We start from the raw sequence: 72,089 nt of genomic DNA, 5'->3' as shown, positions 1-72,089 counted from the left end.
CAAACATTCCTCAATGCTTCTCTATGGGCAAACATTTCCAATGCTTCCCTATGGGCAAATATTCCCAATGCTTCCCTATGGGCAAACATTCCCAATGCTTCCCTATGGGCCAAACATTCCAATGCTTCCCTATGGGCAAATATTCCCCAATGCTTCCCTATGGGAAAAACCCCCAATGCATCCCTATGGGCAAACATCCCCAATGCTTCCCTATGGGCAAATATTCCCAATGCTTCCCTATGGGCAAACATTCCCAATGCTTCCCTATGGGCAAACCTCCCAAAGCTTCCCTATGGGCAAATATTCCCAGTGCTTCTCTATGGGTAACATTTCCCGCTTTCCTATGGGCAAATATTCCCAATGCTTCCCTATGGGCAACACATTCCCAATGTATCCCTATGGGCAAATCATTCCCAATGCTTCCCTATGGGCAAATATTCCCATCGCTTCCCTATGGGCAAACCATTCCCAATGCTTCCCTATGGGACAAACCTTCCCAAAGCTTCCTATGGGCCAAATTATTTCCAGTGTTCCCTTAGTCAACCTATCCCCAATGCTTCCCTATGGGCAAATATCCCCAATGCCTTCCCTATGGGCAAATATCCCAATGCTTCCCTATGGGCATATCTCCCCAATGCCTTCCCTATGGGCAATATTCCCAATGCTTTCTATGGGCAAACATTTCCACTGCTTCCTTATGGCAAAACTTCCAATGCTTCCTATGGGCAAACATTCCCAATGCTTCCCTATGGGCAAATATTCCCAAATGCTTCTCTCTATGGGCACATTCCCAATGCTTCCCTATGGGCAAACATTCCCAGTGCTTCCATAGGGCAAAACATTCCCAATGCTCCCTAGGCCCAAATTCCCAATGCTTCCCTATGGGCAAACATTTTCCCAATGCTTCCCTATGGGGCAAACCTCCCAATGCTTCCCTATGGAAAAACATTCCCATGCTCCCTATGGGCCAACACCTTCCCAACTTCCTAATGCTTCCCTATGGGCAAACATTCCCAATGCTTCCTATGGGCAAATATTCCCAATGCTTCCCTATGGGCACAATTCCCAATGCTTCCCTATGGGCAATATTCCCAGAGTGCTTCCCTATAGGCAAATATCCCCCATGCTTCCCTATGGGCAAATTCCCCAATGCTTCCCTATGGGCAATATCCCCAATGCTTCCCTATGGGCACTAATATTCCCAATGCTTCTCTATGGGCGAACATTCCCCCAATGCTTCCCTATGGGCAAACATTCCCAATGTCCCTATGGGACCAAACATTCCCAAAGCTTCCCATGGGCACATATTCCCAGTGCTTCCCTATGGGCAAATATCCCCAATGCCTTCCCTATGCGGCAAATATCCCCAATGCTTCCCTATGGGCAACTCTCCCCAATGCTTCCCTATGGGCAAACTTCCCAATGCTTCCCTATGGTCAAACATCCCTGCTTCCCTATGGGCAAATATTCCCAATGCTTTCCTATGGGCAAACATTCCCAATGCTTCCCTATGGGCAAACATTCCCAAAGCTTCCCTATGGGCAAAATTTCCAGTGCTTCCTATAGGCAAATATCCCCAATGCTTCCCTATGGGCAAATATCCCCAATGCTTCCTATTGGGCATATATCCCCAATGCTTCCCTATGGGCAAATATTCCCAATGCTTCTCTATGGGCAAAACATTCCAATGCTTCCCTATGGGCAACACATTCCCAATGCTTTCCTATGGGCAAACATTCCCAATGCTTCCCTATGGGCCAATATTCCCAATGCTTCTCTATGGGCAAACATCCCAATGCTTCCCTATGGGCAAAACATTCCCAGTGCTTCCATAAGGGCAAACATTCCCAATGCTTCCCTTGGCAAATCTTCCAATGCTTCCCTATGGGCAAACTTCCCAATGCTTCCCTATGGGCACACATTCCCAATGCTTCCCTATGGACAAACCCTTCCCCAATGCTTCCCTATGGGCAAACATTCCCAATGCTTCCCTATGGGCAAACATTCCCAATGCTTCCCTATGGCAACTATCCAAGCTTCCCTATGGGCAAACATCCCAATGCTTCCTCTGGGCAAATATTCCCAGGCTTCCCTATAGGACAAATTCCCCAATTGCTTCCCTATGGACAAACTATCCCCATGCTTCCCTATGGGCAAATATCCCAATGCTTCCCTATTGGGCAAAATATTCCAATGCCTTCTCTATGGGAAAACATCCCCAATGCTTCCCTATGTGGCGGAAAACATTCCCAATGCTTCCAGGGCAAAACATTCCCAATGCTTCCCTATGGGCAAACATTCCCAATGCTTCCCTATGGGCAAATATTCCCAATGCTTCCTATGGGCTTATTTTATAATTTCATATTTGCTTCCATTTTATGGGCAAATATTCCAGTGCTTCTATAGTGCAATTCCCCATGCTTCCCTTGGAATATCCAATTGTTCCTATGGGCAAATATCCCCTAATGCTTCCCTCTGGGCAATTTCCAATTGTTCTCTATGGGCAAACATTCCCAAGCTTCCCATGCCGGCAAAAACGGACAAAGGATGAAGATGGGCAAAAATGCACAATAGTAGGCAAGAGGCCGGAAAAGATGGAAAAGGGCTTCCAGATGGGTAAAAGATCAACAAGTGAGGAAGAGGTGGAAAAGTATAAAAAAATGCGTAAATGAGGGAAAAGAGAAAAAATGCGGACAGAGGGTGAAAAGAGAATAATCCTACCAGGAGGAAAGTCTCCATGTGCTGTCCCTCAAATATTTTCATATGCGGCAAATATAACCTGTTGACGAGCACCATCCCCACCAACGTCACCGTTGTGGGCCACACACAATTTTTAATTTAGAGAAAACGGAGGATAATGCCCAGGGTGAATTAACAGAGAAATTAAAATGTCCTAGGTGAACAGGAGGGGAAAACAATACTCTTTAAAAACGTGCAGGACACACCGTAGCGTGGGGATTATACTAGCATGCACAACAACACGGAGCCCCCGACACTACGCCTAGGGGAAAATGAGGGAAATACACGGCATGGCAAAGAGGGGAAAAGATGAACCAAAGTGCAGTAAAGTTAGGCGGAAAACAGTGAAAAAGGAATTAAAGCTATGGTGAAAAGACGGAACAGAGGGGATGAGTGGTGCGGGAAAGGTTAACACAAAAGAAAGATGTGTGAGGGGGATGAGAAGGAGAGATACATTAGTGAGAAGAAAGAAAGAGCTGCGAAAAGTTTAATCACACTATGAATTAAAAGACAACAGATAGTAAGGCCCCAAGGCAGGAACTGTCTCGCGTTGGTTAGAGAGAGAGAGAACTCAAAAAGAAATTTTGAGGCGTAAGGAGGGGCGCCGGCACATCTGTTTTACCAAATGGTTGCCTAGGCGACAATAGGATGGGATAGAGGGAAACGAGGGAGACGGGGCTTGGAAGAAGCTGTGTATGAAAAGAAAGGAAACAGGTCGCGGGTACCAATAAAACCAACCAAAAAACCCTGCCTCAATCTAAGAACAGAAATAAATATGTTATTACCGTCTAAGAATATAAAGAAATATTAAATTATCTTATAATTTTTTTGAATTTTATTTTATTAAGATCGATGCAAACAAACAAACAAGCCAACAAACAAACAAAAGGAAAAGAGAAAAGGACAAAACATTGACCATGACAAACAAACTAACAAACTAGCACACTTATAAAATTTTAATAAGCCAAAACCCACAGTGAAACAAAGTAACTGTCAAATCAGTTTGTTTATTTATTTATTATTTAGAGTTTTTATACCCCACTCTTCAGCCACAACAGCTCTCAGAGCGGCTTGTAACACACACGCACGCATTGCATTTTATGGCGGTCCAAAACACACGGCAAGGATAATCCAGTTTGAGACCGCTTTAACTGCCCTGGCTCAGTGCTAGGGAATCCTGGAAATTGTAGTTTATTGTGGCACTAGAGCTGTCGCTATGGGAAAGATAGCGCAGTGTCTCACAAACACTACAATTCCCAGAATTCCATAGCATTGAGCCAGGGCGGTTAAAGCAGTCTCAAACTGGGTTATTTCTGCAGTGTGTTTTGGACCGGTGTTAGGTGTGAGTGGTCCTTAGTAACTTGGCTGCAAAAATCTCCTTTTTAGCAAGCAACCCACTGCTGGGGACCCTTGGGCAAATCACACCTTCTCAGCCTCAGAGGATGGCAATTGCAAACCCCTTCTGAACAAATCTTGCCAAGACAACCTCATGATAGGTTTGACTTAGGGTTACCTTTGCTGTCCTCTGAGGTTGAGAGAGTGTGACTTGCCCAGTGAAATTCTACAACAGAATGGGGGAATTCAAATCCTGGTTTCTAGTCATAGTCCAATGCTCACACCATTATACCACCGGCTCTTGGTTTCTCCTTAAATCACAATTTTTGAAAGATTGTTATGCTTGACCGTGAGAGTCCACAGTTAGGCAGTCTCTTTATTGGACCAAGTTCAGTGCCACAAAAGGGTGCAAACTTGTTAGTTCTTTCAAACTGTTTGCCAGGCTAGTTGGAACAAAAAAAGAATTGTACAATCTCACAGGATGAAGAATGCTGGCAAATTCAAATGTTTGCACACTTTTGTGGCATTGAACCGGCCCTAATTTAGGTGTTGCTCAGTTTTCAATTTGTTTTTGTTTTTCCTTTTCCTCCTTTGTGGCTCATGCAATCCCTATCATAGCTCAATAAATAGGATTGTTTTACATATGCTCCCCACATGCACATTTGCCTAAGGCCAAACACGTACTGACAGCTCTGTTACATAAAATACTACTCAGGCACCAGAAGAAAAGACAGTAACAAATGGTAATGTGCAAATAGCATATATCTAGAAGGGTAATGGGAGAAAGGACTGCAGTTCGAGTAACAATAAGTGTGATAAAATCAGCCAAAACCCATTAGAAGCAATGCTTGGGTTACCAGATCGGAGAAAGAGGTCATCTTTGCTAACAAACTAATGTAAGCTTGTATCATGCTGCTTTTTATTAGAGGAGAACTAAACTTCACTGTAAGTGGATCAGAGGAAGTATTACCATTGGATGAGAGACAGGACGGGCAGTTGCTGCTATGTCCTACTGATTAGTAGAGTTTTTCAAGATGCGTTGAAGGACCAGCCACATATATATATATATATATATATATAGTACCTTTCTGCCCACCCCTAGCTGCATCACAAAGCCAGCAGGAAATAGGGGAGGTTTGTGGCTGGCAAACTCTCTTGCCTTTTTTGCTATCAACAGTGTACAACCTCTGTTCTTCTTTTTTTAGAGACGGAAACTACCAGTGGCAAAACTCCATCGCTCAGAGCTGCGCACACCTTTTCACCATGAAGGCCATCCTCTTTGTTACTCTTGTCCTGCTGATGAATCTGACTCTGGCAATTGCCAATAAGGTAAGCATTGATCTAAAGTATAAATTAGATACCAAGATGCAACAAATTAATCTTCAAAGTGCTATCCAATGTGGTTCAGGTGGTATTAAAATGGGTGGGCAAAGAGTGGCTCTGGGGTTATATGTGGCCCCCAAGATTAGAAGAACATAATCTTTATTATGGTCATAGACCAACACAAGCTCCCAAGGTTGTTCAGTGGTCCTCAACCCATCCAGACTCCCTGAATGCCACTTTTTATCGGATAAAAGAGTAAATTGCTGTTCCTGGTTGCCTCTGAGAGCAGCAATCCATCTTTTAAAGAGGCTGGAGGTCCTCTTCTGCATTACTGAACATAAATCATCATCATCATCCAATTCTGTTGTGGGTTGGGGAGCATATTTGGCAGTTCATGTGTCCCCTCTCAAAAAAGAAACTAGCCCCCAGACTAGTCACACACACTTACCTGAATTGAAGGGGGGGGAACCACACATGTCTATGCACTAATTTCAGTGATCAGGGTAATGCCTAACAGGACTGAACACATTTAATGTCATCTGTCTGTGAGTTTGTAACACCCCAATCCTTTGCTCGTTTACTTACCTGTAGGAGTTCACTACAGATGTGAATTAACTTTTACTTGTCTGGGTATTTGCACCTCTTTGGAAATTGTCAATTTTATTACGTTCTTGGCTTTAATGTCATTGAAATTTTTCACAAAAAATTCTCACATTTAAAGATTTAACTTATCTCTATGTTTATTGCATTTATGGACTTAGATCCATGAAAGGAAGCGCATCATAAATTGGTGGTTCTAAGGAGCCATAGGACTGTTAATTGATTTCAAAAGTTCTTTCTCCAATGTTAGTTGTGCCAGAGTCAAAAAAACGGCTATAAGGGGCAACTTTCAATATTGTGCCATGGATATAATGCTCACAGTCTCCTTTCATAAAGGCATAATACGACCAAAGTGAAACAGCCATGGCTTTCAGTATGCTTCAGTTTCTGTTGAAATTCATGTGCCTAAGCATATATAATCGTATTTATTTTATTTACATCCTGCCTTTCTCCTGTCTCAGGACCTGATGCAGCCTTACTTGAGAGTAAATTCTGTTGAACTAAATGGAACTTATCTCTGAATTGGTCAGGTATTCCTTATTATAAGAGATGTCCCTTATTTGAGAGCAAAAAACCCAGTCCCTTATAGGATTGGTAGGTGTTTCTTATTATGAGGATTGCCTCCTACTTGGCAGTTGGTAATCTTTTTGAATTTATCTGAGTAGGAGGTTAATTCCATAGTAACAGAGTGAAGCCCCCTAGAACCATAGGTATTGAAAGTTTTTTGGAGGAGTGATCGAATCCATCTCATTTTCCATTTCTTTGACATATGTGCTATGTCTCAGTCTGTATTCATGGATGGTACTCCAGTTGAGTATATTTAATTCAGGCCGCATCTGCACTGCAGAAAGAATGCAGTTTGACACTGTTTTAACTGCCATGGCTCATCATGGCACCAGAATTCGCTCACAGAGAAGGCTAAATGTCTCACAAAACTACACTTCTTAGAATTCCACATTGAACCATGGCAAACCCCAGAAGTGTGGGGATGCAGCAGTGAGTGGAAGGCACTATTTCTCTTGGAGTTCTGTCTGAGCCACTCTGGTGATACAGAGTTCTTTCTAGAGAAAACCCACAACAAGCCTGTTTGCTTCAAGGCTGATTGATATGTGATTGGTTGATAAAAGAGAGTAGAATCATTTTCTAACATCTCCTTAACAGATAATGTTTTTTCATCCTATATGGGATGCATGTATGTATAAGCACTATAGTTATGGTGCTATGCAGTGAATCCTGTACCAATGTCTCCCCCCCCTCCCGCCACTCCTTTCCTCACTTACTGGGCTGCAGCTGCTGGGATCAATAGGGATCTGTTGTTTGGGAAGCAACTAACAGCCATTTCCACCTCCTCCCATGAATGATCTCTGATGTGACAGCCAGAAGCAAGAGCCCTGTAGCAATCCCCACTAATGTCAGAGATCATTCAGGCAATGAGGAGTGGAAACGACAGTCAGCTAGTTTCTGATCAACAGACCCTTGTCAATTGCAGTAGCTGCTGCCAGGTAAGTGGAGACTGGGAGACCTTGGGCTAGGGGCTATGTAGAGATTGTGAATATGAAACAGTTATGAGTGCAGAATGCCACGTTATGCATTTGTAACGGCCATCATAATCATCGTGCATTCCAGCCAACATCATCATAGAATCATAGAGTTGGAAGAGACCACAAAGGCCATCCAGTCCAACCCCCTGCCATGCTGGAACTCTCAATCAAAGTATCCCTGACAGATAGCCCTCCAGCCTCTGCTTAAAGACCTCTAAGGAAGGAGATTTCACCAAAATCTCAGAGGAAGGAGTGTATTCCACTGTCAAACAGACCTTACTGTCAGGAAGTTCCTCCTAATGTTGAGGTGGGATCTTCTTTCCTGGAGCTTGCTGGGTCCTGTTCTCTGGAGCAGCGGAAAACAAGCTTGCTCCCTCCTCAATATGACATCCCTTCAAGTATTTAAACAGGGCTATCATATCACCTCTTAACCTTCTCTTCTCCAGACTAAACATCCCCAGCTCCCTAAGTCGTTCCTCATAGGGCATGGTTTATCATCATAATGTATTCCAGCCAAACACCATAATCACCTTTTTCCCAGTTCAGGACTCAAAGCTGCTCACAATATTTAAAACAAACATAACTTTACAATTCACAGCATATAAATTAAAAAGTAAACTATCAAAAAATGCTATTATGTGTACTCCACACTTGTTTCATTTAGGAGATGATTCCTGAAGATTTTATGTGCATTTGGTAACAATGATGGTTTTATTTAAAAATATACAGATTGAGCTAAAAGGAGGCACACAGCTTAAACCAGGGATGGACAAACTGTGCCCCCCCCCACATGTTGTTGGATTGCAACTCCCAGTGTTCTTTGCTATTGTCTATACTGGTTAGGACTGATGGCAATTGCAGTCCAATAACATCCACAGGTTTGCACTTTTCCCAATCAGGCAGACGGTGTTCAGAGATAGGCAGTAGTTCAAACCACTATTATCTTTTAATCTAAAATCCATCTGATGGTTTTCTCGCAAGCCAACATGTACTGTACATGAAATCTCTGACTTGTATGGTTTTCTTATCTCAAAATGTCCAGGAAGTGCTCTTGTATGAAGTGCCCATTTCCTAAACCTTCGCCACCAGAGGAGATCACTGGATTTCCCAAGACGCAATTGGCGGATTACTTGTTAATTTCCAGTAGCAACAGATTTCTTGTTTTGCTTAACAGTGGAGACATTTGGCAACTTCTTCAGAAATGTTAGGGGAATTTCCAAGTCAGCCCTCTGAATTTTTTCCTGTCTGCAGGTAGAGGCAATTTCAACAGTGTGTAACAGTTAAGACACAGGAGAAAGTAAGAGTCATAAACAGATCCTTGCTATGGATGAAATCTTAATGCCTACTCAAAAGAAAGGTTCCAATCCAGTACAGATTTTCCATGCATCAAGTCAGATCTTGTTACGGAAGTCCAGGATAAAACTATACATTATATGGAGTGCTATGATCCCTTTATCTAACCTCCCCTTGCACCATTCTGGCCCAAAAGCAACAAAGTGCAGTCCATTCATGACTTATTTTTAATATTGAGTTCAGACTTTGTTTTCTTGGCCACTTTCATCGGGTTTCAAATGAAACTACTTTGGATTTTATGTTTGTTTTGCTTTTTTTGGAACGCCAAAAAACAGTATGTAGGTTAGGAACCAGGAACTTTTTTTTTATGGCAGCACTTCTTTGGCAGCAGTAGGCATAACTACATCACCAAATAACTACTGTACTTGAATTTTAAAGTTGGCAAGCTAACTTTGCCTGAATTTCATAGGGTTTTGACATCCTCTCTTTCTGCAACCCTTTCACCTCCGTCCCAACAAAGTAGTCCCACTGAATCGATGGGACTTTCATCAGTTCTGAATTACCAAATTCCCATAGATTCAGTAAGCCTACTTTAGATATGATGAACTACAAGAGCCAGTGTGACATAGTGGACTCCAAATAGCTAGAGTCATTTGCAAATGGCCTCTTGAACTCCTGCACCTTCTTTGTGGCAGAAAAATAGGTCGGGGAGGCATTTCATCAGAATTCTCTAGAGAAAGGAAGAAATTACTCAGTGGCTTCTCAAACATGGGACTCACTATTAGTAGTGACAGAGTACAGTTTTTATTCCTCTAAAGATTTATTGTTGTGGTTGTTCTTGCTACTGCTGGCTCCTATGTTAGACATTATTACCGGTAACATCCTTCCAAGACATTATAGGGGAACGAGTAGTGGTTATCACCACAGAATCATTCAGAAAGTGGTGGAGAAAATGCTGCAGTGCTGCAAAAGTGCCCCCTTCCAGGAGTAGGTTGAAAGAAGAAAAATCTCAAAAACCTGACAGCCTCAGTGTTTGTGGTACTCTGATCTATATCACCTTTCTGGCTAGAAGCAAGTGCGTGTGCATATCTGTGTATACCTTCAAGTTGCCTGTTGACTTATTGCAATCCCATGAGCTTCGTAGGGTTTTCTTAGCCAGGAAATACTCAGAGGTGGCTTTGCCAGTTCCTTCCTCTGAAATATAGCCTACAGCACCAGGTATTCGTTGATGCCGGTGGTCTCCCATCTAAGTACTAAGCAAGTAGGATAAGTTAAATGTTGCAAAGAATAATCTCCTCATTTCACTATAATTTGGGAGCATACCCTTTAGTTAAGAGTTCTATCTTAATTTGCAATCAGGAAAAATATATTCTCTATATGTTTGAATTATTATTTTTATTATTTTATTATTATTATATGTTTTTATATCCCGCCTTTCTCCCAATATAGGGACTCATTAATAGATATCACCAGGGGCCATCCCTAGGCTTCAAGTTTTGGCCTAGAAACTTCAGGACCTGTGATGATCCTGAACTTGTAACCAAGTGGGAATTTGAATCTAAATTCACTGACAAACTGGATAGCGCCCCACCATCACATCTGATGGAAAAGGGCTAGTTTAGGTGGTATGGCATACACAGTTTTATTCTGCAAGAGAAATAGTCAGGGAGTTAGAAGGAACATTATCCTCAGCTTCTGTCTTAGGATGTGGTTGCTTCACTTTGCCTAATAGTGGAGCCAGCACTGGCTCTGCAGCAGAGACATCACCATTATTGACCATATGCTGAGGTAATGCTGGCTGCGCAAAACTGCAATGCCACACAGAGCTTTTAAAAATATTCTTAAGAAATGTCAGAGCCACCCTTGCCTTGAACAAAATGACTGCACCCCTCTTTTTGTGGCTGTAGTTCTCTGAACTGTACATCTATTTTTTTTCTCTCTCCTGGAATTCATTCTCTCTGCATGCTAAAGCAAAGGCTGCTACCAGAACTAGCAGGAAATGGGTTTCAGATGCTGGCATCACCATTTGCAAGGTTGTGGCTCTTTACTTGCTGGCTGGTAACCACAAAGCAACAGCCACTGAGGAGGCAGGAAGGGAAGGGAAGGTAGACAGTAACTGCAGTGTGTGTATCTGTATGCATACCTTCAAGACACCTGTCACGACTTCATTAATTTAATAGGGTTTTCTTAGACAAGGAATCCTCAGACGTGGCTTTGTTAGTTTCCTCCTCTGAAATATAGCCTACAACTCCTGGTATTCATTCATGGTCTCCCATCAAGTACCAACCAGGTCTGACCCTGTTTAGCTTCCAAGATCAGACAGGATCTGGTGCCTTTAGGGTAATATGCAATGACAGCAGATCCCTTTCCAAACACTATAAAGGAGTAATAAGAATTATCTCCTGTTAAAAAGTGGCATTTCCAAGCTCCAGTAACCCCCTTCAGCAGTTACAGGGTGCATCTACAGTGTAGAAATAATACAGTTTGACACCGCTTTAACTGCCATGACCCATATAGTTTTGTGAGACACCAGAGTGCCTTTGTCAGAGAAGGCTAAAGAGCATGTAAAACTACAAACCCCAGGATTCCATGTGGAACTACAGCACTTCAAGTGGGTCATTCCCACTTACAGTGTATTATTTCTACAGTGTAGTTGCACCCACTGTCTCTTTTCAGATTTCCTTTGGCAATATGGGAAACACAGGAGTGAAGGTGAGCAGAGCAAGCATGCAGGTGCTCATGTCCCTTTGAAGTAAGAAAGCTGGGGGATAGTTTTTTGTGGGTTTTTCGGGCTATGTGGCCATGTTCTAGAAGAGTTTCCTAGGGAATTTGCCTAGGAAGAACTCAGATGTTAACAAATCAGGGAGTCAGCTGCACATCCTCCAATTCCATGTATGATTATTAGCATACAAAAGGCAGACTCTCCGCTTTTCCCATTGGGAAGAAGGTCAATGATGTGAATATTGGAGGGGTGTTTCTTTCAATTTTCTACCTGTGCAGAGGATGCCACTGGCCACTGCCATTTGTAAACCAATTTTATTGAGTGGTTCTTTGACCCTGTCTCAAATGCTCTTTCCAATTGCTTTTTCAGGACCCCGAACCCCCATCTGAAAAAACTCAAAATGCCTCTTCTCAGCCTTCTCAAGAAAGTAGCCAAGTCATATACTATGGTGGCCCAGCTTCCTTTTTGATACCACTTGTATTGGCTGTAGTCCATCTCTTTCAAGTATACTGAGCCTGGAGCTTCATGCCTGGGAGGGTATTATCCAAAAAGCAATCCAAACCCTCATCAGCTTCAAGGAATGGATCCTTTCCAATCCAGCCAGCATATTCATCTAGCTACAGTCAATTCATCATGCTGTGCTTTCTGTCATTCTCCACAACCCAAGGCTTCTTGGCTCAGCCTCCACCACTGTATTCACCACCTGCAAAATCAAAGAGGAAACAAAGGATTGCTGTTGGGGTAGATCTCAGATGCATGCCTTCATATGGAGATTGCTTGCATAGCTGGTGAAGTTCGGAGCAAGATGCTTGCCAGATGGAATTCTTCTTCATGAATACATTTTGAGATCATCCGACTGATGCTTCCCCCCTGTGCATCCATTAACAAGAGTCACAAATCCATCATGAAATTCCTCTTGGGCAGGCTGTCTAGGAATGGACTGGAGCTGTGCATAAGCGCTACAATGCTCTCTGCACATCTCCCGTTTGCTTCCATTAGGAAAACTTTTTCAGCCATCATAGACTCTGCCCCTCCTGCCTGCCACCTGAAGTGACTACCTTAACTTGTCTCATGAGATGACCATCTGCTTCTGTTTTTGGAAACCTGCTACCAAGACTACATTGTAGGAAGTATTCTCCAGCATTTGTGGAACTGTATGAACAAAAGAACAGTTTCATCAATACCTGCTTCAGCTGCAGCATTTCATGTGGAAGAGAAGATCACTTCCAACTTGGCTCATTTCAACACAGGAGGGGCAAAGAGACGTTTGCAAATGTTCTGCTGGTGTCTTCTTCAAAACCTTTCCAAGTTTGGTTCTGTCTAATAAATAAATGCTTCTTGGCTGGCTAACCTGCCTTATCATTGTCTTGGCTGCTTTAGCAAAAAACAAAACAAATTAATCGAGGCCTTGTAAAACAAGTCTAGTCTCTATCTGGCCCCATTATAACATTTTGCAAGACTCTTTCCCAGCCCATGTGCTCCAGATGTGCGGGTTTATAAACCCATTAAACCTGTAGCCACCACGCAGAACATATTCACAGTGTCCTTCTTCAGAGTTTATGATTGCAGTCTGTAATAACTGTAGAAAGCATATCCTTATAACATAATGAAGCCAAGAAGTGGGATTGTATGCACTGTCTGAAACCAACCTGCTTTGTGAAACCATTTTTATGGTCTTAAGCAAAAAGCTGTAGCAGGTATTTTACATTCATATAAAAATCAAAGTAAGGGGAATGATTTTGGGTTTTTAAAAGAGCAGTCCAGCAACATCTTACCCTTGCAGAAGTAGAGCTAACAGTTATCCTGTTATGCCTGACAGTTCATTTTTTAAATGTTAAAAACAGGATGCATACATGGCTTGTTCAGACAGTTAACTTTTACCCATGTTCCATTTCCCATTCAATACACAAAAACACAAACCACATTTTCAGATCACAATCAAGACAGGAGGGAGGAGGCTTCCTGTTGTCAACCACCACCGCAAGCTAACTTTCTTCTCAAGTGGATTCTTGGAGGAGAGGATGGGGCTCCCAGTTTAATGTGTGTGTGTGTGATAAAGTGTGCGTATGTGTTTGCGAGGTAAAGAGAGCCAGCATGGTGTAGTGGTTTGAATGTTGGACTAATATTCTGGAGACAAGGATTCAATTCCCCATTCGATTATGGAAACCCATTGAGTGACTTGAGTGTGCCATACACTTTCAGCCCAGGAGGACCCTGTGATAGGGTTGCCATCAGTTAGAAACTACTTGAAGGCACACAACAACAACAAATAACACACACACCCTCAACACAAGCAAAGCCCAGAAAGACCTGTTGGCCCAGAAGAAAAATGGCCAACACTTGGACTGTACCTGTATCAGAACCAGCCAAGAAATAGTGAGCAAGCTTCAAATTCAGCAGGAATAGTCATTAGCACTCAGGCTAAATGGAAGGCAGCGGAAAGAAAAGCTGGCTTAATGCCATTCTTTTTTCTTTGTGAATGGCCAACTTTCTTGCTTGCAATAAATCCTGGTAACAGGTAGGTTTTATTTTCAAAAATGAGAGATTGGCCATTGTGTACCCTCCAGGTTTTACAGGTGAATACTGGGACACATGTGGCCAAGCCATATCAGAGTGTGGTCTAAATAGCAAACACTAATGAACAAGGAAGAATCCATATGCTAGGAGAGGCTGCAGCAGTTTGCTTTCACCTGAATCTATGAGAAAGAGCAAGATTTGATCCCCCTTTTCTAATTCCCCTGCCCTACTGAGTTAAATAAATTCAAACTCCTTTTGTACTGTGACCTCAACTTGCTACAATTGAAGTAAGTGAAGGGCAGAGGGGAAAAGTAGGAGGAGAGGAGAGAAACTGGGACATCTTAAAAGCAACTGAAAAAGTAGGGCAATGGAGAATTAATCGGGACTGTCCCTGTCAAATCAGGACAGTTGGAGGATATGATATTGTGCGTCTTCATAGTCTTAGGCACAGTTTGAAACCCACACAGCACCTACATGAGTCTAAACCAAATAAACTTGCAATTCTACCGAATTTGGAAAAATCACTTTTTTTGCATTTGAACTCACAGAATCCACTGGCTAGAATGGTTAGATAGGGGAGATGCTGGCTCAAAAAATCTGGGAGTTGTGATTTAAAAAGGGAGGAAAGGGTACATTTTCCAAGCTCTGACTAACAGAAGTGGGATTCTGTGATCCTTCAGATCTTGGACTGTCAGGCATAGAATCATAGAGTTGGAAGAGACTGCAAGGGCCATCCAGTCCAACCCCCTGCCATGCAGGAACTCTCAGTCAAAGCATCCCCGAGAGATGGCCATCCAGCCTCTGTTTAAAGACCTCTAAGGAACAAGACTCTACTACTACTCCAAGGGAGTTTGTTCCACTGTCGAACAGCCCTTACTGTCAGGAAGTTCCTCCTAATGTTGAGGTGGAATCTCTTTTCCTGTAGCTTGCATCCATTGCTCTGGGTCCTAGTCTCTGAAGCAGCAGAAAACAGTTCTACCATTGCTCACCCTTTAGTATGTTGGCTAGAGTTGTCGGAGTTCAACAAGGTCTGAAGCACTGCACATCGGCCATCAATGTTATACTCCACTACAGCTTTTGCTGTAAGGGGTTGGAGCTGTTCACTTACCATTAATTTCCAGTTTTAGCTCTCACAAGCCCGTTGGCATGGCCAGTGACAGGAGTTTGGAGCAATAGCAGCTTCGTTTATATACCGCTTCATACCACCTAAGCAGTTTCTAAGCGGTTTACAACTGTAAGTTAATTGCCCCCAACAATCTGGGTATTTATTTTAGCAACCTATGAAAGGATGCAAGGCTGAGTCGACCCTGAGCCCCTGGCTGGGATTGAACTCACAATCTTATGGATGATTTGTAGTTGTAGGCACGCTTCCCTGGGAAGAGGTCTTGTTGGTCACACTGAGATTTCATCACCACCAGAGATTTGCAACACTATCATGTTGGTGAGTCTCTCCTCTTACTCTCTAGATTGTAACTAATGACAGACCTTGTGGTTAACCAGACTGTCCCTTTCACCACACACACACACACACACACACACTTTCTGATAAAGAGTTCTGAAGAAGTCATGAACTCTTTCTCTGACATTCATTTACAGATGAGCAGATTTCCCCCCCCCCTCATCTGCTCAGCAGTATTCCCAGGTTATACTGTTAATATTTTACCTTTCAAATAAGATTTAGCTGATGTAGCAGCCTTCCAAATTGTCCACCACTCTCTTCATCCTCTCTAGAATCCATATGGGCCACTGGTATGGAGGTTCAGTGTAGAGTGCAAGCAGACATCTCAAGTCCATTCAACGTTAGGAAAAACTTCCTGACAATGCTCATGAGGCACCTTGAGAGAAGCAGTTGCGGCATGACCCTGTAAGGTCTTCCCAACTGTCTGCTCTCAACATGCCCTCTGACCAGGACAGTGCCACAGATTTCATTTTCCAGCACTCTGATCTGCAGCATCTCAGTAACACTTTGCCTCCCCAAAATCTTGATTGTTGGCCAAACTGGCTAGGGCTTCTGTGGACACCTGGAAGACCAGAGTTTGAGAAACATTGGAATCTTTGCTCTTCCCTGTAGACTCAGGCAAAAGCAAACCCCTCCCTGCTATTCTTCCTCATTAAATCCCCCCCCTAATGATCATACTATGATATTGTTTGATCACACATCTCTCCTGGTTTTCATCAGGGAAATATCCTCATATGGACTGCTGGCCATCTTCCTTACCCATTCGCATCTGTGTTGCAAACAAGGCTGCATATTCTACAATGTTCTGCCTTTTTTTAAAGTCTACCAAAGCACTGAAGAGACAGTACCACCCAAAAGGCAAAGGCAAGCGTAAGTTTGCAGAATCTCTTTTGTTCTTGTTTTTACTAAATCTCAGAGTGCTACCAGCCGGAGCCTGGTGCAAAATATTGGCTCGGGCAGCTGGACATTTACTAGATATTAGGAGAAAAGGTAACTGTGAGTACATGATCCGATCCAGGTACTTGTGACTGGTAGTACCAGTAGCAAGCTCAGAAATGCTTGCACACTTCTGGTCCCTCCCCCTGCATTTTTCTCCAGCAACCTCATTTTAAGGAGCAATTTTAAGTTGTTGCTGTAAAGTGAATAGGAGTCTGATGAACAGTAAATCATGCAGACATCTGCGGGTAGCCCTTTTTGCCCTCGCCTGCCCACATTGTAGCTTTCCCCTTAGCAGAAATGCCTACCTCATTGCATGGGGTAATGTTAGGAAGAAAGCAAGGACTCAAAAGATGGGTCTTGGAGCTGCTGACTTCCAATTGTTTAATAATGGTAGAAAAATAAAACGGTATCCTCCCCCCTCCCCTATTCCCTGATCTAAACTAGACTTGCTGAAACAAAGCTTTGGGTCAGTACAGAGTGACTAGATGTCATAACTGCAAAGGAGGACAAGGCACCACAAGGTGCCTTGGACATTCAAGGACATCCAAGAAAAATGCAGGACATTACAAAATAAAAGCTAACTATAAATTCATGCTTCTTAGTCATGCTCAAAATTGAGGACATTTTGAAATTCCTACTGGATAGCAGGTTGAATTGTAGGACATGTCTTGGAAAATGAGGATGTCTGGTCATCCTGGGTCAGCAATGTCTAGTAGTTCCTTTATCCATGAGCCAATGAATCCATTGTGGGTTTTGTAGTAGTAGTAGTTGTTCTATGCTTTCAAGTCATTTTCAATTTATGGCAGTCCTAAAATGAACCTATCATGGGCAAGATGTGTTCTTGGCAAGATTTGTTCAGAGGAGGTTTGCCATTGCCTTCCTCTGAGGCTGAGAGCTTGTGACTTGCCTAGAATTGGAGTCCAACAGTCAAACCACTTCACCATGTTGGTTATCTATTGTGGGTTTTAGTTAAAACTTTTTAAAATGCTGTGCAAGGGGCTGAACCTATCTCCAAAATAGATCTATGTGGGAAGGGGGACAAAATTAGAGAATTGCCCCAAAACAGAGATTCTGGCCTCCCAGTCTCCAAATTTTAGCATTGCAGAGAGCAAGACACTGGAAATGTCACAACTGGGACTCTCAAGTTTGTAGTGTTCATATTCATATTCTCTTGGTCACTTCCCCTGCCCCTTTTCTTTAGTGATGCCTAAACTAAAATCTCAACTGAAATTTGAAATTACTTCGATGCTAAAAATTTGGAGACTGTAGGAACATTTCATAGAAGGCTGAATTCTTATTTGAGGGGCAATGCTCTCATTTGTCCCCATGCCCATACGTTACATTACAGATGCTTTTCAGTTACGTAACCTATTACCTTCTAGACATCTTGGATTACAGCTTCCATCACAAGCAGGTTGGTGGCTGGGAATGATAGGAATTGTAGTTCAATACACCCAGAGGGCAGAAGGCTGTTGTATTCCCAACAGACTAGAGTTTTGCAGGAGGATAAAATGTTAAGAGGTCACCCTTCACAAAGTGCCGACAGTGTTGATATAAATCCATCAATATTTTATCTGTTCGGTAGCTGAACCCTTCGTTGGCTAATCTGCTCCAAGAGCCCTGTCATAATTAGCCCTGGCTCAAATTAAACCCTGACCTCACCCCATGTTTTTGCATTTCTTCTAGCTGGATGGGAGGCTTCCCAGATTCACAAGAGGAAGGGGTCTTCTCTGGTCCTGTTAGAGGCAGGAGTTCAGCAAGGATAACTTGCCAGGCACTTACAGCTGCTGAAATCCCCTTCCTAATAATCAGCTATTAAATGGGCAGAAATCTCCGTGGGTCTCTTTCATGCCACCCACTGGAAGTAGGGAATATCTCTGGCACCATGTATTGTGTAAAACAGGGGTAGGCAACCTTTTTGAGCCGGGGGCCGGGTTGCTGTCCCTCAGACAACTGGGGAGCCGAAGCCAAAAAATAAATAAATAAATAATTTAAAAAAAAATTTAAATATATAAATAAACCAGGACAAATGTAGGACAAAATTTTCAAATGGAAGACACTTTTTTAAAAAAATGGAGGACACCCGAGAAAATTTGCTGATTTTTTAAAAAATGTTAATATAAATGCATGTTTCTGAGGCTTCTGTAGACAATTGCCCCCCAAAGGCCCTGGCGGCAGTCGGCGGCAGGACTGGGCTGGGGCCGGCCCCAAGGCCTCGCTGGGCCGCATCCGGCCTGCGGGCCGCAGGTTGCCTACCCCTGGTCTAAAAGGATCTAAATTCCCTAAAGGTCCTTTATAATCTTGGAATCTAAGCACGGTCAGACCTGGTTGGTACTTGAATGGGAGGCCACTGACAATTACCAGGCGCTATAGGCTATATTTCAGAGGAAGGAATTAGCAAAACCACCTCTGAGTACTCCTTGCCTAAGAAAACCCTATAAAATTCATGGGGTTGCCATAAATTGACAGGCTACTTGTAGGCACATACACACATTCACGTATTGTATGAAGCCAACATTCCCATCTACTGGTTGAAAAGAGAAATGTCTACAGCTTTGTGTATGTAGAAAGATCTTGTAGCACCTTTGAAACTACTAACTGAAAGAAAGAAAGTTGGCAGCATGAGCTTTCCTAGACTTCAGTCTACTTCCTCAGGTGCTAAAGCATCTGAGGATGTAGACTGAAGCCTATGAAAACTCATGCTACCAACTTCTTTCAGTTAGTCTCAAAGGTGCTACAAGATCTTTCTACATACTGATTTTACAGACTAACATGGCTATATCTTTGACTTCTACAGCAATGTGTGGTGATGGTAGTGAGAGGAAGACCCTTCCAGGACCATTGGGATGTATATTTTCCCTCCCTGCCCTTGAATAGTTGGCTGTTCCTGGCTTAAGTCCTTAGCATGTCTTAACCTGGCCCTGAATGTTCATCAGGTTTTCATAGATTGGACCTTGCCCTCCTAACTTAAGCTGCTGTAGCTGCTTCCCTAATGTACTTGGTCAGATATAGCCATTTGTAGGGATGGAGAAGCAGTTAGTTTCCCTCTTTCCCCACATTCAAATTTTTTTAAAATGCAAATTCTTTCCTTCCTGTTCATTTGCAAATTTTAGTAATCTTTTACAAAAATTCAAATCAAAGTTCTTACCCGTCTCAAAAATCTGCCATAGAGCTTTGAACTGTTGTTGTTGTTGACTATCTCCTAGGAGCCCCAAGCTATGCTGCTAGTCAGTTTCTAGGAGTTGCATTCCAAGCTCAGGGAGGATTCTGGTATTTGTATTACTCAAACACTTGTGGGATGTTCCCCACATTTTAAGTCTGTGTGGTTGTAGAACAGGATTGGGGAAAGTCCAGCCTTTGGGTTGCATGCACCTCTGAACCCTATCTTTGCAGACCCTGAAGTTTTGAGTATATGGACGTAAAATTTTTCATTTGAAAACACCCAAAATGTGTGAACAGCACATATAGACACAACAGTTTTAATGCCTGCCCCTCTCTATTCTAAACCTGTGCTTTGCAGCCAAAAACAGTTACTGGAAGAGACATAATAATATCACTTGCAGTGCACTGTGAAGATGCACCGGAAAAGGAAAAAATGGCCCTTACCCCTGCACAGATCTCCTGTTGTAGTGAAAGCTTTCCATAGCTTATGTCCCACAAAAGTGGTCCATAACAGAGTCCAGCAAACCAACACACCAAGCAGAGACACAATGTTTATAAAAGGAATGCTATCATACACAAGTACATAAATAGTTTACAAGGCACGCATATCCTTTTCTTTTAAAGCTTAAAGCCAGAAGCAAGGATGCTGTGAAACTTTGACAGCTCCATCTCTTGTGTTTGTACAACTGTCAATAATGTGATAAATTCTGAAGTGCAGCTGTTCATGATAGTTCTCACAGTTACATCCTCAAGGAGAGTTTAAAAAATTCAGGCACCAGTGTTGATCTATATCAACAAACCATTTCTAGTTTTTGTCTCCCTCCCTCCCTTCTGTAAAGCTGATGGTTCTTAATAGCCTGGCCAAGTCCAAGTTGCCCTGAAACACTTTGCAATATAATAGGGATAGCTCACAACAAAGTGTTATTGCCAGGAAGATTGGCTTTCCAGTCCAAGTAAGCTCAGGGGGAACAGGGGAGGTGACATTTAATACCATTGTCCCTGCAATCAAAAGTCCTACATTAACAGTGCAAAACTTACTTCCACTACAGTGCAAGGCCTTGTCCTGGCCCAGCCAAACATAGTGCATCTTTCAAAACTCCAAATGCATCTGAGGAAGTAGACTTAAGTCTATGAAAGCTCATGCTGTCAACTGCTTTCTTTCAGTTAGTCTCAAAGGTGTGACAAGATCTCTTTACATACTACTTTCATAATTCCAGAGATCCCTGTCTTCTGTTGGGCTTTGTTCCGAGTGGTTGAAAACCAATTTGCTTTTGCCTTCTCCCCTAATACAGGCCCATCCCAAGAAGACAGAATCTCTGGTTGGTGTAGAATGGTATCCCCTTTCCCCCAGGCTGTGATCTGTAGAGGAAGGATGGCTTCTGCTACCCAGATAAAATGCCAAAATCTCCAAGGTGCGCCTTGGACAGGAAAAGGTGAAAGTCTATGGCATACAAAGTGACTCCTGGTTCTGAACATAGCACCACCTTTCCATTCTTGTCATCTTCAGAGCACCTGGATATGCCAGATCTGTGTGGGCCTTTCTTCAGATGAATCCCAGAGGATGGCATGATCTTGATCATAGGCTCTGCCTCCTGTGCAAAAGAAGGAAGGAATTAGTGGACTGAATATAATAAACATGTATCTCCCAATGTTTCTATCTCCTTGACCCTGGACCATATGGACACATTATGAGGAAACATAGGATGAGGCTGAGAGAATGTGACTTGCCCAAGGTTACCCAGTGGGTTTCTATTGCTGAGCAGAGAATTGAGCTCTGATCTTCTCGAGTCAAAGTCCAGTATGCAAACCACTACACCACACTGGTGCCTCCTGGTGCTAATTCAATAATCAACTTCCTTCTCTTTGGTCCAGGGTTTACCTTTTACATCTAGGACTTTGTCTTCAAACATCTGGCTGCAGATCCTCCCAGAGGAATCGATTCGCCATGTTTGCCGGGGCACTCGACTCTCAGACCATAAGACCACCTTGGAGCCCTTTCCAGCTGGACCGATCACCTGCAGACTCATGTTGGCTGCAGCCTAAAACCCAAGAAAGGTCAGTCAGGTCTGTCTAGATGAAAATAGCCAGATGTATGTATTTGTATATTCATCACATTTATATTCCCCACTTTCCTTCAATGAGCCCAAGGTGGAATAAGCAACTCTCTTTCTCCCCACAACAACCCTGGGAGGTAAGTCACTCTGAAAGTACCTGGCCTAAAGTTACCCAGTAAGTTGCCTGGCTGCATTTCTTGGTTCTCCTTGGTGTCATAGTAATGGGGGCTGTCACAATAAGCACATGAAGTTCGAAATGCTCCAATGTTATCACTTAGTGTGTCACTAATACTTAAAGGCCAAGATGGACGGAAAGTTGTTTTTAACTCCCCAGTGGTTTTTTTCTGCACAAAAATTGTTCCCATTTGCTTTAAGAATATGGGTACCATTTTCTTTGTCCTTGTTGGTGGAAAAGCAATGAGGAAGCAATGCTGACTAGGAGCCTGTCAAAGCAACTCTTCACTCCACTCAAACTTGCAGCTTTCTGAAAGCTATTCCATTCATTAACCATGCACTATTTAGTCTGCCCTTGTGCTGAAAATATATATATTACAGTAATTTACTCTTAAATGTGTATGTTTTGCATAAATTGGGACACCCTTGCTTCGAAGTATTTTATCTCCTATATCTTTCGGTTTATCTGTGGTTGTTGCGACCACACTGTGGAATTAATGCAGTTTGACACTGCTTTAACTGTCATGTCTCCATCCCATGGAATCCTGAGATTTGTAATTTGTTGTAGCACCAGGGCTCTCTGACAGAGAAAGCCAAATATCTCACAAAACTACAAATGCCAGAATTCCATAGCACTGAGCCATGGCAGTTAAAGCATTAATTCTGCAGTGTGGCGGCAAAATGCCTTAACATTTCTGTCCTTTCTCTTTTTCATTTATGAATACAAGAAGGCATGGGCAAGAAAGGGAGACTATTTCCAAACTACTTCATTAGCATGAAACAAATGAAAACCGATGTTACAAAAACACTGTTGGTTTCAAAATAAAATTCCTTGAGCTGAGTTTGGAGGGAGGGTTTGGAGAGTGGGACAGAGATACAACAGAATAACACAGACCCCTTACAGACTGGCCAAAATAAAGCTGCTTCGAGTCAGTTTGGAGGTATGCTCTTTCAATCATGCATGCGTCCTAAGAGGCTGGAAGCCACGCCAAAGCCATGCTCCAGTCCTAAGGACTAGAGCACAGATTTGGCACAGCTTGTGGACTCTTAGGACACATGCATCATTGAAACAGCATACCTCCAAAGTGACCCGAAGCAGCTTTATTTTGGCCTGTCTATGGGACCACAGTTACTAAATTTGACTTTTGAAGTATTAGTTTTAGAATTATTAGAGCTTGGAAGTGTTGCTTTTTTGGACCATAAGTCCCATTCCTTATGCTGTCAGTTTTCAGGCTCTGTTTACCTCTTCAACTTCTTATTCTAGAGTGTTATCACTACTCTTTACAGCAGCAACATTTTAAAAATATTGATGTATTTCCTCCAAAACTTTGTGATTGTCTACTCTGATTTGCAGTGGACCTTTAACCCCATCCATTACCTGAGATCCTTTTATCTCAAGATTGGGTAACCTCTAGAGAGTCCAGATGTTGCTGAACTCCAATCCCTATCAGCCTTAGCCAGCCTAGCCAATGATGAGACATGGAAGGAGCAGAGAGATTTACATGGAGATATCAAGGACTGAATGTGGAACCATCTGCAAGCCCACCTGGTTCTTTAGAAGTCCATCTTCATAGTACCAGATGGAGCTACTACTATCACTGAGCTCTGAGACCAAAACACGTCCAGCTTTCATGTCTTCAACATCATCTGGGACAGACAGAAAGGACTTCAGCTCTTCATTTTTTATTTGGAAGTAGATCCGTTTCTGGAGGATTACAGGGAGAAAGACAAGATGAGACAAAAAGGACACCACCGGGCATTAGTCTGAGCCAGAAAAGGTTATTTGTTTCATATTGTGCAGCAATCTGTCCACAGTGACAATTGGAAGGACTAGGCATTTATGCCTCAAGTCTGCAGGATCACAGAAGTACAAAACACAAGGAACAGAATTCAGCTTTCCAGAATGTGCAGCTTTCAGGAGTGGTTATATTTTAAAATTATATTTCTAAGCCATATAGTCTATGAAGATATACTTGAAATTCCCCAACTAATGCATGTTGAAATATCAAAGCAAAAGAAGTGGTTGTTGAATAATTTCCCCAGGTTATGGATGGAACTATGATGCCCTTGCACATGGCTTGCAAACAGAAAATGATGTAAAATAAAAGGAACTGGCATGACCCACACATGTCAAACATCTCATCATACAGAATGTTAATTTTTTTAAAAAAATGCAGAGTATACATATTTCTGTGGCACGGTGTGATTTCAAAGCCGAGATAATCTGGTCTGACACCACTTTTAACTGCCATGGCTCAATGCTACGGAATTCTGGGAATGGTAGTTTGTTGTGGCACCAAAGCAAATATGGGTCATGGAAAGCAAATGTGATCCATAGAGATTCCAGAAGGGAGATGTGGCTCACCTCTGCCTTATCCCAACCCCAAACTCAGAAGAGCAGAGTCCTGGACGCTCACCTGTCTGATGGGGTAAAGTGAGCCAATGTGCTGGAGTCCACTATATGTCAGCCAGTTGGTGATCTCCATGCGGTCCAGCAGCCACTGGCGGCCACGAAAGTCAGTGTGTTCACACAATACCCAACTGTGCATGGGAATTAACAAGGAGTAAAGAGAAAACAAGAAGATAAAAAAAATGAACACAGATCTTTTCACTCCTCTCAGTCCCTCATAATTTGGGAATCAATAGTTTTGACTGATGTATTTGAGGTAGTAACACACGATACATGTTCTCCTTTACTTACATGCCACCCTTCACCCTCACAGAGAGCACATGGTTATTGAATCCCTCGGCCTGGAGGCTCCGGACTTCTGCATTGAGCTCAATCTCCTTCCCTTCAAAACATTCCAGTCCATGCAGGAAAATGGAGGGCTCAGAGAAGAACTAAGAGGAAAAACAAACAGGAATGAAAAGCAGGGATGACACAGTTGGGAGCAGGATGATACATTAAAATGTAGGGCTTAGGCAGGTTTGTTTTATTTTATTTTATTCTATTTTAACTGATTGTATGTACAGCACTGTGTAAATTTACAGCGCACTATAAATAAAGCTTAATAATAATAATAATAATAATAATAATAATAATTGGATCCCATCTCCAGGATATCTCATTATGCATATGCAAATATTCCAGAACCTGAAAAAATCTGAAATCCAAAACCCTGCCGGTCCCAAGTATTTTGGATAAGGAAGATTCAACTTGTATTTTGATCTATGCAATTTATGAAAGCTGGTAAACAAATAAGTATTGGAACACAAGAAAAGACCTCTAAATAAGCACCCAAATAGCACCTCCAAGGTGACAGCAGTTGCAACTTACAATGGGGACTTTCTTTAGTGAACGGATGGCCGTGGTGAAGAGGCAACCCATGGAGGTCAACGTTGGATACTCGCCTTCAGAGAGGATGTGCTGTTCACCCTCAAACTGGGTACCATCATAGAGAATCCAGCTGAAAGGAGACAGAAAAGTGCATTCAAAGCTTCAAATCTCATTTAAAAATCTTGACCCACTCTGCTACTTTTAAGCCAAGGCTATAAATCCAATTGCTAGGGCCCAACTAGATTAGATCATTGCATCAATGGGATTTACCAAACTGATGAGTTAACATTCACCCATGGATTCAGTGGATCTCCTCTAGTTAGGACTAGGAATTGCATTAAGCTGAAAACGTCTCATTTATCTTTCATTGCATATAAGTATGAATGTACAAAAACTGTGGATACTTGAAGAATACATTTGGTCCACAGTTTTATGGGAGCTGAACTTGATTTACATCTCCCAGGCTAATACACAAAAACATGACACAGTTGTCCCTTGATTTTCTCACTTCTCTGAACGGTGCAATAATTTCTCAGGAGTTTATCACACGGGGAGGGGGGGAATCGGGGGTTTAAACAGGCATTTCCCTATGACAGTCGCATGATTGTGGTGAAGATTTTCACACACATTGCGATTAAAGAGGACTTATCCCAGGAAGAATCAGGAATGCTCCAGCAACAAATCATTCATGGGGATTTCGCGGATAATATTTTTGTGGGAAAGTGTACAACAATACAGTATATCTTAAGATAAAAGTTGTACAAATATCTGGATTTTAGGGTTAGAATTACAGAATCATAGAATTGTAGAGTTGGAAGAGACCACAAGGGCCATTCAGTCCAACCCCCTGCCATGCAGGAACTCTCAATCAAAGCATCCCTGAAAACATGAAATTTATAAAAGCATATAAAATGTGTAGTTTGTGAACGAAACATTTTAAAATAACCCAGAGTCCACTAGGGAAGGGTCTTGAACCTGCAAACCAGCAGTGTGTATTTCTAATGCCACGGAGTGTGGATAAAGCAAAGTTGGAAGATCCGTATGTATTTCTTCTTACTCTGGACATGTTTTGAGCAAGCATACAAAGCACAGTCCAATTCCTGCATGCTAATTCAGAAGCTGTGCTTTGCATGCCAGTGTAATAGCTTTCAGGTATGCAAAACACGGCTAAGCTCCATGTGTGTCTATATATTAATCCCTAAAAGCAACTAGACCTCTGTTCCATTCAACAACTTCCCAGGGTGCAAAGCAGATCTCAATTCCAAGTAACATCTTCAGCTGGAAACCAGAATTTTGTGGGCTATACAGAGGCTGGAATCTTTCTTTAGATTGTCAAAAAGTTGGGTTTCCTCTACCACTTTCAAACCTAACACTATTTATTCAGTTTCATGGAAAACCAGGAATACTCTTAACACATCTTGATCATGAACTAAGAAGGTCATGATAACCTAAATCCTTAGAACAAGTTTTCCTTATCATACCATTCAGATTCTTTTATCATGTTAGTTCAAATGTCCTAACAGTGAAATATCATTACCTTCCTCCATTAACCCTGCAGGAGCGTGGATTGAAGTTCTCTGGAAGCAATGCTTGGTCCTCCTCAAAAGAGATATAGTTCCCCAAGAAGTCTGGATCTGAGAAGAGTTGGATCTGGAGAACCAAAAGATCAGATATGAGCAAACTGGGGATATAATAAAGATGAAAATATTAGAGCTGGTATATAGCTGGGAATATCCAAATCCCACAAACATACAGTATTTACTCATAGACATTCCCTTTCCCCAAATAACCCTAGAAACTAGTTCTCTAAGGATGCACTGAATAAAGAATTTTCCAGCAGAAAAGTCTGGTACTATAAGCTACAGTTCTCAGTTAGGAAAAGCCCTAACATTTAAAAATGACAGATGAGTACATACCTAGCTACAAGTCTCCGCATCTGCCACAGAACTCTACAGTACTCCTTACTCTTTTCTAATTAAAATTTGGATATATCCACCTCTGAAATGGCAAGTATCTCTTTTTAGCACATTTTATTTATTACTCTCATAAAATCATTCCTACCAGCCCTGAGTTCTTGGAATAATGTGATAAATTATCTACAGAAGAGTATTTATTAATTATCAGTCAATCCTATCTGCAACTATTATAAGCAACTTGTCTTAATCATTAATCCAGCTGTGATCCATCTCCTAGCAGATCCAAACAAAAACAAAATTCCATCACGTAGAAATATTTTTGCAGGTGAGTATAAGAGCAACCCTCAGGCCTTGCATTTAAATTCCAGTCCTTACCTTAGAAACAAAGTGCAGACTGTGCTCTCCAACCTGGACGAAGGGAGGGAAGGGGACAGATTGAGAGAGGTGTTTATAATATATTTTTAAGATGTGGTAAGAGTCTTGTGTATTCTGTATTTGGCCAGATGATCCTGGCCATCACATAGTGAAAACATCTATATTAATTTAGATACATGATGTTGCAATGGCCTTCAACACAGGATTAGACAGCTCAGGGACGTAGCTAGGATTTTAGGAAGGGGGGGGGGGGCCGGACCCCCAGATCCCCTCCCCTGGCTACATCCCTGGACAGCTTCCTGGAGGATAAGACTATTAAACACAATGGCTCTCTTCTGACTTTTAAGAGCTTTGCAGTTTTGTACCTGGAGTTTTATCACTAAGACTGACCAAAGAAATAATGTGCTCCACTTTAACTGTTGTGGCTCCTTCTTACAGAATCCTGGGATTTGTAGTTTTGTGAAGCACCAGCACTCTTTGGCAGAGAAAGTGAATGACCTTGTAAAACTACAATTCCTAGGATTCCATAGGATGTAGGTACAGCACTTAAAGGCAGTATCAAACTGCAGTACTTCTACAGTGTAGATGCACCCTGAGTCAGATCAGTAATCCAGCAAGTTGAATATTGAGAACACTGAGTGACAGAAGGTTGCTGGCAGGAGTTTTCCCAGTTCTACCTTGAGATGCCAGGAATTGAACCTAGGATCTTCTGCATGCAAAAGATATGGGCATCCCCTGAAAAATGAAGCTTCAGTCCCCATGATTCTAAATAATGTGCTAATTCTTATCAAACCACTTAGCCCAATATTTTCAACATAGTGAACTCTTCTCCAGAGTTTCCAATAGGAGTATTTCAAACCCTACCTAGAAATGCCAGAGACTGAGTCAATGCAAGGCAAGTGACCTACCACTTTGCTGGTGGAAGCATGTGAATGTAAGGTGATTATAGATGAACATGAAAAGGGAATAGTGGAATGGAATGCACTGGAGCTTTTACTCAGAAACTATTAAAGGGGTGAGATACTAACTTGTATAGAAACGTGAGACGGAAGGCTATACCTCCAAACTAAAGAATTGTGGCAATGGTGATGGTGGGGGGGTTGAGCATATAATTTTTGAATCATGGATAAATGAATGCAGAGTTGTGGATTCTGACCTGGAGGATAGGTTGCACCGAGGAGATCTGGCAGTTGCTTGCACCCCAGTCTTCACAGTTGCGGTAGACACCTTTCTCCAGGATATATTGCTCCCCAGCGAAATTCTTGTCTTCGTAGGCCACCCACCTGGCCATGAGAACAAAATTACACCAACCTCCATGCTCATGACCCAGTTCCCAAAGCACCCACAGCTTGTTGTAGTGTTTTGCAAGTGAAACCATTTCTTCCCAACCTTGGATCCCTACCAGCCCCAAAACATGAAATTTCTACCCGCAGGTCTTGACATCCATGGGCATAGCTCAGATTCTTAGTTCCCAAGTCAAGCCTTGCTCAATTTGTCACCCTCCAGATGTGTGGAATTACAACTCCACCCATCTCTAGTCAGCATTATGTACCTGTTGGCTTGGCCATCCATTGGGCCATCTCAGTTGCAAACCATTCTGGTAGAACCCCTTGTTATGTTCATGCAGCTGAATAAGATTTGTGATTGCTTGTGGTTACGTCTTGGTTTGTGATTGCTTTTTCCAATCTACTTCTTGCAGCTACCCTCCCAGTCATGTATTCTTTCTTATTAACTAATTTTTCCCAGCCATTCCCTAGGTGAAACTCACACTCCACTCAGAACATGGATGGACTGCGTCATGGTTCCATAGCTGGCCAGCTCAACATCCGGCAGTGCTTCACTAAGCTCAATACTGGGGCCTTCTTCAAAGTCCATGGCTTCAAATAGTACAAGGGCTGGGTCCAAGAAGTCCTGCCCAGGGAAGAAACATCAAAATGAAACATGTTGTCATGCAGCACCACCCAACTTCTTCATCTAAACTCAGATGGAGATGCTACACCTTCAGAGAAACCATCATGCATTGACAGAAGGAAATCACAGGTGTAAAAGACCATAGCAAAAATCTCAGTATTAGTATGGATGTTTTTATTATTACAGTACAGCCACCCCTCCTTTCTCGCAGACTTGGGATTGGCATTCTTGAATATGCGCGGAGGGGCAACCTCCATTATCTTCAATGGGGCACACCCCATTCAAGCCTATGGGGCTTGAATACTTGCAAGTCTCCAAATCCTCCGTAAAAACAGAGGGTTGACTTACAGTTTAAAAAATTTGCAATTTTTTTTAAGAAATAGTCTTTATTTTTTTTAAAAAAAATGCAATTTAATTTAATTTGTGAATAAAATGTATAACCAGAGTGTCCCAAATCTAATTGTTACTCCCACAGGGAGTAATAAATAAATGTAAACATACAGTACATAAAGATAAGTGTAACAAACAGAAATAACAGAAACAGATGGTGTCTTCAAGTCATTTCCAACTTATGGTAACCCTAAGGTGAACCTATCATGGGGGTTTCTTGGCAAGCTTCTTCTCAGGGGTTTGTCATTGTCATCCTCTGAGGCTGAGAGAATGTGACTTGCCCAAGGTCACCTAGTGGGTTGCCATGGTAGAGTGGGAATGCAAACCCTGGTCTCCAGAGTCATAGTCCAACGCTCAAACCATCACACCATGCTGGCTTTTAACAGGACATACTATTTATTTAAATACCCAGAAACACAAATAAAGGAAGCATTGACTCAATGTTTATATTGTTGTAGTGAGTCAATGGTCTACTTTAATTGACATTAACATTGGACTTTAGGCCAATAAAACTACAAATAATTTTTTTAAATAGGAACTGGTGTCCTTAAAGTCCTTCTCCTTCTCCAGCTCCCTGGTCCTGTGCACTATGATTTATCCTTATTTCAGAGGATGGAATTGCCAAACCACCTCTGAGTATTCCTTTGCCTAAGAAAAACCCATGAAATTCATGGGGTTGCCATGAGATGACAGACAACTTGAAGGCACATACACACAAATACAGAACACATGTGGACCACCTCTGTCTCTTCCTGATAGATTTGACTTTTGGCACTGGCTTCAAATAGCACTTATAAATTAGGCACTGGCTACAAATAGGGAAATTTTTGTTCCTCCACAGCCACAAACCTTGCATCCCCACCCCATGAGCAGGCATGGATTCTCACCGTCCGGATCAGCCGAAGGGACACCAACTGTTCATTGTATCCTCCCCATTGAGACCAGTCATAGTACTCTCCTTCTTCCAGCAAGTACTGGTGGCCACGAAAGCCTTCCTTCTCATAACCAACCCAGCTGAAGAGGGAAACATCTGACATTAGAAGAAGAGTAGACAAGAGAAACTGATTCTTGCTATATGAGCCTGTCCATGGTCCAAGATCTGGAGGGGAAGGCTTTCTCTTGGTCCCACTACAATACCAGGCATGTCTGTTGAAGAAATGAGAGACAGCCTTCTCGGTAGCTGCTCCCAAGCTATGGATTCCCTTCTCTGGGAGGTCTGGTTGGTTCCTTCCCTGCAATCCTTTTGCTGGCAGGTAAAGACCTACTTTAAGAAAGCTTTTGGTTTTTAGTGTGTTGCAGTAAATAAAGCTTATAATGGGGTGGGGGGTATTTAAAAATTAAATTATGTTTTAAACATCTTAAGCAAGGGAAGCCTATGGATCCCTGTTGACACAGCAGTTAAATGCTGGTACTACAGCCACAATGTTGTGAGTTTGATCCCACGGGGCTCCAAGGTTGACTAAGGGGCTATCCAGACCGGCCTAAAAGGCTGGCCTGGGGGCAGAGTCAGGGTGCAGTGTCTTGATGATGCATGTTCGACTCCACCTCTCAAGGCGCCCTGATGTCGTGCGCCACTCCAGACAGTGCGCAGCATCATAATACACCTCTGGCATGGTGTCCAAATGACACAGCACCAAAGAGGCACCATACAGCCATGCTGCTATGGATATAGTGCCCTTTGGAGGGTGCAAAAAGGAGCTGCTTTGTGCAGCTCCTTTTTGCACCCTCCAGAGGCTGGATTGGGGCCGTGGCATGAGGCTGCCATAGCCCCAATCCAGATGAAGATGGGGCGGCTGCATGCCACCCCTTCAGGGCTGTGTGTACAGCCCCTAAGTCTTCCATCCTTTCGTAGGTCAGTAAAATGAGTACCCAGCTTGTTGGGGGCAATTGGCTTACAGACTGTAAACCGCTTAGAGAGTGCTGAGTTCACTATTAAGCAGTATAGAAATGTAAATGCTAAATCTTATAATGCTATTTTAACTTCTTTTTAATACTGTTTTTAACTGTTTTTCACTTGCATTTTTTAAACAGAAATTTAGTTTAATTGGGTTTAACTTTTCATTCAAGAGTTTTAAAAATTGTATTGTGCTTTTAAAACATGGTACGCCACCTTGGATCCCATGTTGGGAGAAACACGGGATATAAATGAAGAACCAAGCAAATGTGGATAAGGTAGTTTCCCACGTTCAGTCAATGGGAACTTATTGTATCCTGACACTCACCAGCCACCCATGATTCTCAGAGAGCCTGCAGTAGGCATTCCGGAGTCCTGGTTGTTTTCTGGCTTCTTCACATTGTATATATCCCGGCTTACTTCCCAGCTATGGCCCTGGAAATGCGGCCTCTCATAAATCACAGCCTGTAGGAAGAGAGAGTGACAAAGCTTGAAGAACAAGAATAAATCTTGAGCCCATCTAATTTAAAAAGATTAAAAATTTAAGGGAGTGAAGGAGTATGTAAAAGTGCAGAAAAAATGGCTACACAGAGGGGAACCAAAATAGGTTGTAGAATAAGTCACAAAATTAAACATTAGAGGTTGTCTAGTCCAGTGTTACTCAATGTGATGGTCCATTGGCTTCCAGTCTACAAGCCATTGGCTGCTGATCCCTGCTGCATTTCCAGAAAAGAAAGAAACAATTTTTGCCAATGGGCACAAACACACCAGTCATTGTCATAGTTGGAAGGGAGGGGATGAATTGGGAGCTCTTCACATCAGAAAGCTTGGCATGCGCTGATTTAGTCTACCTACTGCAAAAAGCAGCTACAGAATCCTTGACTGGCTGAGATCACCTTCAATTCTGTGATCGTAAACATTATATTTTTGCTCTTTCTTGTGACTGTTTCCTAACACTGTTGACAGATTTTTGCTTTATCCAATTAGATATTTCTCCTGCAATCATTATCAAAAAGCCAATTCATTTTTTGAAACATGAAATATTGTTCATGCTAGGGCTTCATGACTGCCATAAAGCCAGCCTATCTGCACACTGCACAGCTGGCTGAGGAAGAGGGTGGATGCATGTGCTCTGCCACACTCTGCAAAGTTGTTTTTGGCTAGAAACAAGAAGAACAGGTTTTTCCTGAGCATGATTCAGCTTGGAAATGTGTACATCAGTCGCACAGTCTTCTTACTCTAACTCAAACCCGGATGAGATAGCTACAGTAGTGGGATCTTTCTAGGGCAGGACAGTTGGCCCTCGGTATCAGCAAGGCATCCGTTCTGGAGTCCCTTGTGTATACCAAAATCCACAGATGCTCTATTTCTGTTGTCCCCAATGGCCACCATTAGGGACAATGGAACTTCAATGGTGGCACATGCACATAAACACACTTAGGGACATCAAGTGCATGCACCATCACTGGGGACAATGTTGGCTGTCCCTAATAGTGGCGGGGCCATGTGCACGCACTGCCATTGGGACAAGCAGGCTTGCTAGCCACAGATACTTAAATCCACAGATAGCAAGTCCGCATATACCGAGGGCCAACTGAAGTTCTTGCCCAAGTCACAACATGTGTCCCCATCGCTAGACTGTGCTTTCAGTGGCCGGGAGATTCTTGTTCCTTGCAGAGTCCCCTTCTAGGAGGGCCTGACCATACAGACACCAATGACTTTCCACACACCTAAATTCCTGAAATTGGAGTAGTCATGAAAGTTCCTTTGTCAATGACCTGCTTGTCGATTGGGCTTTTATATAGACCATGAGTGGGCAAATGCATGAGGACCAGCAGCTAATTTGCCCTTCCAGATCCCCACAGCAAGCCCAAATGCCTCAGTGTTTCTCCATAGACTCTGTCAAAATGGATTACACATTTCTGGCAAATGAAAATGCTGCTATTTGGGATAAATACTGGCTCCTGGGGTATATGTTGGCCTGGTGTGGTTTCACATGTGATTGTATATTTGGGAGGGCTTTATGTGTGGTTTTGTGACAAAAAATTCTCAGAACTCACACTGATTTTAAAAAAATTGGGGGAGGAGTTTGGGAACTAGTGGTGAGGCTTCAGGGACCACAAAAGTAGGGACAAGGGGCCACATATGGCCCAGAAGCTAGACTTTGCCCACCTCTGATATAGAATGGCACTCAGTTAGGGCTCTTCAGAATATTGGTTTCTCTTAATAGCAAGAAGCAGATTTATAGCTCTTGGAGTTGCAGAAATACAGTGTTGGGGTCCTGATACAGAAATTTTCTGATCTTTCCAATGTCAGAGAAAACTCTTGCTAGTGCAGTTTGATAAGAACTATGATTGTGCAACAAACACAAGCAGAAGGTATTTCTGCTCTGCAGTCAAGTTTGTCAGCAGCTCACATACCTTGGGTTCTCCAGGTTTTTCTACAACAGGACAACCCTGAAAGAGAGATAAATCAAAGTGAAAACTCCATAAGGGGATCTGACTACCCTGTCTCCCTTTTCAGTTCATAATTCCACCAGGATGAAGAAGAGGAAGAGAAGGACAGCAGGGCACCCATTAGCATTACCATCTCACTTTATATCTTAGTAGGTCAGCAGTTTGGGGCTCATTTTCTTTTTGACTTGTTTCTTGTCTAGATGACTATGACAAGAAGACTACAGCATTACAGCCTTATTAAATTAAGTCATTATATGAACCTCAAAAAAACTTGTGCCTAAGTTATCTTGTGTTCCTTTGTTTTCCCCATCAGTGGATGACTCAGATGTGCAATTTCCTGACACATATACACATGGAAAGAATAGAAGGCGGATGCTATCAAAAGGATACTTACTAGTTTAATGGGATGTATGGAGCAGACAGAGGGGTCCTTTGCACCCCAGGCTTGCAAACTGGGATATCCACCAGGTTCCAGCACATAGGGGTCATCATCAAAGAATGGTTTTGAGTAAACAAGCCACCTGTAGGATACATGGAGAACAATGTGAATAAACTTGACCTTCCCCAGAGAGCTTTCAACCATCCCAAGTAGAACTGGGAACTTGATGTGCTGACAGTTTTACTTTATTTGTTCCAACTGTTGCATTTCCCACTCTACTCTGACTGGTTCCTTTCCTCATCCATTTTCTCGCCTCCTCTATAAAGCAGGACTTCATCTTATGACAGGTAGGCCAGGAGTGTTGAGAAAGTGTGGCTTAAGAGCCTGAGATCCTAATATCTTTGTGGATGGGATTACATGCAGATCCTCTTTCCACTGAAATGGATATGAATTTGTCAAAAGTACTACAGATTGAACCTCCCATATCCAGAATTTTGAAGTATGAAATATTCCAAAAACCAAAACATTTTTCATACATGGCTGAGATACTGACACTTTTGCTTACTGATGGTTCAATGTACACCAACTTAAAAGCATCTCTACTTATTTTTGTACATTCCTTTGAGACATCACTCCCAAAAAGTTAAATAAAATACATATAAAATACCTAAAATTAAATAAGATAAATATACAGCATATCTCTTACAGGCCAGAATATACAATGATAGAAGCTGCTCTTAAGGGCTGGTTGTACATCCGTGTGTCCTCTGAGGAATCTGTGAACCTCTGTTTTGTGCCCTCTCCATTTTCTTCAGAAAATAAACTGATCTCAGGGATTTTATAATCCTGGAACAGAAAGGATTTTCCACTGATAAGAGAAGAAAGAGCTAGAGAATTCTTGTTTCTTTAAATGTACCACAAATACCAACATTGCTTTCAAATTTTCTAATAGTCAAGTTACCTAGACAGTCAGGGACGGGGTATCTTATTTGGATGAGTTCTTATGAGACTAATTGAGACTAAAGTTGTACCAATAGTCTACAAAAACTAACAACTTCTTAGATTGTAAGCCTGAGGGCAGGGAACCGTCCAATTAAAAAGATTGTATGTACAGAGCTGTGTAAATTTACAGCGCTTTATAAATAAAGCTTAATAATAATAATAATAATAATAATAATAATAATAATAAGACTCAAAAGGGATACAAGATCACCTTGCATACTGTAATCTATATACTTTATATATATAATTATTATAACCTATAATTACTGCAATCTATATACTTTATATACTGTGATCCTGAACTCTGCCTGGAAGCCAAGATGACCAAGCTGAGGCTGTCATACTTTGGCCACATCATGAAAAGGTGTGACTCACCAGAAAAGACAACAATACTAGGAAAGGTGGGGCATAGCAGAAAGAGAGGAAGACTGCATACTAGATGGATAGACTTAACCAAGGAGCTCATGGCCCAGAACCTGCAGGACCTGAGCAGAGCAGCTGAGGACAAGGGGGCTTGGAGGTGTCTCATTCACATGGTCACCATGAATCAAAGTGAACTTGAGGACAGCTAACAACAACAAAATATAAAACCACTGATAGGAAAGTAAATATCAGAAGTAAATACAGTTGGCCCTCTTTTTCCAGCGCGCACACACACATATTTGAAAAAGCAAACCTTGATTTTTCCATTTTTTATAAGGGGCACCATTTTACTTTGCCACTGTATTTAATGGGACCTGAGCATCCATGGATTTTGTTATCCATGTGGGTCCTAGAACCCAACCTCAGCGGATAACAAGGGCCCACTGTATCTCTTTCCCCCCTTTCTTTTCCTACTTTTTTCTTTTGTTATCTTTTCTTCTTTCATTTGTTTTTATACTAGTCGATTGTAGTTTTATACTCTTAATAAAAATATTTCTTAAGAAAGAAAGAAAAGGAGCTCTTCTCCCGCTTACTCGCACGACTCTCTTGAGTGAACCAATACGGAACGGTGCATCCTCAGCTGCTGCCCCATCTCTGTTGTACATTCTCCAAGGGTTTGTGATCTCCACATCCCCTTCCGCCAGCACACACTTCCTTCCATAGAACCGTGGCTTCTCGTACATCACCCAGCTGGAGATCACAAAAAACTGTTCATTTGGTTATTCCCAATGACAAGGCCAGAGTTGGGGCTAGGCTAGTTGTACAAGACAGATGTGACTGCTAAATGGAGCAGGTACCCATCCACATTCTTCAGGGTTTTTTTTTTTTTAAAGAAAGCTTCCTGCAGTAACATTCAAGCTTGGGGACACTTATCACAAATGGCTGGCAAACCTGTCATTTGTTTGAATTTTAAAAGTGATTGGCAAATAACATTCCAGGCTACTCTGTAATATTACAGATTTATTTCCTATTTATAATGGTGGCGTGCCATTCCTTCAATGAGCTCGAGGCAGCATACAGGGCTGTCCTCTTCCTCGGGTATTTCTGAAAATGAAGCGTATCTTCACTTGGCTGTGTGTATTTGTATTATCACAGAACTAGCTAAGCTGGTCACAGCCACCAAACACAACTATTGTTTAAGATCAAGCAAGGAATGCTTGAGGAATGTTTGCGCCAAAACAAAAGGAATCTAATGCTCATCTGGTGTAATGTTGCTAAAGTACTTTAGCACTTTGACTATAACTCCTGAATAATAATGAAGGAGACGCAGTGGAAATGGGTGAAAACCCGTTTCTGAAATGTTGCATGTGGTATATGGGAATGAAGAACACAAGGGAGGGAGAAGGAAGGACACTCAGGATATTTCAAGGAAGAGTTTGGATACAAAACCATGAATATGCATGTACAATAATAATATTGTATATACTCATATATAAGTCTAGAAATTTTAGTCAACAATTTTGGCCCAAAAAAACAGAGCCGGCTTATCCATAGGTAAAGTAAAATACTGTACTTTAATTCTAATAATAATAAAAAGGAAACATCGTCTGGTGAAAGGCAAGAATATAATCTGACCTGGAAGCATTGACTTCCCTCTACTCTCTCATCCATCCAGCCTTTCGTGTAAATACAAACCTTCTGAATTTTGTAAGTTCTTTGGTATTGTTTTCCTTTGGTTCATCTTTTAGAACCTAGGTTTTGGTCACGACTTATCCATGAGTAATATAAAAATCCATAATTTTGGCCCCCAAACTTGCCCTCGACTTATACATGAGGTCAACTTATAGTCGCGTATATATGGTAATAAAAAAGATCTGGAAACTCTCACTATTTCCAGAGACTTCTGCCCCTTCTGGATACCTGGCACATAACCCACCCACCCAGTGCAATTTACAGCAAGTCAACTGATGGTCCACTTACCCTCCTCGAACCACTCGAATGGAAATGGTGTGGGAGAGTGGCCAAGATGTGGCATCCATGATATCACCCCAGATTTCTCTTTTTTGACCGCCAAAGCCTGACTCAGCATATAGAATAATCTACAATGAGTGAGTAAGAGAGACAGAAGAAGAGAAAGAGGGAGAAGATTACCAACAATGCAGCATCCAAACTTGGAAATATTTTTGTGGGTTTTTCGGGCTATGTGGCCGTGTTCTGGAAAAGTTTATTCCTGACGTTTTGCCAGCATCTGTGGCTGGCATCTTCAGAGAATCCCTGCCACAGATGCTTTCCCTGAAGATGTCAGCCACAGATGCTGGTGAAATGTCAGGAATAAGGTCTTCCAGAACACGGCCACATAGCCCAAAAAGCCCACCCAAAAATATGGATGCTGGCCATGAAAGGCTTCAACTTCTCCTTGGAAATATTACTTTTTGGAGAAGAATTCCCCAAATCCTGCAACAGGCTGGGGGATTGTGGAATTTTGTCCCCCCGCAAAGTAACTTTCCCAAACTCACATCACCACCACCAATCCATTCCATATATTGTTTTGCCTCCATACCTTCCCTGGCCGCACGTTCACTTTCTTTGGAAGTTTATTTTCTTCTTGTTGCTGCAGTTTAGACATAAAATGGGAAATAGTGTGAGAAACAAAATTAACATCCCAGTCCCCAACCCCTAAGACTTGGAAAGGCAGCTATGAAGGAACTAGAGAAGATCCTGAAGTGTAAAGATATACCATTGAATACTAAAGTTAGGATGGTCCATGCCATTATATTTCCCATTTCTATGTATGGCTGTGAAAGCTGGACAGTGAAGAAACCTGGTAGGAAGAGAATCAAATGTGAAATGTGGTGCTGGAGAAGAGTTCTATGGATACTGTGGACTGCTAAAAAGACAAATAAGCCAAGATGACAAAACTGAGACTGTTGTACTTTGGACATATCATTGAGAAGACATGACTGACTAGAAAAGACAGTGACGCTTGGTGAGATAGAAGGCAGTAGGAAAAGAGGAAGACCACATTACAGATGGATAGACTCAATCAAGGAAATCACTGCTCTGAAACAGCAAGACTTGAGCAAAACTATTGATGATCGAGTGAGTTGGAGGTCTCTAATTCATAGGGTCAGCATAAGTCAAAGTGGACTTGAAGACAGGGGCTCAATAGACTGGTGTTATGCACTGGCGTGGGGGTGGTGTGAAGATGTGCGCATGCTCCAACTCCGCCCCCACACCACCTCCCTGACCAGATGGCGGGCGGCATTATGCTGCGTCTTTGGTGCAGCGTTTACATGCACTGTATCGAAGAAGCAGCAAAAAGCCACTGCCACAGCAGCTAGGGTGTCCTTTGAGATGAACTGAAATACAAGCCCCTTTTCTCACAACACTGTCGTAGCCTTATGATTCCACTTTAACTGCCATCATTAAGCCCTACAGAGCCCTATGCCAACCCTATCATGGGTTTTTTTGGCAAGATTTATTCAGAGGAGGGTTTGCCTTTGCCTCTCTCTGAGACTGAGAGTGTGACAAGCCTAAAGTCATCCAAGTGGGTTTCCATGGCTAGATGGGTCTCCAGGGTCATAAGAGATTTTCAGATGGGGGGAAAAAGCCGGAGTAAAAGGCATACTCCTGGCATAATCACGAGATCGCACTGAAGAGTTTCACACACATTGTGCTGATGCAGGACTTCCCCCGGGAAGAACCAGGAATGCTCCAGCAACAAACCATTCATGAGGAAGTGCAGTGAATAGTTTGTTGCTGGAGCATTCCTGGGTCTTCACCAGATAAGTCCTGGATGAGTGCAATGTCATCTGAAAATATTAAGCGCGATCGCACAATTATACCGGGAGTATGCCCTTTACTCCCAGCTTTTTCCCCCATCTGAAAATCTCCAAAGCCCAATGTTCAAACCACTAATAATTCAAACCACTATACCATGCTATTATTTTAATCAACTGCTCCAAAATCTTTGCTATGGATCAGTTTATAAGTGCTACAAATAATCAAATTGTACTGTTATCTGTTAGCCAGATGCAACCCCTCCTTGTGCCAGTCCTAAGAAGACCCTTTGGCTTCTGTCCAATCTCTTTAATGAGCATCACTGACTCTTTAGCAGCACCTTTGAGACTTACTGAAAGAAAGAAATTGGCAGCACAAGCTTTTGTAGACTTCAGTCTACTTCCTCAGATGCATTTTCCATTTGTATCCCACTTGGAAATGTCTGGTGTTCTTTGTTGCCTTTCGGGGTACTTGGATTCAAATGCATCTGAGGAAGTAGACTAAAATCTACGAAAGCTCATGCTGCCAATTTCTTTTTTTCAGTTAGTCTCAGAGGTGCTATAAGATCCCTCTACATACTGATTCTACAGACTAACATGGCTATATCTTTGAATTTTGACTTTTTATCAGCCATTTATGGGAAATAACAACATAATAATGGTCATGCTTTTGCACCCTTTCCTCAGGCACAACATCACCTAGTGACTTCAGGCAGAGCTCAGCAGCTGAGTGGTTTTGGCCTTGTAATCATCATCCTTTTGAAGGCAGGTTTTGTATAGCCCTCTTGGCACCAATTCAATGCTGTGCCAGAAACTCCAGGTACAAAAGGCGGAGATTCCAGGTACAGAAAAGCCCTGTTTACATATACTGTGGCACAGGAGATCTACTTACACACATACACAGAGATGCACACACAGATCACAAGCAATGAATAGTCCACTTTCCCACCAGTGCTCCAGAGAATGTTTCTGAATGGACTGTCACATCATTACACCTGCCACCAGCTTGCACTGCTTACCTTGCTGCACAGCCAAGATTTGCTCACCTGAGCTGCTGACCGGGATGGCGACTCTGTGCCTTTGGACTGGACAGTCATCTCCTTGGAGCTCCTGCTTGCCCCTGACATCCTGGAGAAAGGCTCAGCTTGGCTTGCAGATGGTGACTCAGAGCTTCGATGTTTATATGCATTTTCCATTTGTATCCCACTTGGAAATGTCTGGTGTTCTTTGTTGCCTTTCGGGGCACTTGGGTCCAGGAAAATAATGGAGCACCTCACGTCTTTCCCTTTTGTTGACTCTCTGAATTGGGAATGTGGGGAGATGAATCTGCTGTAAAGAAGGCTGTTGTCCAGGCGGGAATAAGGCTTGTTTTCTTCCACCACCTTCTTGTCTGGGAGACCAGACAAGAGAGAGATCCCTTTGAGAATGTTGGCTCTGATCAAGTTGGTCTGGTTGGCCAAAGCTTTTGGGGCAATGACACTGACTTCCTGATCCCCAAGGCCTTGCTGCAGTTTCCCCAGGAAAGACCCAATTTCTTCTTCGGTCTTGAATGACTTGTTTTCCCAAGGGTAAGACTTTCTGGCCTGCTCTTTCTCTTGCTGCCTTTCATCCATGCTGCGATATGGGTTCTCTATTTCCTCTTCTTCTGAAAATCCAGTGTCTTCCTTCTTGAGATCTTCTCTTTCTTCTGAGTTCTTCTCTTCAGCGAGAGCAAATAACTCTCCCAGAGCTGCTGGGAGACGCATCTTGGATTTTGGTGTGATGATGTGGTCTTCATGGATGGGTGGGAGGACAGTGTGCTTCGCAAGAGTGGAAGGGCGCGTAGACCTGGGCAGGAGCTTTAAGGGTTTTTTGAGTTCAGCAGGCTCCATGTTACGGAGGGTGTCTACAAAAAGCTCCATATCCACCAATTCTTCTGGTTCTGCCATACTGTTTCTGTTTCCATTTTTATGGCTTGGAGGCTCCTCAGAGTGGTTTGTTGTCTCAGCAAGAGTTATGTTTGGGTCTGGTGTAAACGCCAGGGAATCTTTTCTTGCGCTTTGCTGTTCTTCAATTAGCTCTGTCCGACTGGTGAATTTCTGGTCTGGTGGAGCAATTTCCTGGGATCCAGAGGAACTTCTGGACACACAGATTTCTTCTTCAGCATCTAATGGGCACCAAATTCTCTGGGATCCAGATAAACTGCCTGCTTCCCCTTTTGACAGATTACTGTCCTGTTCTGGCCCATTTGTCACATAGTCCCCTGGATCAATCATGCTTTCTCCCCTTTCAGACCTACTCTCTGTAAACAGGTTGCTGTTTCTCTGGAAGACAGGTTTGCTGTGTAGGCTGCAGTCTCTCTGTGTGCTGAAAGGAGCAACTCCCTCCTCAAATGTGGTAGCATCTCTGTTTGATGTGAATGCTGGGTTTGGCAAAAGCGTACACCTTTGCCTCTGGGCGTCGCTCATGCTGGCACTTCTAGACTGAGTCATGCAGCTTTCTGGCTGAGAACTTACTGCAGATGGATTGCAAGCATCTGAGAAGGATGCAGGGGTTACTTTGGGGGCCTTGGTATCATGAAGATCATCCTGGGGCTGCCAGTTTTCCTTTGGTGAAATGCAGGTGACAGAGCTTGAAGCAAGGGACTCCTCTTGCTGGGATTTGCTCCCACTTTCTGTCCCAGAGCTGGCCATGACAATCTCTCGTCCTGCTCTGTAGACAGTGGTAGTTCCAGCTTGTGGTACAATGACTTGCTGGTCAGATCTAAAGACAACCATATTGCTGCCCTTGGGAGAGTACCACTGGGTTTGGGATCTGACTACAGTGCTGGAGCTAACAGCGTGGGGCAAGGGACTCAACACACAAGGCCCAGCAGAAGGTTGGGTGCTCATAACACTGGGCATATAGTTTCCCCCACTGAAATAAATGCTGTTGCCAGATCTTGATGGGTAGCTTTCTGTTTGGTCTGTGAGCATGGAGGTGTTGGGCACGTTGCATTCTCTGGGGGATGTTTGAGCTGTAGCAGGGCTAGTGCTATTTGATGTATTGTTTTTTCTCTGGAACTCTGCTATCCTAGTGCTGACAGAAGTGGGAGGGAGATTTTCTTCCTGTGATCCATCTGTAATGTGGATCTCTCTCTCTTGCTGACATTCAGAGCCTGGAAGGGGGTCAGTAGCAACACCACAGTGGTTTTCTTCCTGGGACTGGCCTGCTGCTGTGCTATTAGTATCTTGCATCTCTGTCTTTATCAGGATCTTTGGCTTTGGGCTTGGGGAATATACTTGAGCAAATACAGGCCCATGAGCTGAAAAGTCCCTCGGTGGGCTAAGGGCATGAGAACACTTCTCAAAGGAAGTGGGAGAAAAACTTCTAGACTCAGGCAGAGAAGGTGAACCACTGCCATTGGCTGGAGAAGATGAGAATTTGGCATCAGCTGGGGAAGAGGAGAGCCTGGCATTTGTTGGGGAGGAGGAACACCTGGTTTCTGCAGGGGGAAATGGCCATCTGGCATCTTCCAGGGAAGATGAGTCCTTGGTTTGTGCTGAGGCAGATGGGTGCTTTCTTTCTTCCAGGGAAGATGGGTACCTGGTATTTGCCGAGGAAGATGAATGTCCACTTTCTACTGAGGAATATGGGTGCCTATTCTCTTTCGGGGAAGACAGGCACTTGGCATTTCCTGAAGAATATAAGCGTCGGATATCTGCCACAGAAGGCAAGGACCGGGTGTCTGGTGAAGGAGATGAAGGTGAATCTACTGGGGAGGAGGAGTGATGGTTTTCTGTTGTGGAAGATGAGTTTTGGCTATCTGCTGGAGAAGATGGATCTCCTGAGGGTCCCTGGGTATCTCCTGGTAAGCAAGAGTGCCTAGCATTTGATGGAGAAAGAGGTCGCCTGGTACCTGCTGGTGAAAGAGATCGCCGAGTATCTGCTGGAGCACGAGGCCACCTGTTATCCGCTAGGGACGAGGAAGGCCGAGTTTTTGTTGGAGACCGGGACCTCCTTGCATCTCCTAGGAAAAGGGACCGCCTGCTCTGTACTGGAGAAAGAAGCTGCCTGGCATTTGCTGGAGAAAGAGATCGCCTGGCATGCGCCGGTGAATGGGATCGTCTTGTATCTGCTGGAAAACGGGTCGGAGAAAGAGATTGCCTGTTATCTGCTGGAGAAAAGGATCTCCTGGTATCTGCTGGAGAAATGGATCGGCGAGCGTTTACTGAAGGACGAACTGGTGAAAAAGAACTCCTGGGATTTGATGGGAAAAGAGGGCGAGAAGCTTCTTTGGAGAAACGTAAACGCCTGCTGTGGACTGGAGAACGGGAGCGCCTGCTGTCTGATGGGGAGGGTGACTCAGTGGTGTCCGTCCCTACCAGCCCCTTCTCCCAGGCCTCAAGAAGCATGGACACCCGAGAAGGGCTGTGGGATCTAGCACCCGCTTTCTCCGTCATCTGGGATGCAGATGTTACTTTGGAAAAGGAAGGTTTGGTTTCTTGATTTGGAAGATCTGTTTTCTTCCATTTGAATGAAATACTCGAGCTGCCTTTCTCTGCCCTGTGTGAGCCAACTGTGACCTTTTCCATGCTGTTCTGAATGCAAAACAGACCACTCCTGGTGTCACACAGTCTTTTGGGATACAACTCCCTTTCGCTGGATACCTGCAAACTTCCACTTGATTTGGAAAAGCTGGGATGGAGGAGAGAGAGAGACAAAACAAAGCGTTAGATCTGGCAGAGTCAAAAGATTCCTCAATTCTTTACACCTACATTTAAAGCCCTTCATACTTCTATTATACATTTTAAAGAGCTTAGAAAAGTTACCTTTTGAGCTAACACTTTCCATATCTTTCTGCTGGGATGACCTAGAGGATTGTAGGACGTTCAGTCAAAAAATGTAGCTTTCCAGCAAGCTGTTCCTAGCTTTTTAAACTGATATTTTGATAAACCTCATTGCCTTTTGTTTGGGCTCCAATTATCTCTGCTCAGTCTTTTAAAACTGCAAAATCATCAGATTCTTGATTTGGGAAGGTGCGCTTAAAAGATTATCCAGTCCTTTGACTGCAAAATTGTAGTCTGGCCCCAATCCATGGATTATGAGCATTTCCATGCCTTGCCAGACTACCAGTAATTTGAAATCAAAGGAGTTGGTTGAACTAACTCCAGGGTGTTTAGCTATAGGCAAACACATTCACATGTGCTAGTAATTGACTTAAAGCAAACTAGTAGGGAATTATATTAACTTTGGCATAGATATTTGCCATAATGTCCTGACTCATCAGAGCTTGGAAACATTCGTAGAACTATAACATCCAGACTCCACTGGTTAGCATGGTCGCTGGCTATGCAGGTAGGGGATTCTGGGCACTTTAGTTTAAAAGTTAATGCTTCAAAGCTTTGTGGCGCAGATATGGTAGATGCCAGATGTTGTATTTATTTCAACAATTTATGGGGGACCTTTCTACCCAAGTATCTAAAGTATATGGACAAGATCCAAAAAGAACCACCTACCAGTCTTTAAAAATGAAAGAGTCAACATATGCAAAAGGAAACCATTTTTAAAAACCCATCAACAACTTTGCAGCAAACCATCGATAAGGCAGCAGATAAGAGACAGTGAGCAACAGGTTGCACTCCATTGACTCAGCTAGGAGATGGGGTACCTTTTGACTCTTGCTTCGCCCAATAGTCAAGTCAGGACAGTTGGAGGGTATAGAGTTAACTGAGTGCAAATTACTTTTGCGTTGTGAAATCAGTTTACAGCAATTTAAATAAGCCATGACAAAAGAGGAAAATGGGAGGAGGAGAGGGAAATTGGGACATTTTAAAGACACCTGAAAAAGTGGGATGACAGAGGATTAATCAGGACTGTCCTTTTCAAATTGGGACAGTTGGCAGGTATGCTTCAACTGCCATGGCACCTTCCTATGGAATTCTGGGATCAGTAGTTTGGTGAGGCAAAAAAGCACCCTGGCTGAGAATTTTAAGTGCCCCTATCTAAACTACAAAGGCGAGGATTTCACAGAATGCAGCTATGACATTTAAAAGTGGAATCATTGTGCTATAATTGTGTAGTGTGAGGGCCCTGGACAGCAAATCCCAAGGTGGGCATTATCGCTTCCACATGCAAGGTGTTGGGGTGGGTTACTTTTAGTTAGTTAGTTATATTATCTGTTTTATTTTAAAAGCAAATAACTATTTCTAATAACCTCCCTACTTGGTTCTTTATTAAACATACTGAATTGGAAACTGATTTAGTTCTTTCCTGAGGTGGAAGCTAGGTACTCGTGTGCTGGATAGCTAGGCAAACTTTAGAACAGCTTTGGAATATTTAGGCCCACAAATATCAAAACAAAAACCTTCTCACTGATAAGTTACCTGCTGTATCTCAGCAGGCTGGCAGGAGGATTTGGCATAGGACATTGTCTCAGATGATGATCTTAAAGGTTGGACAGGTTTTTCAGGTTCATCTTTTAATATTTTACAAAACAAAGAGCTTGTATTAACCGACTCATTTCTTGAACATTGTTCACATTGACCGGGGTGGGTCAGGAAGACAGACCAGATTAGGTGTATTCTAGACTCTGTTTCTATGCCAGATGTCACTGGTATTGCTTCATCATAGGAAGAAGTAATAAAGAAGAATGCCTCTGAGCATATGTCGAGTACATCCTTTAATTTGGGGTGGGGATTTTGAAGACTTTCAGATGTTTTTGAACTGCAAGCATTCCTCAGTATGGTTACGTTGAGTAGAAGGACAGATTACAGCTGTCGTTCAAGAACATCAAGAGATCCACGCTGTACATACTGAACCTGGGCTGCATCTGCACTGCAGACATAATCCAGTTTGACACCACTTTAACTGCCATAGGTCCATCCTATGGAATCCTGGGATTGGTAATTTGTGGTGGGACCAGAGCTCTCTGACAAGAGGAGGCTAAAATGTCTCATAAAATTACATATCCAAAAATTCCATAGCATTGAGTCATGACAGCTTAAGTAGTGTCAAACTGGATTATTTCTGCAGTGTGGATGCTGCCTTGGACTGGCCAGCCCACTTTTAGAAAAATTGTTCAATAAGAGCAGGGGATTCATATCCTCACTGTTCAGGGGGATGCCTTAACTGATGTTGCTTGGCCAGATATGTCCTGGTTTTCACCTATGAATAAAATTTAGGGCCATTCCAATTAACCAGTCAATAGTCTGGGGGGACCCTATCATATGTCTTCCAGGTAATCCAGGTATCCAGTTAACCTAAGTCTGAGCCATGAGGATATTAATCTGAGATCCCTTTCACAGTACACAATTATAGCACTTCCCTGGCACTTTTAACTGAGATAGTAGCATCTTATGGGATCCTGGGATTTGCAGTCTGGTGTCTTTTTTGGATGTAGCTCCATCTTTTGGCCAGAGCAGGGTGATATCACACAGCCAGAGGACCTGTTGTACACTGGATTTCTGGCAAAATCGTGGGCAGCTTTGTCCCGACACTCAATCATTTCTGCAACTGCTCACCTTAAAAGCACAGGAGCCCTGCCAGAAAGAAAGGGAGGTGGAAACCCAGACTGGCAGACCAGTTGCTGTACTCCCATTCTCAACTGGTTTTTGACTGGCAGTTGTAAATACCAGCTGAGCCATGTCAACACAGCATTTTTCCTTTCCAGAGTAACAGGAGGAGGCTGGGAAATTCCCTGTGTCTTGACCTACTTGAGAGTGGATGAGTCAGATTTGTGTTTGTGTCTGTCCAAGCTGCCAAAAACATTCCAAAGAAGCCAGAAGGTCCAGGACAATGAAGCTGTCTCTATAGATGATGCAAGAAAATATCCTTACACTAGACTTTGCTTTTAAAGCAACAGAGCCAGCATGGTGTAGTGGTTTGAATGTTGGACTATGACTCTGGAGACCATGCTTGGCCATGGAAACCCTCTGGGTGGCTTTGGGTGAGTCATGTACTTTCAGCTCCAGAAAACCTCATGATAGGTTTACATTGTTGTTATGTGCCTTCAAGTCGTTTCCAATTTTTGGCGACTCTATCATTGGGTTTCCTAGGCAAGATTAGTTCAGAGAAGGTTTGCCATTGCCTTCTCCTGAGGCTGAGAGTGTGTGACTCACCCAAGGTCACCCAGTGGGTTTCATGGCCAAGCTGGGAAGCACTGCACCATGTTGACTCTCTGATCTCCTGCAAATGACATATAAATAAACCCATAGATCTAGATCTATCTCCTGTCCATTACATTGTTGTTGTTGCTGCTGTGCGCCTTCCAGTTGTTTTGGACTTACGGCAACCCTAGGGTACCTATTATGGCATTTTCTGGGGTTGAGTGTGTGACTCGCAGAAGGTCGCCCAGTGAGTTTCATGGCCGGGCTGGGAATCGAACCCTGGTTTCCAGAGTCATAGTCCAACACTGAAACCACTATGCCACTCTTGCTCTTATGTTCATCATAGGGTTGCCTTAAGTAGGAAACTACTTGAAGACACACCACCACAACAACATTATGTAAAGCCTTTCAAAGAAAAAGCCCACTTTCAAAAACTTGTCCCCATATTTTAACACAACTCTTCCCATAATCTCCATGCTGCAGTGATGCCATCTTGAGAGGGTTACCTCCACCACCACCCCAAATTCATACAAGAGCCTGTAGACTACATTCTTGTTCCTTTCTTCAGTGATCTACAATTCAAAATATTCTGGTATCTTTTGGAAATTTAAAGGATTTTTCACTGAAGATAGATCTGCACAGGAAAAGGAAAGCACCATCATCCCATTCGTTCTTTCAGTGCAACCTTGGTATCTTGACTTTGAATCAGGTTAATCTCAACAGCTGAGTCTCAAAAGTCTGAAGCAGTTTCTTATTACATGATATTAAATCAGAAAGCACTTGGTCATGCCAGATTCTTAAGTGAAGGACAATGCCAGCTCTTTCTCGGGTTCTTCTGAACGAGTTTGTCAAGAGTGAAACCTCTCTTGTTGTACTTGAAATCTGAGGTTGCCAGTATCAATTTGACTCTTCCCTACTGTAGCATTTCAAAAGACATTCTTGGTGTCAGGATCATATTTTTAAATTTTCCAAAACTGCTGTTTGCAACAGTGCATTTTCAGACTGACCCAGGAAGCAGCAGAACTTGGAAATGTTACTTTGGTACATAGCAGCAATCAAATATGAAGGTGGTTCAGAAGTTGTAGTCCCGAAAAGTAACTTTTCCAGCTCTGGAAGGCAGTGCGCCACTTTTGTAATCCTCTATACATTAGGTTACAATGCAACAAACGGGGAAAGTTCTGCTACAGAGCATAATACAGACGCGCATGCATAATGAATTCTGTAATCTGCTGAACGTGAAACTCATCAGGCTCAGCATCAAGCGCATTTGGTTTCTTTCCTGCTACACCTATCCCATTCATTCTAGAATCCCTATATCAGCACTCCATAATAACTTGTGTAATGGGAAAAGACTTACCACTTCTGTGTGGGAGTTGCTGTGTCAATACTGCCCTAGTCTGTGGATGCCAGATTCAACTTGGGGATACAATCTGATAATATGGAAATAACTGCTCACCCCACTTCTTTGCATAATCCTGATATGTGAAGTTAGCATCTTTCGGGTTATACATACAAATGAGGTAAAAGCGGGTTAAATCTGAGACTTTTTCTAACTCTTAAAACTCAATCCCTCTGTTGAATTCAGAGACGTAGCCATGTTGGTCTGAAATATCAGTATGCAAAGGGATCTTGTAGCACCTTTCAGACTAACTGTGCAAAAGAATTTGTAGCATAAGCTTCTCTTTGTGTGTATGTGCTTTAAAGCTAATCTGTTAAAAGCTCATTGTTGCTAATGCATCAAAACCACATAATATGGATTAGAATTGGGGTGGAATATGTGCAGCCCTAGATGTTGTTTCACTGTAGCTCCCATCACTCCAGGCAACCTAGCCATTGGAGACGAATGATAGGAGTTGTAGTCTAAAAACATCTGGATGGCTGCACCTTTTTTTTATTGCTGGAGTAAAAAAAACATTAAACAGGTGGTAGACTCCCCTATTCAGCACAGATGAATTCCTTGGAAATATGCGGACCTTTTCTGTGCCACACATTATACAACTATGTCAGTGATGGCGAACCTATGGCACATGTGCCAGAGGTGGCACTCAGAACCCTCTCTGTGGGCACACATGCTGTTGCCCTAGCACAGAGTTTGCCAGAGTTTCTTACTAGAAAGCCAGAGGGACGTGGCACTTTGCAATAAATAAGTGGGGTCTGAGTTGCAGTTTGGGCACTTGGTCTGTAAAAGGTTCACCATCACTGAACTATGTTATATGTACATTTTATTTGCATCACATTGCTGTAGCTAAAGTTCTTTCAATTTTTTTCAAGGATGCAGTTAGCAGTGCTAACTGTTGACCTATCTTCCAGGTCCCTGGGCTTTCCCTTTTCCTGGCCTGTTAGAATTAAATCAGAAACGGGCTGCACAACTTTCAAATGGGAAGACTTTCTAATGGACCACTATATTCCAACAGCCCTGCAAACAGAGGATTTACTTCTGTCAAATAGGAAACACAACTACGCTTCCTTGAGGATAGTTGCCATCTCACATTTAAAGCTCTGAGTTTGCAAGAAGGAAACAGAAGGAAGAAGAAAGAAACAGGCCTGTTCTCCATAGGTGTGAGTATCTGATTTTTGCTATAAAAGGTTTCACTCCTTTATTATTTTAAAATTATTTCTCTACACTTGGAAATTATCTCTTTTTTTGACATGGCAGTTCTAAGCCCCCCTCCTCAGATAACAGCATTTTTTCCAAGCTCCCCCAAAGACACACCACAAAATAGCAACCCAAAAAACTCACAAAATCCTGGAGTAACCTGGGACATCGAAATAGCGACTCTCCTGCAGTACGCTAGAAATGGCTGATAGGCAACTTAGCAGAGAAGTTTGACAAAGATTTGTACTTCTCTCTCTCTTCTCTCTTTTTCAGGCTACGTATGACTAAGATTGAGTTGTTTAGGCAGGCCAGAAATGTTAGTGAGTGAATATCCGTTGCAGACTTGTTTGCAAGACTACAATAAGTTCCCATAGCTAGCTTGGGGGGGTAAAAGAGATCATAAAGAGTAAAAATAATTAATGTGGTACAGTGTCTGTATTATTCACTTATGTCTTAAGTTGTTTACTGACAAGCATCTTGCTCCTGGCATGACAGTGAGAAATAAAATGAAAACAAGTCATATTAAAATTGTGGCTTTGGCAGAAACTACAATTATCTGGAGAATGGTGTTTGACGGTGAGAATTAGCGAAGCAGCTTTCCTCACACAACAAAAGCTTAGAGGAACATCCGTGGGAGAAGGTACATGTATTTGTTGCAATGCTGAAACTGCATAGGAAGGACTGTTACATTTTCTTTACTAGGCCTGTTCCTGGGTCTTTAATAGCAAACCAAAATCATATCCTCCGACATTTCATAGGACACATGTGGCCAAGCAATATCAGAGTGTGATCCAGAATAGCAAAAATTATTAATGAGGAAGAACAGACAGTTCGTGAGATGAAGCAGCAGTTTGCTTTTGCCTGAGCCTACTGGGATTTGTGGTTTGTTGTGGCACCAGAGCTCTCTAAGCAAGTAGGCTAATATCTCATAAAACTGTAAGTCCCAGAATCCCATAGCATTGAGCCATAGCAGATAAAGTGGTGTACATTAATTCTGCAATGTAATGTAGATTAGCATGGGTATTAATGGCTGTAACAGTTGTTTAATAACAGCATTTGCAATAAGAAAGCAAATCACAGTGTGCAGTCTTAAATGTCAGGTTGCAGCAACTTTAAGGATAGCTTAAAAGAGAAACCAATAGTTCAAATGGGTTCAGGAATGTCCTATCTTCCAGTGGCCTTGATATTTTGGAGGTTGTAATTTGGGCAGGGAGGAAGACTGCTGGTTAAACACAAGAGTACTTGATCAACAGGATGTGTGTCCTCCGAGCCGACTTGCAATGGAATGATGGAAATCTTTAATAAGTCTCCTACATTAATCTCCAGGTGCTTTGGAGAGAAGCCAGTGGCTCAAGTGCCTGAATTTGAAATGGTCTGCCAACAGGGGGAACAACATCTCAAGAATGTGAAGAGGAGGCATTCATTTCTACAAAAGCTGATGCCCTAATGCAGGAGGAGGCAAACTATGGATTTCCAGATGTTGCTCATCTGTATCTTCCATCAGCCCCAATTTTGGCTCAGCCCTTGGGTAACCTTAGGCAAGTCACTCTTTCTGAGTCTCAGTGGCTGGCAATGGCAACTGAAGAAACATGCCAAGAAAACCTCATGATACATTTGTTTTAGGATTACCATCAGTTGGAAATGACTTGAAGGCACAGAACAACAACAACATTGCATAGGACAGACTAAGGAAGATAGTAAGATATTGTTGGACTACATTCTTCACCATTGGCCATGCTGGCTAAACGGATGGGAAATGCAGTCAAACCACATCTGGAGAGCCACATGTCTCCCAGCTCTGGCCTAAGGATGGACAATATTGCATACAACAATGGAATGGAATGCATTTGAGGAAATAGGCTAAGCCTATGAAAGCTAATGTTACAACTTCAGACTCGAAAAGTACCTCTTTGCATAGGAAAGGCAATAATAATAAGTCGTACATAGCCATTAGTTTGCAGATCTTTGGATGACATCTTTTTTGTGACAAAGATTTGTTGAAGGAGGCAAGGAAGCAGTTATTTTTGGGAGGATAGCCTCACACCTACCCTGTTTTCTCCAAGAATCTCCCTCTCTAGCTTGAAAGAAGGAAAACTACCCCTTTTCCATTGCTCTTAAGGGTGGCTGCTTATGCATTCCCCATATACTCATACATTGTATATTCTAATCTAATTGTAGAGATTAAAATCTTGGCTTTTCACTCACACATTTAAGAATGAAATTTTTTAGATCCCCCCCCCTCCCGGCTAGGCTAAAGTTCAGGACTTCTTAATGCATGTTTTCAATTTCTTTTCTTTCTTTTTTAAAGACATTTTAGGATGTCTTTTGCAAAAAATAAATCTGTAAAGTTTCTTTAACACCCTGAAAATTGTTTTGTGAAAAATCCAGTGTGTTTTGTATGAAAACAAAACAAAACACAACCCAGTGGCCAGAATCCTGTTGTGAAAATGCTGTTACAGAAGCAGTTTCACTTTCTCAGATGTTCTTGATGCAGGGTTGTGCACGCTTTGTGATGCCAATTGCACAATCCCAGGACTGCTGCCTAGGAGGTTCCTAAGTGTAATGCTTAGTGATGGGTGGCATTGTGCCCTCAGTTACAGAGTGGTGAGATCCAGTACTACAGCATGGCTATGCTGCCATAAATTCATATGACGTGATCACTTAATGGGATCTTGACTCATGTTTTTCCACATAAAATGTATGATTTTAATTTTAATTAATTTATTTGTGGAAATATAAATATATTGTGTGCAACCTTCCCATTCCCAAAAATGTTTTTTGCTGACATTGCAGCTGGTGCTTCGGCTGCCTAAAATGTGCTAGTCTTTTTGTTCTTTGGCAAAAGAACAACAACAACAACAAAACTTTCCAGATGTCTATGACTTTTTTTGACTGGGTATCTTTCTCAGCCTTGCTTAGTATGTGAATGGTAGATCACCAAAGAATACCAATTGCTGTCGGCTATATTTCAAAGGAAGGAACTGGCAAAATGTCTGCAGCCAAAATGACCTGTTGTCTATTCAGTTCACTTGGAAATCTCACCAAAAAGGCCAGAATCTATGGTTGGCAGAACAGGACTATCCCAGGCCCTGAAATCAGAGGAGTTAGACTCTGTGATGTTATAAGGTTGATAGTACAATTAAGCAGGCCCTTATCATGCCATTAAGCAAAGTAAATTAAGCACCAACCGCAATTATACACTTTGTTGTTGTTTATGGAGACCCTGTGGATGAGACATCTGCAAGATTCCCTATCCTTCACTACTCTTCTGAGTTCTTGCAGATTCACACCCATGACTTCCTTAATTGAGTCCATCCATCTAGTATGTGTTCTTCCTTTCTCTCTACTTTCCCCCACCTTTCCTAACATTATTATCTTTTCTAATGATTCATGCCTTCTCCTGATGTGGCCAAAGTATGACAAGCTCAGTCTAGTCATCTTTGTCTCCAAGGAAATTTCAGCCTTGATCTGTTCTAGGACTCATTTACTTGTTCTTTTTGCTGCCCATGATATCCCCAGCACTCTTCTCCAGCACCACATCTCAAATGAGTTGATTCTCATTATGTCCATTTTCTTAACTGTTCAGCTCTCGCATCCATTGGTGGTAATGGGGAAGACAATTGCTTGTACGATTTTAACTTTCGTGCTGTACGGAGTACATCATTCAAATAAAATCAATGTATATACACAAACATTTAAAAACAATGCTCCCCGCTTCCCCTTGCCCTGAGAACTAGAAAAGAGGGCCCTGAAACCAGGAAACCATTCATGGATTTCTCAGCTGATGCTCCTCATGTGCTTATTTATTTTGATTGGTTTGACCTGCTGAGCTAGAATTACGCCGAAGGCCTCTGTTTGTACATAGAATGAACAGAGTACAGAGTCCGTAAAGATGTAGGCCAGCCCTGCCTTCCCCTTTGGCCAGGCTTTGAACAATAGTTCAATTTCCAGTTTCCACTTCAATAATTTCAATAATTCAATAATAAATAAAATGTAGGTTGGCATCCACTCATTACACCTCTGGGCCCAGGCTGCATCAATGGTTATGTCATCTTCCCAGTCCTGAAGGACTGAGTTTTTGGCAGATACAATTCAGCAAAGTACTGTTTTGCATTTCTGAGTTCCAGCTGGTAGTATTACCAGTGTCAATGCATAGTATGGAAACTTTTCTGTTAACATAACAAAATGTAATATTTCTTATATACTATATTTAATCTTATTGTTAATAAAAAATAAAGTGGAAAATAGAAGTTCCAACTTGTAGTCACTTTTCATTTAGATTTTTGGGTTTCATGGGGCCATGTTTTGGCCAGGGGGTGGGTTGGGAACAGTTTAAATCTAATATGTGGCCCCATACAGACCGGCCAAAATAAAGCTGCTTCTCGTCACTTTGGAAGTATGCTATTTAAAGTATGTACCAAAGCTACACTCCCATCCTTAGGACTGGATCGTGGCTTTGGCGTGGCTTCTGGGCTCTTAGTACGCATGCATCATTTAAACAGCATACTCCAAGTGACCCAAAGCAGCTTTATTTTGGCCTGTCTGTATGGGGCCATAAGGTTCCTGGAGGAATCCAGGAGCAGCAGCATGCCTATTTTTCCCCAGGAATTTTTTTATCCTTGCAAATTTGGAGATGAAGAGGTCACAAAAAAAGAGTTGCCTGTAAGTGGCACACATATCACAATTTCCCCAGTGTTTAAATGGCAACCCTAAAAGACACTAAAGTCCCATACAGACAGGCCAAAATAAAACTGCTTCGGGTCACTTTGGTGGTATGCTGTTTAAATAAGAGTCCAGAAGCCGCACCAAAGCCACGATCCAGTCCTAAGGAGTGGTGCACAGCTTTGGTGCAGCTTCCGGACTCTTAGGACGCATGCATCATGTAAACAGTATACCTCCAAAATGACCCGAAGCAGCTTTATTTTGGCCTGTCTGTATGGGGCCTAAGACATCTTGCAAGTACAGTGGGATCCTTGTTATCTGCAGGGTTTTGGTTCCAGGATTCCCCGTGGATAACAAAATCTGTGGATGCTCAAGTCCCATTAAATACAATGGCACAGCAAAATAGTTTCCCATCTATAAAATGGAAAATGGAGGCTAGTAATACTCTGGCTCTTGACCATGCCAGCTGGCTGGGAGGTGGCAAGGAAACAGAAAAGCACTGCCAGTGGGGATTGGCATTTGCCCAGTGAAAACCAATTATGTTCAAACCAAATATGTAATTGGGCCCGCACACTTCCAGTCTCTCTCAACAATTTTAATTTGGCCTTTGAAACAACAAGTGGTTCAAACAAGTGACTGCATCATGTGGGATGCAAGTTTGTGGTGTCAAGAGGGGCTCATGCTTTGGGGCAATAAGGAGAGGGGTCCCTTTATTCTTTGAGACCAGACTTTTGCTGAGAAAATAAAAGGTTCAGGGAAATAGCAGGTTGGAAGTAAAAAAGTGTTAGAATAATAGGGACCATGAAGCTTTTTTAAAAAAAGAATCATGGCTTCCCTTTATTTCTTCTATCAATACAAACAGAAAGACATTTGTTTCTATAACTACTCATATAAGTTAAGGAATACTATATTGCCAAAAGATACTTGATCTTTTCTGTTACGTTGTTGTTGCTGCTGCTGCTATTGTGCACCTCAGTTTGTTACAACTACTCTAATGCAAACCTATCATGGTTTTTTAGCAAGTTTCTTCAAAAGGGATTTGCCATTGCCATTGCCATCTTCTGAGGCTGAGAGAGTATGACTTGCCCAAGGCCACCCAGAGGGTTTCCATGGCCAAGCAGGGATTCGAACCCTGCTCACCAGAATCCTAGTCTAATGGTCAAGCTAACACACAACTCTGGCTCTTTTGTATAGATTTGTTTAATTCAGAGGACTTGGATTATAGTCAGAGGACTTGGATTATTCTGTTCATTTCCTGTTTGGTAAATCCAGTAAAAAAAATATTGGACAAGAAAGAAAGAAACAGCAAGGTGGAAACAATATCACCATTGTCTGCTAACTTTTTTTAATCTCCAAGGATTCCTATCTGCAGAGATCTACATATGGAAGAACCACTGAACAACTATGGAAATTGAATGCATGCATAATAGAGTTACTAGGTCCCAAAGTGTGAGCTAAATTCTGAAGGAATGCTGTGCTTCTCTAGATATTCAGATGGGGATACAAATCTCACAATGAGTGGAAGTGGGAGATGAGAAAGTTTGATTTCATTTTTTTGTTACAGTAGTTTTAAAGCCTGGCCATTTTTGTCCACCCATTCCCAGCTGGCACCAGGCCTCTCTGTTTCGGCACAAAGGTGTGTCTTTGGTGTGTCACCAAAAAAGTAAAAATGACAGGATGGCATGGAGCTGGGAGAAGGAGCTTCATGCACCTTGGGACCTACTGTGCCATTTGGAGTAAGACAGTGAATAGAGGACATATACCGTGATTTGTGGGCCTTTTGGTTATACAAGCTTTAGCACTGATGCTGGGCTGGTGATGGGGAATATGCCCCAAGGGTTAGTGGTCAGATTTCCACAAATCTCAGTGGCAGCATAAGGACTGGAAAAACTTTCCACATTTCATCTGTGCTGTATATCTATGTGGGATGTGAGTCCAAGAAGCAATGGAAGCAACTATTGCAGATACAGTACTGGGTCATTCCGCAACTTGCCTGGCTACCACAATTTATTTTTTAAATTCACGTTTTAAAAAATTGTATTTTGCTGTTGCTCTGGGTTGCCATACTAACTGGTGAGCTGGGTTTTCTGCAAATTCTGAGCTCATGTACTTAGATTGTCTTTATTTTCAAAATTAGGTGATTCAAAAGAGCTCCATCTTACCATGCATCTTAGCTTAGTCCCACCTGTGTGATATCAGCATTTTCACTGTTTCTTTGTGAAACAGCCGTATGACACCGCAAAGGCCTGCCCCATGACAATACAAGGGCCCCAGTCCTAGTCTCAAATTTTAGGTCTGAAATGTCAGGGAGACGGATGCTGTGGATAGTGTCATTATGTTGTTTAATAACTAGGTGGCCCTCAACTAGTGCATGGGTGGAGTATGGCACTTCCTCTCCCTGTTCGGTCCTTATGGGAGAATGCCAATAACTTTTTTCTCTGGATTCTTGAAGCCTTCCAAAACACATGGGAAGAGATTGTGGGTCATCTCTTCCTACTTCATGCAGAACAATTGTCTAGAGTCAGACCAACCTTCTTAGGGAGCTGGGGATGTTTAGCCTGAGGAAGAGAAGGTTAAGAGGTGATATGATAGCCCTGTTTAAATATTTGAAGGGGTGTCATATTGAGGAGGGAACTGACTTGTTTTCTGCTGCTCCAGAGACTAGGACCCGGAGCAATGGATGCAAGCTACAGGAAAAGAGATTCCATCTCAACATTAGGAGAAACTTCCTGACAGTAAGGGCTGTTCATTCGACAGTGGAACAAACTCCCTCGGAGTGTAGTGGAGTCTCCTTCTCTGGAGGTCTTTAAGCAAAGGCTGGATGGCCATCTGTCGGGGATGCTTTGATTGAGAGTTCCTGCATGGCAGGGGGTTGGACTGGATGGCCCTTGCGGTCTCTTCCAATTCTATGATTCTATGATTCCCTACTCTATTATGCTCCAGATGTGTTTGACATCAAAAACTTTCAAAAACTACACAATTCTGGCACTACAATTCCACTTTAACTACCATGGCAACATGTATGGAGTCTGGGATTTGCCAGGACTCCAAAGAATGGAACCATGGCAGTTTGAAGTAGATTAATCACAGAGCCAGCATGGCGTAGTGGTTTGTGTGTCGGACTGCGACTCTGGAGACCAGGGTTCAGTTTCCAGCTTGGCCATGACCTTAGACAAGTCATAAACTCTCAGCCTTAGGGCAATAGCGAACCTCCTCTAAACAAATCTTGCCAAGGAAAACCAATGATAGGTTTGCCTTAGGGTCACCATAAGTCAGAAACAACTTGAAGGCACACAACAACAACAGCACTATATTCTGTTGTGTGAAAAGCTCCCAGGGAGTGTAGATATAAGGAGAATTGATGGAAGGAGGTAGTATCTGGGAAGGCAGTAAAAATAAAAGAGAAGAAAAAGGAAACAAGAATAGGGTTGTACTATAATTGTATAGTATGCAAGGGATTTTTATCTCCTATCACTTCCAGCCAGTCGTGCCAAAGGCTGGTTTAACTGATGTTATTGGAATTGTAGTCCAACACATATTATGAGTTCCTGGTTGAAAATGGTTCAGGGCTGGCCCAAAGCATTTTGCTGCCTCAGGAAGAGGACAAGGTGGCACCCTATAAATAAATTTTAATTGAATATAATCCCTTACTATATTTGTGGTTACAAGACAAGAGGATGATGACAGACTTGCTCACACAGCTCTCTCCTCCAAGAAAATGGAATGGCCAGCGAGATCAGGGAAAATGTGCAGGCGCTGCTGGCTGCCCACTTCCATCCTTCACTATCTGCCACCTAAGATGACTGCCTTGTTCTGCCTAATGGTCATGCCAGCCCTGAGCAGGTTGGTTCAGACCTTTGGAGCCTCCTCATCATCCTGTATGTCCCAAGAAATAAACAGGAGCACACTCAACCAATACTCTTCTGCAGTTGCATGAGGAAGGAAGGGGAAGATAAACAGAGTCTTCAAGAAAGTGGCAGCCTTTTTGGTTTTCTCCTGGAGGCGCTGCATATAAAATTCTGCAGAGTCCCCGAATTCCACAGAGCATATTTTGCATAACAGCAGTTTAGCAAATACTTCTGCAACCTTGGGAGATGTTCTCAGAGCCTGAAGAAATTGTGCCCCATGAATTAGCTGCATCTCATTGCTGTCATTTGTTTCTGTACCAATCTCTCCCTTCATTTGCCAGCAAAGTTGTAAAGCCTTGCTTGGCCCACTCAGTGAAATCCAAAATAATGAGAAAATATATGTTGAGTAACCCTTATTCGAAATGTTTGGGAGCAGAGGAATTTCAGAGCTGAGAATTTTGTAAATCAGTCCTGTTTTGTTCAATGAGCCTGCATTCCAGATTTTTTGGGGAGGGGGGCAGCATTGGTTATTGTTGGACTGCAGTTCCCATGATCCCTCACTGTTGCTTATGCCATCCTAATCTGGGCATTTAGAGTTGCCCATCCCTGCAAGTATAAGCTAAAATAAAATACATGTGCATGTTACTAGCATCTCATGGGAATGGTCCTACTGAGTTATTTCAGGAAAAAGGGTGGCTATGAATTCTCCTTTAAGACAGACAGCCTTCTGTCTGAAAACAGCCTCTTTTTGAAGGGCTGTCAAGGTCCTATCCAATTTTTAAAAATACAGAACCACTAGAAAGGGGAGCAGGAAAGGAGATCTCCATTCACAGTTAGCACCTGGACAGCACACTGAGGAACAGCTAGACAGGTCACCTGGTCACATTCTTTCCCACTAGAATTAGATGTATGACTTTTTTATTTAAATGCTAGCACCCAGTTCCACATTTTCCTCTACATATCTGTATTAGCAGTCCCAAACTTTGCCAAGTGTCGCCAATCCCAAAAAGCTGTAGCATGCCTCATCGCCAGCCCTTCTCCTCTTAAATATCTGTTCTCCTACAGTACCCATCAAAAAGACTTCTACGGCTCATATGCAGAATTCGTCGCCTGAATTCTCATGAGCAAGAAAATTTCTGACAGGAAAAGAGCACGTACAAACACTCTGACTCCCATTTTTTTTTTCTTTGCCCAAGTATGCCTCTCTAGCTATTCTTGGCAACCCAGAGCTGGTCAAGGTGGCACACCTGTCGTGGCGCCAGGCTCCCCAAACCTGTTCCCCTACGCACCTGTCGGCCGAGGAGTCTGATGCTACGATATCTGTCCCTTCCTCTGGAGTGCCATCCCCTGACTGCAGCTCATCGGTTTGGCTTGGGCCCTTGTCCTCCCCTTGCCTCGTCTCCGGATCCCACTGCAGAGCTGCTGTTGCTGTCGCTTCTGGATTCACAGTGTCAGATGTGAGTATCCGCCTGCACACCTTGCAGGTTCCCACCCTGTGCAGCCCTGTGCAGTTTTGGAATTCCTTTCGTGCTGACAGTTGAGGAGCCGGTTGGGCCAGTTTTGGGTGACGTTGCTCCTCCGTTTCCTCTAACTCAGCAACCCCCAGGGAAAGTGTTCCCTCCCCACATGGGTGGCTGGGCAGGGCTCTCTGACCACAGCCTGCTATGAGGTCTCCTTCATTTATCTCATTCTCTTTGTCCCCTTCCTTGGTCAATGTGATTCTTATCTCATAGCGGATTTTTGAGCTCTTCTTGAACAAGCTGGTTTGAGGAGCTTCTGTTACCTTCAGAGGTTGTTCCACAAGTGGACTTGGTGGGGCTGTCTTAGGTTCCTCCATGACCTGCTCAGGGATTGACTCTCCGAGGCCACTGCTGAAGCTTATGCTCTCTGGTTCCTCCATAACAGTGATATCGGAAAACCCCGAGGATAAATACCCATTGAGTGCACTTTCAGACCACTCTGAAAGAAGCTTTGGGGCCTTGTTGGTTTCCTCCAGGACTGATGGGAGTGTGAGGACTTCTCCTTTCATTTCAGGAGCCACTGAATAGGACAGAGAAGGATTGCTGAGAGAAAAGGACCCTTCCCAAGAGCTCCCATTTCCCCAACAGAGCAAGGAGTCAAAAGATGTGGATGATACCGGGCTAGTCCCCACAGAATCAACGTCATAAGGCTGAGACGTTGGCCTGAGTCTCTCCTGCTTTTGAATGTCATTCAGAGTGGGGCCAGAATCAGACCTGTCCCTCATATCTACATCGCTCCCGACTGCTGGTCTCTGAAGCCGTCCCAGTGGCCATGGACCACTTGAGGGGATTTGAAGATGGCTGCTCCTCTCCTTACGCCAAGCAAGGCCCCCAAATTTGCGCAGAAAGCCATTCCTCCAGAGATTGGGTTCAGAGTAGCTGAGAGACTGTGCCTGCAGGATGAAATGGGAAGCTGTGAAAAACTGACAATATAATGAGAAACAGGGGGAATTAAAGCTTTTTCACTAGGCTAGGACAGGCGTTGGCCTATTCATTGTAACTTCTTTGTTACATTTTTATTCTACCTTTCGATTAATAACAATGACAAAAAGATCAGGAAAAGAAACAGGACTCAGCAGACAACCAACATGAATGTAAACTCTTTTAAAAAAAAATTAAATGGTCAGAAATATCTTTTTAAAAAACAAGCTGTTGCACAGATTGAAAAGAAACATATGTACACTAGGATCACCACATCTCAACGCCTGGCTCCAAGCCTCCAGTTTTCATGGGTCATCTCCAACTGAGAGATGAGGTGCAAATTCTCCACTTTTGGGTGACTCAGCTCCAAGCAAAAGGATCATATGCTAATCTCCAGCTGGACTGGAAGAACAGCAGTTTACTGCATCTTGCAAGGATTATCTGATTGTGGCTGCAATTTGCAAAGTCTTTCCAAAGGGTCTATGTATTTTGTTAGCTTCCTCCTTCCCTCCTGGTTATTGCAGTGCCAAAGATTGCTCTACATTCTGCTCTGTATCCACCTTCTAGCTAGAGGCAAGTGTTGTTGTTGTTGTTGTTGTTGTTGTGCACCTTCAAGTCGTTTCCAATTTATGGCAGCCCTAAGGCAAATTTATCAAAGGTTTTTTTGGATTTTTTCTCTCCAATATTTGTTCAGAAGGAGTCTGCTTTGCCTTCCTCTGAAGCTGATGTTGAGCACATCACACTCTCTCAGTCTAGAGGAAGGCAAAGGCAACCCCTCTCTGTACAAATATTGCCAAGAGAATCTTGTGATAGGTTCACCTTAGGATTGCCATATGTCAGAAACAACTTGAAGGCACACAACAGCAATTTAAAATTGTAGTCCATCAGAGATTACAGCTTCCCACTCTAGCAATGTTAACTATGGCGGGATACAGACCACTCAAGTTTGCTGCGCGAGGGAGCTGCAGCGGACAAACCGCACGGCTCCCTCCTGCAGCAAAAAGAACCCACAAAAAGCGGGTTCTTTTTGCGGTGCTGTTGTGATGCCGCAAAGCACCAATGGCGCACTTGTGGCGTCACAACCGCACCGAGATGTGCGGAGGCTAGGCATCTGTCACGTCAAAATGGCAGTGCCCATGTGTATAGAGCGCCGCCATTTTTACGTCCCCGTCATGTGCGACGGGCGTTTGGAAGTGCTGCCCCTCGCATGTGATGGGGGCACCTCATACGCCCATTTAAATTGGGCCTATAAGAAACTTTTTTTAAAAAAATCAGAGGAGAAAATGTAACCATAAGGCTAATGCTGCAAACCACACCCCATTTTTAAAAAGCCTTTGGTAGAACCACAAGTACAGATCCAAGAAATTCCTACAAACAGCCCCGCAAAAGAATGGAACAAGTGGACAAGGCGACGACAATAACTGTCAAAACTCAAGGAGATATCTGATAAGAATTCACACTTCTTTAGACTAGTGCAGAAGAGGCCTTAATCCATTGTCCTATGACACACAGTAATGCCCCACTTAGCTTATCTTTATCTTTGAATCTAAGAATTTCTAGGCCCTCCAGCACAACTCCATGGTCAACGTCTGGCAGAGGTTGACCACAGAATCACTCTAGAGGACCTACAAATGCCTAGAGAAGGATTTTTCTAGGAATGTCCAGGTCCTCCAGCATGACACTATGGTCAATTTCTGGCAGAATCATGCTGGAGCACCCAGAGATTCCTAGAAAGAACCTGTTAAACAAATCCATAAATAATCAAATCCGCAAAGTCAAAGCTGCAAATCTGGAGGTCCGACTGGAAAATGCTACTTAGGCATAAATCACCCCATGGAGGATAGAGGTGGACACTCCACATGTGCAGTGATTGAACAGGACTCTTTTACATGTTAGTTGTTTTCATCCTACTAAATAAATCTGCAATACGTTGCTTGTAAAATGTTTTAGTGGCCTTCATCCTGACCTGTGCCACTGTTGTTTGCTTAAGAGGTGTCTAAAAGGGAAGAGGAGAAGCCTAGCTTTCCCAGAACTTCCCTTATACAAAGCAGTTCTTACACTTGTGAAGTCAAAGGCTTTCATGGCCGGCATCCATAGGTTTTTGTGGGTTTTTCAGGCTATGTGGCCATGTTCTAGACAAGTTTATTCCTGATGTTTCGCCAGCATCTGTGGCTGGCATCTTCAGAGAATGCTGGCATGGAAGTAAGTGGGCATGGAAGTGAATTCTTACATGTCATAGCCAACTAGGCTAGTGGCTATTCTCTATGTTATCTGGTACATGGGCGCACTACATGGTAGTCAAGATTCTTCCAGCAGTGCTTTCCCACTTTCTCTCCATCTCCACCTATTTCCCCATCCTGGCTCCCTGACTCATGCCAATAGGACAGCTCCCTTGCACCCTCCCATCACACAACTTGCACCAGCTTCCCTCCAGTGTTAAGTCTCCTGGTGAAGCATTATGCTCTGTTAGCATTAAAGACGTTCTTGACCACTGTTCCTAAGCACTGCTCTATTCTCTCTTTTACACATGTTCTCAGCTCTATCCAGTCCATGCAATCACTCCTCATCCATTTCCCTTCCATTCACTCTAACCTTTATAAATTTATCCATCAAAAAGGCATCAGTGTCAAATCAAATTTGAGGGTTTTGGACATGGCTTTAAGACAAAAAAGGTGAGCAACTCTCAGCTACTTCTCAGGAGAGGATTTGAAATATAAAGCTGATCCTTAAGGCCAGTTTGTCTTGGATATGGTACATTTTTCCTGAACATTGCAACTCCTGTTTGTCCTGGACATTGCAAAATGGTTGCACATGTAAATAATGAATTGCTTCTCTCCCTACCAGAAATAATTCATTACTTCCCTCATACAGATAACTAGCACATCAGGGCAAAGAGGTTCACCCAGTTTTTCCCTTGATGTACAGCTTATTGTTTGCAGTGATATTTTTATGTAAAGAAGCAATTGCATATTTGATCATCTGCAATCAAAAGAAGAAAAATTTTGGAACCTTGACCAGGAAACCTCAGTACAGTAGGCCCTTGGGGTTTGGTTCCAGGAACCCTCTTTATACCAAAATACATGGATGTTCAAATCCCATTAAATACAATGGATAGTAAAATGGTGTCCCTTATATAGAATGGCAAAATCAAGGTTTCCTTATTTTATTTTGATGTATTTTATTATAGTTTAGTTTTTGAACATTTTCAAACCATAGGTGCTTGAATCTGTGGATATGGAGGGCTGACTATTATTCTGAGATGTCTCAAAAGCATATCTGCAAAACATTCATAAAATATACCCAGCTTTTGAAATATTCAGAAGTTGTATTTATTTTCTAAAGGGTTTTGCGGACAGGAAGAGACAGACAAGTCAGTCAACCTGTGGATTTAACAGGTGTAATTAATTGTATAGATGCTTGTCTTGATCTTTCTAAATAATGATGGTATTCTATTAAAACTTTGTATTCTTGACTCATATTTTATGCATGTTACCTTAGGAGGTCATTTTATTCAGAGGGGCTTGCCATTGCCTTCCTCTGAGGCTGAGAGAGTGTGACTTGCCCAAAGTCACCCAGTGGGCCGAGCCATGATTTGAACCCCGGTCTCCAGAGTCACAGTCCAATACTCAAACCACTACACCAGGCTGCGTCTCAGGATATACAGCTGGCATCTTTGCCAAGCCTTTAGCTCACGATAATGAGGAACAGCCACTTAGCACTGGACTTTAAATTTTAAATTTAATCTGTAAAGTTGAGGTTCTCCTAGGAAAGCATGGAAAACTGCTTTGCACAACAATTCCCCTAAGTTGTGATTGACTGGAGGATGCTACCAGTTATAGTCCAAAAAAGTAGTTTTCCCAAGCTTTGGTTTTCAGAGATTCATCATGTGCTTTAAATAAACTCTACTGGAGTGTCTGATCATCTACGTGAAACACCAAGATGTTTCCCAGGGCTGTTCTGTCTTGGTGTGATGGAGTTTGGTCTATTTGTAGCGACACCAATTTGACATGCAGATGCGGCGTGATTTCCATGCTGGTTTATGTAATCCCCCCACCCTCTGCATGCCAAATAGGAGGTGGTTTCACTTGTAGCAGCACCTGAACCGGGCGGGAAGACAAGCCCTGCCTTCCCTTGAGGCACAGCTCCAGCGGCTGCGGCAAACAACCCAAGGATGCTCCACCCAACGGAGCTGCTGAGGAAGCAGGAAACTCTTTTGAGATAATAAGCAGCCAAGTGTGCACATTCCAAACACACCTTTGCAGAGATTAGAGCAGCCACCCAAACCAGCCTGCACCACCATCTTGGCAAAGTTAAGCTGCTGGCTTCTAAAGATGGCTGAGATCAGGACAAGAGTGACTCACTCCTTGAAGGAGGAGGCCCTGAGATTGAAGTCAAGGAAGCTAAGCAGTCACCATTATTCAATGCTAATGCCACATCCGCATGGCAAAAATAATCCAGTTTGACACCACTTCCACTGCAATGCTCAGTTCTATGAAATTCTGGAAACTATCGATTGTTGCAGCACTGAGAGAAAAGGCTAATGTCTCACAAAACAACAATTTTCAGAATTCCATAGTACTGAGTTAAAGTGTTAAACTGGATTATTTCTGCAGTGTGAATGCATCCTTAGTTACTTTTTTTGGGATTACCCCACCATACCCTCCAACTGTCTCAGCTTGCCAGGGACAGTCCCAGTTAATTCTCTGTCATCCCACTTTTTCAACCACTTTCTCAATTGCTTTTCCAATGTCCCACTTTCTCTCTCCTCCTTCCACTTTTCCCCTTCAGCTGCTGCAAAATGAGCTTGAAGGGCAAAAGTAATTTGCACTAAGTTAACTCAGTAGAAGGGACTCCTGCCCTTCCCAGTAGGATCAGGCAAAAGCAAGCAGCTGCAGCATACCCTGCCCTGGGTCTTTTCCCTCATTAATAACTATTGCCATCTTGACCATCTTGACCATACTCTGATGACAAATACCTGCTTCTTAGTCATGCTCAAAATGGAGGACATTTTGAAATTCCTCTTGGACATAAGGTTGAAATGTAAGACATGTCCTGGAAAAAGAGGGCATCTGGTCACCCTGAGCCCCCCCCCCCCACACACATCTGTATCTCTCTTTTGGAAAAACTACTTCCCCCCACCCAGATATACAAATACTCCCTTAATAGTGGAGAACTGCAGTGTTTAAGTCACAAGAACTAGTTAAGAAATCATAAACAAAATCATAAAGTCACAAGTTCCAGTTAAGAAGTCAAAAATGTGCACCTAATTATAAATTTAATGAGCAGGTTTCTGAAAACGTCATGCAAATGGCTAGAGGAATGCTTGGTCAATAGCCTTGATTGCACCGACAGAGCATTGGAGTCCACCTGGCATAACTATACTATACAACTTATCCTCTTCCTACTCTGTTTACATGCAAACTACAGCTTAGTTCATTCCAACGTTACAGAATTTTGACAAACCACTAGTAAATATAGCTTGAAAAGAGGAGCATTCTGTGTATTCAGGCAATCAGGGACGTAGCCAAGGGGGGGTCCTTGGGGTCCGGACCCCCTCCTTCCATTAGATAAAATGAATGGTGTGTGCCGCTGTGCCGCCACCCCCAAGCCCTATCATAATGGTGGCACTTAGACTGGATCCCCCCCTTCCCAAAATCCTGGCTACGTCCCTGAGGCAATCTTTCCGAATTCTCTACTAGACATGGCATAGAAACTTCTAGTTTCTCCCAACAAAACCAAATGATGAAGTTTTAAAGTTTTGAGCTTTTTCTGGAGTCGAGGTGGGAATCACTTAACTAAAGAAGTGCAGACAAAAAGGAAATATATCAGAGGGGGGAAGAGAAAGGGAAAACAAGAGAATGGTTTCTGGTAAGGTGGATGAGAAACTGGGATTTCAAATATTTGTTGTTGTTGTTCCTTCTCTCAAAAACCCAAAGCAGAAACAAGGAGGGGTGGCCAAGAAGGGAGTAAAATCATGGATTTTTCACCTTCATTATGGTAAGGGTTTTAATGGACGCAGGTATGTAATTTTCATTGCCAATTTAAAATTTTCATTTTTAAAAAACGTGCCCCTTTCAGCACAAATTTAATTGAACAGGATTTTTTTAAAAGCACCTTAATGATTAACTTAATAGGCTACACCTTTCCTATTATTTCTGCCTTAGATGTGCTGGAAGGCGCTATTCTATTAGCAGTGTTCAAGCAAGTCAGTTGACAGTCCAGTCACCTGTATTTAGACTGACAAGAGAGGCGTCATCTTGTCCATCACCTCAAGCAGCAAAATGTCTTGTGATGCTCCTGGAATCCAGAGATGGAAGCTGTCAGAGGCAGGAACTGAGAGTATTGTACTGGGGTTTGAAAGAAGCAGCAAGCCATAGGTGTGTGTATATGCCCAGGGGGAAAGAAGATCCAGGAAATATGCGAGAAAGAATAAGTAAAAGAAGAATACCACAGAGAAGACACGGAGCTTGGAAAAACAACTTTGGGGGATTTAAGTTCCCAGAATCCCACAGCCAGTATTATTTGGATTTGGCTGGAAGTCATACCATATATACTCGACTATAAGTTGACCTCCTGTATAAGTCGAGGGCAAGTTTGGGGGCCAAAATTATGGATTTCAATATGACTTGTGGATAAATCGAGGATAAAAATTGGGGGTATGCAACAAAAGATATATGCCCAACAATAACCGGTCTAATCCTATTCATGCCAGAGGCAGTAATATCCCAAAACTGTTTCTCGTTCTTTTCTGTAACAGCTTGTGCTAGTTGCTTCCATTGTATTCTAATATGTTCATCTTTTTTGTGTTTTAAGAGTGCCTTATAGGATGACCGCATAGAAGCTAAGATGTCAGGAGAGATATTATCATTGTTTCTAAGTGCCTGGTCTTATTTAATTGACTGGAAGCATATTATGTATTAAATTTGGATGTTATTTGATGGAATATTTTATAATTCTGAATTGCTGTCATTGGTTTTATATTTCATCATGCGAATGGCCTTTGGCTTAAGCATTAATAAAGATTGATTGATTGATTGAACAAAAGATATAAAGAACAAAGTTTACTGTCTTCATGTAGAAATGTTTTATTCAGATCCTTCTAAGCCCAATTCCTCTTAGCGCCCTTCTGAGGGGAAACACCAAAGAGGTGCCACCCCTGCCATTTTCACACCCAAGCATTCAAAAAGGCCAGAAGCAGCATCATGGTGGAAAGAGTTTAGATGATTGGTGCTTCTCCCAGGATGAAGTAAGCTTATACCTTTTGCCACTCTACTCAGAGAAGGAGAAGAGTTAAAATACACTATTTACTTGACCCGTGGATAATTAAACCCAGCTTTTTGGGGCCAATTTTTTGACAAAAATGTCTAGATTTATACATGAGTATATACAGCAGTTCAAAAAGTTGCTTTTCCAAGCTCTGGGACTCATGTGCTGCTTTAAATAGTCAGCCAGCTAAGATCTTGGGCTACAAATATCACAAATGATACCATAATGTTGAAAGGGTTGGAAACCATGCCCTATGAGGAGCAGCTTAGGTAGCCGGGTTTGCTTAGTCTGGAGAAAAGAAGGTTAAGAAGTGATGTGATAATGGCTATTTTGTTTAAATATTTGAAGGGATGTCATATTGTAGATGGAGCAAGCCTGTTTTCTGGCTGCTCCAGAGACTAGGATATAGATTAATGGATTCAAACTAAAGGAAAAGGGTTGTTGGTGTGTGCCTTCAACTTGTTTCTGACTTATGTCAGCTCTAAGGCTGCCTATCATGGCAAGATTTGTTCAGAGGAGGTTTGCCCATTGTCTTCCCCAGAGGCTGAGGGTATGTGATTTGCCCAAGTTCACAGAGTGGGTTTCATGACAAAGTGAAGAATCAAACTCTGGTCTCCAGAGTCATAGTCCCACACTCAAACCACTACACCACACGTAAATATTTCATTTTGACCCGGGAGGTTCCAGAGTGGCTCCAAACATGGTGAATATAGACCCCACACTTGCTAGAGATCTTTCTGAGGCAATATGGAGGGTTTGGGGGTTTTCCACCCATGTCGGGCCCTGGGGACCTGTATGCAGACTGCAGACTGCTCTTTAACTACTCCTGATCTACAGTGACTAGTAGAGTTTCTCCAAGTGTCTTCTCCCCACCAGTCTTGCCTGGGAATGCCAAGAAGCCCATAAATCCCTTTCCACCATTCTACAGGGGAAGCTTTTAATGATGTAGACTCAGGTCAATTGACTTAATGTCGCTTCAGTGACTTGACGTGGCCTTGACTTGACAAAGATGACGCTGACCCCATTCACTTCTAGCAGCAGGCCACAAGACTCTCTCTCCCTCATAGTTCAGGGCACATTTCTCGAAAGGGAACAGCAAATGTGTTAGGCAAGGGGCTTGAGGTGGAAGGATCCTTCTAAAGCTTTTGAAAAACTTTAGAAGGCCCCTCCAATGTGCAGTGGGTACAGACAGCCAAGCAGGCCTAAACCTCACCTCAAGCCCATTGACTAATGCAGCTGCTGTTCCCTCCAAGAAATGCACCCACCTCCTTTTTTTGGCTTGAATATATCACTGGAAGCTTTGTTAAAAATTTTGGCTCCCATACTCAACACTTGACCTGAAACTTGACTTGAAAGTATCTTGCAAGGACTTGAAGGTAGAGACTTGGCTTGAGACTTGGACTAAAAAACTGGGAGTTTCCATATACTGGGTCAGACTTCTGTGTAGGGTTCTCTGCCTTTTTCCCTGATCGGCCTCCTGCATCTCTGTATACACTGCCTGTCCTTGAGACTCAGCGCCTTCCAGGGTTCCAGACAGGGAGTCTGACCCAACCCTGCCTGAGACGCCCAAGACTGAACCTGGGTCCTTCTGCATGCAAAGAATGTGCTCTGCCATTGAGCTCTCAGAGGGAAATTTCATTTCATTCATATGACATCCTCCTACTCAGGTCCTTCTGGCTCCAGGGGACATAAGCACTTGAGGGTTCTTCTTTTTTTGCAGCTCGGGTGGTTCCTTCTCTCAAATGAAAATAAGCATGCATTTGCCAGTGGTTTTGGAAGCTGCAGTTAAATTGCTTTGTTCTGTCTCCGGGATTAATTAGCTAGCGGCACACCCTTCTCAGGGCAAAGCAGAGCAAAGCAGAGGCAGCCTTCGTTGCCTAAAAGCTCAAGAAAGCTTCCAGTTCATCCTCCACCCCAATGAGGACCTGTGCCATTTGACTGTGACAGTGCCACACACCGAGCAAAGGGAAACTTTTCTCTTGTGGCTAAGAGGAGTGTCAAGTTAATAGGTCAAATTACCTTCCCTTCTGGGCCTGACTGTACCCCACTAGATTCCCAAACTTTGGTCCTCCAGGTGTTGTGGACTTCAGCGCCCAGAATCTCTGACTGTTGGCCAAGGTGGTTGGGGCTTCGGGGAGTTGAAGTCCAATACACCTGGAGCACCAAGGTTTGGGCATCACTGCTCTAGAACAACTGTCATGGAGTGCTCTTGTAACATTCCTGGGGGTGGGGAAGGCATCCAATAAAGATGCCAAATATATTGACCAAAATATATTGGTCTTTCAAAATATTTAACAACTGGTCATGTATATTTTTCTGCCTAATTTTTCACATGGTGGATCATCAGTCGCCACTTGGGTAGATTTGGCTGGGCACTAAGCTCTCTCTCCCTCTGTTGTCACCATTTTTCAGCCAGCATAGCCAGGATTTTGGGGGGGGGGGGGGGGTTCCAGACTAAGTGCCACCATTATAATGGGGCTTGGGGGCTGCAGCACAGCAGCACACACCATTCATTTTTCTAATTGGTAATGGAACACCCACCCACCCCACCCCCCCGCTACGTCCCTGCAGCCAGTCTTGCTCACTCTGGCATTTTCTTTCTCCTCCAGAAAACGGTGTCTTCTGAAAATGTATACAGTATAGACATTTGCATATCCACCGGGTGGGCTATCAAACAAAACCACATGGCTGATTTTGGTGGGGGAGTTTTCGATATTGCACAAAGAGCTACAGAATAGTTCCTTTTGCTACATCCCAAAAGTGATTTACACATCACTAACAGGATACTGACCTAAACTGATTTACTATCATTTAGGCCTCTTTCACTCTGCACTGAGCAGTGCAATACCAGTTCAACTTCCATGGCTGCATCCTTGGATTTGCAGCTCAGTAAAGTATTTAGAACTCTCTGACAGACAGCTCTGGTACCTCAGCCAACTACAAATCCCAGGATGTCATAGGATGCAACTATGGCAGTCCAAGTATGCAGTCCAAGTATGGTATGAAGCTGCCATAATTGTGCAGGGTAAAAAAGCTTTAATCAAAAGTAATATGAAAGTAATATAATAAGGTCATCTGTAGCTTCAAAGGAAAGGGGCCACTACAATTCCTTCTATTGCTTCTAATTAAAATCAGTCCTTATAAACTCATTTTTGCTGTGTCAAATGCTGATGCCAAGTCGAGTGTGCAGAAGAAAGGCACTACTAGAATATGGAATTCTTAACAAAATACAATTGCTTTGCCTTTTATTTTGAGAAGTGTTCCCGAATTGTTTCGCTTCCTATGACTGCTTGTGAAATTTTGGTTCTTACAATGGCTCTCTTTGCACACCTCATTGCCATGGCTGGTGTTTCACAATCTTTGTCAATCCTGTTCTCTGATTTTGTCAGCTATTACTGAGTCTACATTATGCTGGCTGCTTACCAAGCAAAGCCACAGTCTGATATTATATTAAGCTCATGTGCAGCCCAACTGCACATTTTCCCAAAAATTAAATCCAGGTGTGTTCATGGGATTTCAGTATAAGTAGGATATCCAATGATTTTTAGGAGTTTACATCTGCTCCAAAACTATACCATACTGCATTCTGATTTAACTGATCAGGAACTTA

At 42.8% G+C, this 72,089-nt stretch overlaps 2 protein-coding genes across 3 annotated transcripts in view; both read right to left on the bottom strand.

Moving 5' to 3' along the window:
- Positions 1–5,066, bottom strand: part of UBXN11 (UBX domain protein 11) — a 29,868-nt gene extending 24,802 nt beyond the window's left edge. For both annotated transcript variants that reach the window (XM_042440430.1, XM_042440432.1), the window contains exon 1: positions 5,045–5,066. The gene's annotated coding sequence lies outside the window, so the exon portion shown is untranslated. The remainder of the gene's footprint in view (positions 1–5,044) is intronic.
- A 15,808-nt stretch (positions 5,067–20,874) lies between these two features.
- Positions 20,875–42,356, bottom strand: CRYBG2 (crystallin beta-gamma domain containing 2). The gene is made up of 19 exons (XM_042439781.1): positions 40,647–42,356; positions 38,382–38,432; positions 37,802–37,920; positions 36,415–36,571; positions 35,163–35,302; positions 34,472–34,598; positions 34,042–34,077; positions 31,950–32,086; positions 30,615–30,741; positions 29,195–29,337; positions 28,583–28,709; positions 27,427–27,459; positions 26,673–26,785; positions 25,136–25,265; positions 24,560–24,699; positions 24,276–24,399; positions 23,405–23,563; positions 21,510–21,669; positions 20,875–21,222 (listed from the first exon to the last, which is right to left on the bottom strand). The coding sequence occupies exons 1-19, from the start codon at positions 42,354–42,356 to the stop codon at positions 21,134–21,136; spliced, it is 3,822 nt and encodes a 1,273-aa protein (XP_042295715.1). The 3' UTR covers positions 20,875–21,133.
- Between the last annotated feature and the right edge of the window lie 29,733 nt (positions 42,357–72,089).

The sequence above is a fragment of the Sceloporus undulatus genome, chromosome 9 (assembly GCF_019175285.1).
Source record: "Sceloporus undulatus isolate JIND9_A2432 ecotype Alabama chromosome 9, SceUnd_v1.1, whole genome shotgun sequence".
Taxonomy (NCBI): domain Eukaryota; kingdom Metazoa; phylum Chordata; class Lepidosauria; order Squamata; family Phrynosomatidae; genus Sceloporus; species Sceloporus undulatus.
The sequence above is the reverse complement of the archived record's forward strand: the minus strand, read 5'-3'. Positions and strand labels throughout refer to the sequence as shown.

What these genes read in the sequence shown, in the direction of transcription:
- CRYBG2 (XM_042439781.1), bottom strand. Translation starts at nt 42,356, where the DNA reads ATGGTTGTCTTTAGATCTGACCAGCAAGTCATTGTACCACAAGCTGGA. An exon ending in TGAACGTGCGGCCAGGGAAG is followed by an intron (nt 37,921 to 38,381) that starts GTATGGAGGCAA and finishes CACTCATTGTAG; the next exon opens with ATTATTCTATATGCTGAGTC. An exon ending in CCATACATCCCATTAAACTA is followed by an intron (nt 34,078 to 34,471) that starts GTAAGTATCCTT and finishes TCTCTCTTTCAG; the next exon opens with GGTTGTCCTGTTGTAGAAAA.